Source organism: Akebia trifoliata, chromosome 11 (genome assembly GCF_017979445.1).
Source record: "Akebia trifoliata isolate Shusen 1 chromosome 11, ASM1797944v1, whole genome shotgun sequence".
Classification (NCBI taxonomy): Eukaryota; Viridiplantae; Streptophyta; class Magnoliopsida; order Ranunculales; family Lardizabalaceae; genus Akebia; species Akebia trifoliata.
The window spans coordinates 5228636-5300206 of NC_141385.1; the positions used below are offsets into that span (position 1 = coordinate 5228636).

A 71571-nucleotide genomic window follows, 5' to 3' on the forward strand; every position below is an offset into this window, starting at 1 on the left:
TTTTGACAAAAGTGCTGAATTTAATTTTTTTCAGCAATAAGCACTAAAAAATAGCGCAAACAAACACCACCTTACTCAAAAATCAAAAAAACATTGTGTTTTAACTATTTTGAAGTCGTGGGTTCAAGTTGAACTTATCTATAATAAAAACTATACACCCACTTAATATAATACTTACTTTTTCAACGTTACATTATTGAGGATAAAGAAAATCCTATGCAAGAACTAAAAATGATAACTAGAATGAAAAATAAAGATACAACACAATACAAAATTTTGCATGATTCCACGAGATTGTCTATGTCCATGGGCGATGATGAGATCCTTTCACTATTATGTCAAGGGAAGTGATCATTACTATCTCCCCTGTGGCGACAACCTCAAGACTTTCTCCACTCTAGCTAGTGGGCAGAACTCAAGATCCTATACTATATTCTACTTAAGAATTTTGCCTCTCACCTCCCCCTTATAAGTCAAGTTTTTTTTTTTCTAGATCTTAAAATCTCAAAAAGAATAGCTGGAAGATTCAAGTTTTGTCCTTAGGTGTCTATATTCTATCAATTCTTCGGGGATTGAGCTCTTTATCTCTATAAGATGGAGCTGGGGTTTTGTCTACGTTTGGAAGGGGGGAGGCGGGGGGGGGGGGAGGGAATAGTGGCAATTTTTTCTTCTACTATTTTTTTTTTTTTTTTGGCTTATCGTGTGTATCCCCACTCTTCAGGTGAGACTAGTCACAAGCACTGTCGCCTTAGTAAATCCTACATGCAACTAGTTGAGTCAAGGGTGGTGAGTGGCCTCAAGGAATTCATTACTTCGTGGGATTTCAAACACTTGACCTACCCTTCCTGAGGAGCTTTTTGAGTGAACCCAGTGTAAATCTATTGGTCTCTATTTTCATACCATTGATGATTCATATGTTTGATTCCTCTACTTCATACTACAAATTTTGGTTTACACTCTTTTTCGACTCCGATTAACAAAATTCAATTTTAATTTTGAGTTTAAACCATCCATCAATGAGATTAAATGTACACCCCCACTTTTTGTTATTTCTATAAAAAACATAATATTGGGCAGCGACCTCAAAGTACCTTTTGTTAACATAATTAAGTGTTCACACTAGTCAGTTCATCTAGCAGTACTTGTAAAAATCTTGAAGTAGATATTTTTTTTTTATTCCCTCATCTACAATTCTCTTTCACATGTGGGGGAAGAACTCATATTTTTCTTGGCGACTAGACTTAGGCAATGTTTGTTTGTGTTATTTTTCAGCGCTTATTGTTGAAAAAAATAAATTCAGCACTTTTTGTCAAAATAGCGCGTTGTTTACTTTATATTTTCAGCGCTTATTGTTAAAAATAAGTGAAAAAAAATCAGCATTATTTTGATGCTGAAAAAAAGTGTTGAAGCGGTAAGCACTTCGCTTTTTTGACACGAACAAATATGCCCTTCGTTTTTTTAGCAAGGACAAGTATGCCCTTATACTTAAAAGGATATTACCTCTTATACCCCTTGGCTAAGTATATAAATACCCCACAAATTAATAAACCACACCATGGCTAAATTATTTTGTCTTATATGGGTTAAAAGTTTTGGAATGAGTTGATTTTTGGTGAGGATGATCTCCTCATTAGTATATAAGCACCCCACAAATTAATAAACTCACACCATAGCTAAATTATTTTGTCTTATATGGGTTAAAAGTTTTAGAATAAGTTGATTTTTGATGAGAATGATCTCTATAATGAGGAGATCATCCTCACCAAAAATCAATCCATCCTAAAACTTCTAACCCTATCAAAACAAGTTCAAGAACCGTAAATCGTCCCTTTTTTTTTTTTTTTGAAAACTATTTTTGATGGGTTGGAAGTTTCAAAATGGACTGATTTTTGGTGAGGATGATCTCTAGACTTCATAAACCATCCTCACTAAAATTTGCTCATTCCAAAAACTTTAGCCCACATAAATAATAAAAAAATGGCTATGGTGTGGGTTGTCCTTATTAATTCATAAGGTGCTTTTATAATTACGCATCCTTCATTTCTATCAAAAATTATTCATTCAAAATTAATTTCTTTTAATGTTGACATTATTATTTTTAATTTGGAATTTGTGGGCTTTTATAAATAGAAATTATTATTTATAAATTGAAGATTTGAGTATTATTTAAAAATAAATTGTATTTTTATTTTATAAGAAATAATATATTTTATTGTGTTTGATAAGAAATAGGCATTTGAAACATGTAAACAATGTATAATATGATTGTAAGGGTAACAAAGACAATTTATCAGCTTCAACAATGTGTAACAAACATGATTCAGCATCTAAACAAAAAACTTTTTCAGCACTTAAATTCAGCACTTATAAGTTTCAGCGTTTAATACTATTCAGCACTTATTTTTTTTCAGTTTAACAAATAGCACCTTAGTCACACACTTATACGGATCATGTGAATTAGGAGTGTCAATGAATGGTCAAAAATTCGAATTTGAATTCAAAAAATAGGATATTATCTGAAAATTTTGGATTCGAATTCGGATAGTTTTATATATTCAAATTCTTATTGGATATAGGTTCAGATATTAACATTTCGAATTCGATAATATCCGATTCGAAATAATATAATATATATTATTTATTTTATTTATTTATCATATACATAATATAATATATAATAGGTTTTTTTAATAATGATAAATCAGTTGGATAAGGAAAAATTGTGTGTTTTTTTTAATATACAAATTATTCGAATTCTAATTGGATATTATCTGATATTCGATAGGATAATCGGATTCGAATTTGAATAGAATTTTAGAATATCCGTTGAATTCGAATTCGAATTCGAATATTAGATAAAATTCCAGATTCGGATTCAGATATTACTGTATCCGAACTGATAAGCATCCGTTAACAACCCTAATGTGAATTAAGCGTTACATTTATTTTCTGGTTGGACATTTCATCTATTAAGAAAAACAGAATGAGAAGAAAAAAAAAAAAAAAGATGCAATGGCACAAAAAACGTAGAGATTTTTACGTGGCTCACTCAAGATTGAGGGACACCCATGGATCATATTGATTCAACTATAAAGAAAAAATTCGCACTTTCATATTTTTAACCTTTTCATTATCGAAAATAGAAATATATACTCTCTCAAAAAACCCTAACTAGGATTTTACATAATACCAATGAAATTACGAAAATACTTTGAGGAGTTTTCTTTCGAGACCTCTACCCCCCAAATCCCCGTCTTTCGGACATGGGGAGACTAGCCCCCATCCAACCCCCAGCCCCAACAAACTCAACGCTGGGGTCGATTGGTGAGCATTGTTTTAAATGATGACCAATACTTACTATGGGAAAACTGGAAAATTTGATAAGAAAATTCGATGGGCCATTGAAATTTGATGTTCCTTAGACTCAATGGCTTAGAGATTTCGAATTTCTCCCTTCATTTATTTGATGTTTTCGGTCCATAAAAAAAAAAACAATATTCAACAATGAAAATTAAGACCTCTTGTTCAGTCGAACAGAGGGCTTTTTCACATTGTGACTCCCTGCTGACCAGTACCATCAGTCTCCACAAACAATAACATCGTCATGGTCTCCTAAAATCAATGACTTGGGTTTCCATCAAGATTCAATTACCATGACAATGGGCTTATCAAAACTTGAATTTTGCCTTCCTAAAAAGAAAACTTGGGACCTTATTTGTTTTTTTTAATGAAAAGGAAAGGGTTGCTAAGGAAGACAACTTATACACAAGTGAGACAGCTTCCAAGGGAAAGAGAAATAAACGAAGAAAAGAAACAAACTAAACTAGGAGTTCCTAGTTTCCAATTATTCATGCTTAAATAAAGCCACGCGATAAAGATTAAAACTTAGGGACAGGGTAGTCCTCTTCAGATGCTGGGGCCTCAATCCATTCTCTATCTTCATTAATCACCATCCCTTTGTTCTCCTCAACCCCCCATGTTTTAGGAATCATGAACTCAACTTTAAGAAAATCAACTGCCTTGTTAACCAGACTAACACTCCTCTTTACCTTCAAGTCAAACTCACCATCCTTTCCATTCCAACCTGCAACAATATGTGGCAATGCTTGAAGGTCATGATACTCACCAGGAGCATACTCCATTAGGAGGGGGTGCATTGGTACCAAGTCAATCACATTCTTTGTGTGCAAGATTCGGAGGTTCGGGAATGAGTTGACCTTCTCCTTGAAGGCCTTGTTACCGACTTTTGGGCAACCAAAGACAAAAGCCGTTACCGGTATATCCGACAACCCATTTTCGACTACATCAAATGCACTTAGGACCGATAGAGCTCCACCGAGGCTGTGTCCCGTAAATATTATGCTTAGATTATCGTCTTTGTACCGTTCCACCAATTCTTTGATCTTTGTTTGAAGTTGGGTTCTCGCACTAGGTATGGTGATAGTCGGTGTTGGGTTATCAGAAGTGTAAATGCTGAACCAACCCTTCATGACCTTCAAGCTCTCTTTCGATGTCCTTTCTCCATTCAAGGGTTGTTATAGTACCACGCCATGTGACATATATTTCACGTCTCCCAGAGACTCTACTTACTTCATGGGATGTGACAGTGATCTATCCAACCCAATTGACTTCGGAATTGCAATTTTCAACCACGACCGTGGCATGAAGGTACGTATCGACGAAGTAGTCTGATGCTGATTGGATATGCACCTTCTCCAAGAATGATTTCTTGGAATAGCGACTGTTGCCATAGTATTTGAACTTTTGATCGCCAATGAATGTATGGCTGTTTGCTTGCTCCCTAGCAATTCTTCCCACGATGGTTCTCTTTTGTTCATCTCCATAACCACGATATATAGATGAAAATGACTTAGTTAACAGAAAGATTGATATTGATCCAAGCATACTAAGGACCTTATTTATAAGAAAAATGCTCGACTTGAAATGACACTCCAAGCGGCACTAGAGTGTGCACAAAACCATATACATTTTCTCAAGATATGGGCATTATACAATTGAGGACAATCAATGATTCTCTATACTGGATTCTTATTTCTAGTACGTTCTATCTATAAAAGAGGAGTTGACACCGTTCCACCGACACAGTTCATAATTGAAGTGATGATAAAGTGTGTGAGTGATGATACTAAAGATGAGTTGTGATAATCTGACTCCCTCACATACTTAATCGACTCCCCTAATGTGGGGGTGTGCCAAAACCATAGATTTCCTTTCATCGGGATATACAACCACACAGATTTTTGGGATGTGTAATTTTGTATCCATAGACATAAAGTCTATGGTTATAGCACACCCGACGTCAGGGAGTCGACTGAGGGGAAGTCCTATTATCACCACTCTACCAAAGATACTTCATTGTCATATTTCATTTTCAAAGGATTATGGTACTTCCGTAATTTTGTTGAACTGTCAAAACATTCCCAGGCAAATGCCAAGATTTATGGTTCTGCGCGAGGCAAATGATCTACGATTCTATGATGGGGGTGTTTGAAAGGAGGGTGTCATATTACCACGACCCTTAAGAAATTTAGTGTTGATGGCAAGGATGCATGGAAATATACGTTGGGAAGCATTGAATGTACTATCACAAATAAAATGGACAATGGGATGGAAAGCATCATACTGGATGCAATTGGGAAGTACAATGTATTTTCACTTTTTCTCTTTGTTTTAAAGTCCCGTGACTACCCACTTCTCTTTCTGTTAAAATAAATGTTAATAAATGATGATTAATATTTATTTAAAATTGATTCAAATAAAATTAATTTGGTTTATTTTAAATTGATATTTGAAAGTTACTTTATGGTTGGTGTACTTTTTGTTAAAAGAAAAGTAAGTATTTTTTAAAAGAGCATTTCTATTGGTTGATAACTTTTCACATGGATTGGAATTTGTAAAAGTTCTTTTGGCTCCTTTTTTCAAATTTTTATAAATCCCACATTGCTTTTTTAAAATGTTTTGGAGGGATTTTTAAACCTATAAATAAGAACTTATTCTCAACTCTTTCTTCATTCCAAAGACTCTCTCCTTGAGAGCTCCTAATGGCTTCAAGCTATATGGAAATTTAATAATTCGTTTTTATTTTATATATATATATATATATATATAAAATAAGAAAGAAAGAAAGAGAGAGAGAGAGAGAAAAATTAAATATTTAATAGGGCCGTCCAATTTTGGATAGGCACCAAGGCCGAACCGAAAGGTGTCGAAGGGGCTTAAGGGAGCTTAATGGATTCCTTGATCCGAATAGGTCCCTAGTGGTTCCAATGGGTTTCATACCTATTGAGATTCAAAAACCATTTACGAATGGGTGTGTTTTTTAAAATTGATATATATTTATAGAGATTAATTCTGTTAAAATAACTAATTAAAATTTTTTCTACAAAAAGAGGCATTCGTGTATCCGAGATTCTGTGTGACAGATTTTCTCAAAATAGTGCAAATTTTGAGGAAATATACAGTTGTGTTAGAACTGGGCTCTGTTGTATCCTAAAGACAAGTTCGCCAGCAACCCATTTGCATCTTCGTGTTTAATCGGAGTGGGGGCGTCTGTTGTCTATAAGACAACGTAGATTACTACGTGCCTCAGAGCAATATAATTTAAGTTCAAGTTCTATTTTTTCTAACACTTTCTTCAGGACGTGGCCATGAATGCAATTGATGTGCATTTTAGAGAAAATATTTTCTAGCAAATCACATTCTTTGGTTAAAGTTTAAACGAATTCAAAATTTCTTAGAAAATAATTTCATCGTTAGGGGTTGAAAAGTTCTAATAGCATTTTTTTAGACTAATGATAAATGCCTCTCTAAAACTGATGCGGTTGACGTGGTATGTGCATAGAACCACAAATATTTTTCCTTGTGTATCCCGAAGAAAAAGATCTATGATTTTGTGCATTGTTATGTCAACCGCATCAGTTTATCGTGACTCTTATTATTATTATTATTACCCAACCCAAATGATAATATTCTTTTTCTTATATGAAAAAAGAAATTCCAAACAAACAGTTTTTCTCAAATCTAGTTTATCATTAATATTCTCTCTACTAGAAAAATGGGGATTTTTTGTTTAAAGAAAAAGAAAAGAAGGAGAAGCAGCACTAATACATTGGGGGTAGTCAAATTCAATGGCTGTGGTTGGCTTACCCTGGACAAGTTTATAAATTATGACCCTTGGATAAGTGGACAAAAATCCAACACCTTTTCTTTAAGAATCCCAGGCTAGTTGTACATTCAATTATTTGTTTTATTAATTTTTTCACATTTTTATAAAATTGAATAACTATATTACGCCTCCCATATATATATATATATATATATATATATATATATATATATAATATATATATATATATATGGATTAGGATCCGTATACACATAAAGCTACTCATAAAGCTACAACGTGTTTTGTCTTATATGGGCAAAAATATTTGGAATGGGCTGCTTTTTTGTGAGGATGATCTCTATGGTGATGAGATCATCCTTGCAAAAAATCAGCCCATTATGAAGCTTCTAGCCCCATGTTTACAAGTTGAAAAATTGTAGACCGTCCAATTATTGTCAATCATTTTTTATGGTATTAGAAGTTTTGGAATGGGATGATTTTTTGCAAGGACGGTCCCCTCACCATAGAGATCATCCTCACAAAAAATCAACTTATTCCGAATCTTTTTGTAGCTTTATGAGTAGCTTTATGTGTCTACGGAACCCCACCCTATATATATATATGGTGGGGTTCCGTAGACACATAAAACGACTCATAAAGTTACAACATTTTTCTCTTATATGATTATAGAGGTTTGAAATGGGCTAATTTTTTGTGAGGATGATCTCTATGGTGAGGGGACCATCCTTGCAAAAAATCATCCCATTCCAAAACTTCTAACCCCATCAAAACTGATTTACAAAAATTGGACAGTCAAAAAATTTTTAACTTGTAAACATGGGGCTAGAAGTTTCATAATAGGCTGATTTTTGACAAGGATGATCTCCTCACCATAGAGATCATCCTCACAAAAAATCAGCCCATTCCAAACATTTTTGCCCATATAAGACAAAACACGTTGTAGCTTTATGTGTATATGGGTCATAATCCATATATACATATATGTTGAATATTCTACTAGCCTGGCTTTGGATTTGGTATGGAATTTTAAATTTCACCTCCTATTGGGATATAATAGGTGGTTGATGTCTGTGAGGCTATCCTCAATTATTTTCAGCATGGAATGCCACTCTTATTTTTGTTTTAATCTCAAAATATTCGAACCCAGACATCTTAAAGTTTTAGGGTAATTTCTTGTATGTATAAAATCATTTAAATTTTTTTGTCTAATATATAGATTCTTTGTTTGCCTCCTCCCTTCTATCATTAGTCCAGTTCAATTGACTTTTGTGAAAGGTAGGAAAATCTAGGATAAAATTCTCATAGCACGTGAAATGGTTAATTAAAAGCTTCTATTTAAAAAATCTTCCTAATTCTTATGTGTTAAGATAGACCTTCGGAAAGCTTTTGATTGTCTTAGGTGGTTGTTCCTGAAGTCAATCCTTTTCCAAATAGGTTGTTCGAATAGTTGGATAAATTGGATTATGGAATGTGTTTCTTAGGCCAAGTTTTCAGTTTTAATCAATAGGACAAGTTTCGCGTATTTTCCTAGAGGAAGAGGTCTTCGTCAGGGAGATCCCCTTCCCGTTACTTATTCACTTTGGTAATGGAAGCATTCTCTTGTTTACTTCAAGAGAAGGTAGAGGGAAACTTAATCCAAGTTTCTTCTATTTTCAGTACTCCTGGGATTTCTCATCTTATTTTTGTGGATGATGTTTTTCTTTTTTTCACAAATGAAACCAATTGGCTTAATTAAATCTGAAAAGTCCTTAATCTTTTCCATCTAGTTTCTGAGCTCCAAGTTAATGATGGTATAAGTTTAATTTTCTTAACGGGTCTTGTGTTTAGGAAAATATTTCATTTGAAAAGGTTTAAAGAAGGTAGTCTTCTTGTCAAATACGTAGGTCTTCCACTCTTTTCTTCTCCGCTTAATCATTCTATGAGCTAACCTTTGGTGGGACAAATTTAAAAGAAAATAGAAGGTTGGAGAGCAAGTTGTCTATTCTATGCGAGTCATTTAGAACTTATTAAATCGGTCCTCTGGCTTTCAGATCTATTGATCGAGTTCCTTTAATATTCCCCATAGCACTCTCAAAAAATTGAAAATCTTTTCAGTAGATTCCTTTGTGTGTGTCTGGGGGGGGGGGATGCTTCTCTTCATAGATCAATCCATTTGCTTAATTGGAAAAAATGTGCATCTCCTCTTGACTGGGGGGGTCTTGGCATTCAAAGATTGTAATAGAGTTGGTATGATGAAGTTCTTTTAGATTATGGTTGAAAACAAGACCCTATACATGGGCTAGGTGGATGAGGAAAAGATGTGGGGAAGACATTTGGAGTGCAGAAATTCCACAAAATGTTTCATGGTCTTGAAGGGAAATTATCATGGTCGAAGAAGATGCTATATATGTAAGAATTTTATCACGGTGCATCTATCTCATGTGGAAAGATCTTGAAGGTGAGCCTCTAATTTCCCAATTTGGAAAATAGTATAATCCATTTCTTTGCAAAAGTCAAAGACTTTCTAGATGGGAATACTTGGCAGTTAAAGATGCCATTTAATACTAAAATGGAGGAAGTCTGTGATCTAGTCTATCAGTACCTTTAATCCCTGAACACTTAATAAATGATGGCCCTATTTGAATTGCTAGCCCAAACGGTAAATTCAGCTCTAAACATGCATTATAGGGTGAAACGAATGTAATAGACTGAGAAAATCAATTCTATTTCTTTTCATATACATTCAACAGTAGTTAAATACACATACGGGATAACAAACACTTGTTTGAGATCCTAAAATATAGGACAGTTTGAAATTGTTTCCTAATTCTAAGGAACAACTATTTTGAATGAATCCAAAAATAGAGAAACTAATGGGCTGTTACAATCCTATGACTTATGATATGCCCCCTCAAAATGGAGCTCGAGAAAGAAGTCCAATCTTGGATTTGAGATCAAGAAAGCAGGCACGATGAAGAGGCTTGGTGAGTGCATCAGCAATTTGATCTTCTGAAGATACATGACCAACACAAAGGACACCATTTTGTACTTGATCCTTGATGAAGTGAAAATCGATGGCAACATGTTTCATTCGGGAGTGAAACACGGGATTGGAGCAGAGTTGGGTAGCACCAACATTGTCACAGTATAAGATGGGACAACAAAGTAGTTGAACACCAAGATCAGTTAGGACATAACAAAGCCAGTTGAGCTCAACAACTGCATTAGCTACTGACCTGTATTCAACTTCAGTGGAAGATCTTGCAATAGCTTTCTACTTCTTAGAACTCCAGGAGACTGGATTGCGACCAAGATAGATGACATAAGCACTGGTAGATGAAAAATCATCATTGTCACTTGCCCAATCTGCGTCTGAATAGGCGTGTAAGTTCAATGGGGATTGGCGATGTATTTGGAGGCCTTCATTAATAGTGCCACAGAGATAGCGTAATAGACGTTTAACAAAGCTCCAATGGTCGGTTGTTGGAGTATGCATGTACTGAGAGAGCTTGTTAACCACAAATGCAAGGTCTGGTAATGTAATCAAGAGATATTAAAGGCTGCCAACAATTGTCCTGTACTCTGTGGGATCAGACAAATGAGAGCCTGATTTTAACATCAGAGGTGGGCAACTTGGAATGGAAGTTAGCATGGGTTTGGCATCAGTTATATGAGTTCGAGCCAGAATATCCAAAATGTAACGCCTTTGAGATAAGTAAAATACCTTGCTGATTTGGGACTACCTCCACACCCAAGAAATAAGATAGCTGTCCAAGATCCTTAATTGAAAATCGATGAGCAAGAACATCAACAAAAGAGTCAATAATTTTAATGTTGTCACCAGTGATTATTAAGTCATCCACATATACAAGTATATACATAATATGTCCAGTAGTAGTGAAAACAAATAGTGAGGTATCTGCATGAGAATTCTTAAAGCCAGAGTGAAGAAGGAAAGTGTGAAGTTCATGATACCATGTTCTAGGTGCTTGTTTGACGCCATAGATTGCCTTTTGAAGTTTGCAGACATAAGATGGATGATCTAGATCAACAAAACCTGGTGGTTGTTGCATGTAGACATTCTCGGAGAGGTGTCCTTGAAGAAAGGCGGTGTTGACATCAAGTTGGCGTAATGACCAACCCCGAGATACAACAAGGTTGAAGATAACACGAACTGTGGTTGGTTTTACAACAGGGCTAAAAGTTTCTAGGTAATCGACTCCTGGCCTTTGATGAAATTCTTTTGCGACCAAACGTGCTTTGAACCTGTCAATAGAGCCATCAAAGTTATGTTTAATTCTAAAAATCCATTTACACCCAACTATATTCTGTGTAGAATCAGGTGCAACAAGTTCCCATGTTCCATTTCTAACTAAAGCATCACACTCATCAGACATGGCTTGACACCACTTTGGATCAATAAGGGCTTTAGTCACGATTGTTGGTTCAAGGTCGTTGGATTTTGAGAGTTGGGTATGAAGGTTCATCTTAGTTATTGGTTTATAAATGTGGTTTTTGGCTTGAGTGGTCATTGAGTGAGTTGGAAGGGGATGAGTTTTAGTTGGGTTAGGAGGAGGTGACGTTGGGATATGTAATGGTGGGGTTGGATTGGTTGAGGATGGCAAGGAAGTTGAATTTGGGTGGGTGGGTTGGTTTGTGTTTGTTGATAGAACTTGCACTGGAGGGTCTGTTGGAATTGCACTTAGAGGTTGCTGAGGGACGATGACTTCAGATGGCATAGTGAGTGGCGGCTAGGAAGAGGGTGAGATAACTCTAATTGGTGCAGGAATCCAAGTGGCAATGGTGTTGGGATGAAGACTAGAGGATGGACTAGATAATGAGGAGTAGGGAAATTGAGATTCAACAAATTTGGCATGTCTGGAGATATAGATTTTTGAAAGGGTCAAGGCAGTAGTATGCACTTTGAGTGAGAGAGTACCCAAGGAAAACACACGGCTTAGACCATGATTCAAGTTTGTGTGATGTATAAGGTTGGAGCCAAGGGTAGCATAAGCAACCAAAGACTCTTAATTTCGAGTAATTTGGTTCTGTCAGAAATATTTTGTGGTAGGGTGAAGAGAGATTTAACGTGGGAGTGGGCATTCTATTGATGAGGTAGATGGTTATGGCAAAGGCATAAGTCCAGTAGGAGAGGGGTAAAGAAACATGAGTGAGGAGGGCAAGGCCTGTTTCGACTATATGAAGGTCCCTTTTTCAAAGTAACCATTGTGTTCAGGTGTGTGAGGAGAAGTGGTGAGATGAGAGATACCATTGGTTGAAAGAAAGGTAGCAAGGGAGATGTACTCACCACCATTGTCAGAATAGAGGGTTTTGATGGTTGAATTGAAGTATTTTTCTACAATGGCTTTGAATCTTATGAAGACTTCTTCGACATCGGATTTGTTTTTGAGTGGGTAAAACCAGATATATTTAGTGAAGTAATCAATGAAAATTACATAATATTTAAAGCCATTATGTGTGAAAATTGGAGAGGTCCATACATCTGAAAATATGATTTCAAGAGGTTTAGTAGAGACAATTGTAGAGTTGGAGAAAGACAATTTGTGATTTTTATTGCAAAGACAAACATTACATGAGAAATCACAGGATAAAGAGGAACAAAGGCCTAAATGATTGCTAGAAATAATATGTTTGAGAATTGAAAAAGCAGGATGTCCTAATCTATGGTGCCAGTCGACGCAAGTGATCTTTATTGTGGAGAAGGCAATCAAAGGGGAGGAGGTTGGCTACTCATAGACACCATCTTTAGTTCGTCCTTTCAATAGTGTTACCCCAGTTCGAAGTTCTTTCACAAGAAAAGTGGATGGTAAGAACTCTATGGAAACATTGTTAGAATAACAAAATTGTGATATAGAGATTAGATTATTTTTCATAGATGGAACACAGAAAGCATTGTTTAGTGTAAAGGTATTGTGAGGAGTTTTAAGAGAGGTGGAACCAGTGTAGGTGATGGGAAGATTGGAGCCATCTCCGATCATGATGTCATCAATGCCAATGTATGGAGCATGCATGAAGAGGTTGCTCAAATCAGATGTGACATGGTGTGAGGCACCACTGTCCAAAAGCCAGGATGGCGTGGTGGAAGGATTGGTGGCAAGGTGAGCTTGTGGTTGCCATGGTGTGCCTTGTTGGGAAGAGCTGGATGTGGGGGAAGTGTGAACTGGTACGAGGCAAAATGAAGGGCACCGTTTGACAGTGTGACCTTGACTCTTGCAAATTTGACAGTGACCAAGGTATGGTCTAGGAGGAGGACGAGGGCCATGTGATGAATGGGGTCCTGCATTGGTTGCAGCAGGTGGGAGATCGGTTGAGTTGAAGGATGGGTGCCAGTTGGTGGTGGTAGTACCTTGTGGTTGAGAAGAACGCCAATTTTTGTTGTTGGTACGGTATGTGGGATTTGTAGTAGCTGGAAAATGGTTGGGCTCGGGTGGGATTGTTTGAAGAAAGGCTTCAAAATTGAGGAGTTTTTCATGAAGTTCTTCAAAGGTGATAGAGGTATCTCTTGCTTGGACAGCGCGGACTAATTCTTTGTAATCATCACCGAGACCATCTAGGATTTTGTCTGTGCTTTCTTCTTCATCAATTGAGGATCCAAGAAGAGCAACATCATCTGCTCGAGTTTTGATAGTTTGCATAAACTCAATGATGCCAAGGGAGCCTTTGGTAGTGTTTTTTAATTGGTTTTTTATTTGTTTGATGCAGCCACGAAGGGCTTGGCATAGATGTTGGCTAGAATTGTCCAGGCTTGTCTAGAGGTTTTGGCTTGAGCTATGAAGGGAATAATGGTGGGTAAGATGGAGCCAATGACAACGTTAAGGATCAACTGGTCTTGTTTGGTCCATAGAATGTAACTGGGATTGGGTCTGGCTGTATTGGACTGGATCAAGGAGGCTGGCGGACATGGTTTGGAGCCATCAATATAGCCAAAAAGGTCATAGCCAATGAAGAGTGTTTGGAACTGTAGTTTCCAGGAGAGGTAGTTGGTAGAGGTGATTTTGAGAGGGGCCTGAGCAGCAACGTTGATGCTGATGAGAGTTTGGTGTGGTTCATTAGTGTTGAGGATGGTTGTAGGGTCAGATTCAATAGCCATGAGTGATGAAGAACAAGGGGAAAAAATTGGATCAACTTATACTACTTATGGTTGCTCTTATACCATGATAAATTTGGGGGTCCAACTCAAAACCAATTGGCAATAAGTAGAGAGGCCCAAGATCCTATAAGGAGAGAGACAAGGCAATTTGTGTCTGATATGGGACTAAACTCAACACGCCCCCGCACGTGTGGGCCGGATTGGCCCAAAACACATGGAGATATGAATTGGGTGACAAGGAGAAGAGAAAGGCCCACTCTGATACCATGATAGACTAAGAAAATCAATTCTATTTCTTTTCATATACATTCAGCAGTAGTTAAATACACATACGGGATAACAAACACTTGTTTGAGATCCTAAAATATAGGATAGTTTGAAAATGTTTCCTAACTCTAAGGAACAACTATTTTGAATGAATCCAAAAATAGAGAAACTAATGGGTTGTTACAATTTGTTACAATCTTATGACTTATGATAGAATGTGCATTGGTGGAAGATTATTTGGAACCACAAAAATGTTCCACGTTACTCTTTTATTACATGGCTTGCAATAAATAAGAAGCTAACAACGTGGGAGAAGCTTCAAAATGAGGCTTTTCATTTGCTTCTTGATGCATCTTATGTAAGAAGGCTTTGAAAAATAAGTTTTGAGGGTTTTTCCTTTAGCGGGTGGATTTGGAAAAGGGTACTTAAAAAATTTGGGGTCTCCAGAGTGGGTATTGGTTCGGCATTGGATGAGATTCTAGCTTTGAAAAGAATCAGATTTCCAAGCAAATTTGTCTATCACGCGCTCTGTTTAAGTTTTTGGGTAGTTATTTTTCACATATGGAGAGAACGGAATGGAAGAATCTTTGATGAGATTGAGCTTTCTCGCTCTCTAAAATTTTGGACATTGTTGAAGAAGATATAAGGAACATATTTGATGGAGTGGTGATAAATGACGATAATTCTGTTGGAGAGAATGGGTAATGATTTCTATGAAAAGATAGAGAAGAAGATTGAATATATTTCTGATTTCTGAATTAAATGTAATAGAAAATACTTAATCTAGAAGTAATGGTTGACGCATACAAGTGAGTGATTGAGACAGCTTCTCACCCGGAAAGGGAAACGAATGAAGAAAAGAGAAATAAACTAGTAAAGCAGCTGATTGAATACTAACCCATGGAACAACTAGCTTCCAATTAGTCAAACATAAAAGCAAAAGTACTCAAAACTCAGGGACAAGGAAGTCTTCTTTAGATGCTGGGGCCTCAATCCATTTTCCATCTTCATCAATCACCATCCCTTTGTTTTTCTCAACTAACCATGATTTAGGAATCATGCACTCTTTCTTAAGAAAATCAGTTTCCTTGTTAACTAAGCCAACACTTCTCTCGACCATAAACTGAAACTCTCCATCCTTTCCATTCCAACCCGCAATAATATGGAGCAAAGCTTCCAAGTTGTGCCAGTCTTCGGGTTTTGTCGAATCCTTCAAGTATGGTGACTTCCTAGAGTCTACAAAAAACTCGAGGCCTGCAGGAACATATGCAACCTGAATGGGGTAGCCTGGTACCAAGTCTATCGCATTCTTTGTGTGCAACATTCGGAGGTTCGGGAATGACTCAAGCTTGTCGTTGAAGGCCTTGTTCCCAACTTTTGGGCTGCTAAATATAAAAGCTGTTACAGGGATATGTGACAACCCATTTTCGACCATATCAAATGCACTTAGTGTCGATAGACATCCGTCGAGGCTGTGGCCTGTGAATATTAAGCTTAGATTATCGTCTTTGTACCGATTCACCGATTCTTCAATCTTTGCTCGAAGTTGGGTTCTCGCGCTAGGTATGGTGATAGTCGATTTTGGGTTGCCGGACGTGTAAATGCTGAACCAACCCTTCATGACCTTCAATGAATCATCATTGATGTCGATTGGGTTCAACACTTGCTTCATCGATGCAAGTTCGCTTTCGGCATCTTTTTTCCATTCAAGATTTGTCGTAGTACTACGCCATGTGACATATATTTCACGTCTGCCAGAATTTTTACTAACTTGATCATCAGAGGTGACAGCTATATATCCAGCCCAATTGGTTTCGAGATTCTGATTTTCAACTATGACCGTCAAAAAGAAGAAGGTATCGACGAAGTAGTGATCTGATGTCAATTGGAGTTGAACATTTTCTAAGAATGATTTCTTGATGTAACACCCCGTATTTTCAACTCATATCTCGAGGAAATTAAATGGTGAGATTTGGAGGAAAATATCGAATGAGAAACTTAGAATAAAATACTCGAATATTGCTATGATTAATTTCGAGGAAAATCAACTTCGCCATTAAATTCAAAAGGATCAGAATATATACATTAGCCTGTAAGTAAGTTCGAATTTGAATTCGGATGAAAAAGTTATAAAATTCTCGAATTTCGCATTAAGTGGGATCCAAAATAGTGGAATTTTGTTAGAGCGAGAATCGAAAAGATTTGATGACACCGTTAGATCCGTAGCAAAAAATTATTCGAAATGGTATATTCACTTGTCAATTTCCAAGTCCGAATAGTTAAGTTACGGTCGAAACTAGAAATAAGGGAGAAATTACAAGTATGCCCTTAGCTGTGTTATAAAAGAAAAATCTGATTTTTCTTTATTTCATTTTTCTCTTCTTCTGTAAGAAACCCCAACGACAGCCACTTCTCCACCCTAGGATTTCGACCCATTCCCGTTAAGTTCTAGCCCGAACGAGGCCGAGTTGAACCTCGACGAAGAAGACAAAGTTATCGACCACGTCGAGAGCTACAACTTCACCATCTTTACTTACCCATTCTTGTTCGTTTTCTCCATCCTCCATCAAAACCAGTCGGGTAGCTCGAGTAAAACTCTACACCTTCCATCCAATGACTTTATCGAGTTAGGAGTTAGGTCTATACTTCATTATAGAGGAGAAGGAGAACGTCATTGTCGGATACCTTGCAAACCCTCGCTCATTTGGCATCCAAGTTAGCCCAACCTCGACTCTCGAGCCACCAACCTTTATCATTGTGCGAGTTTATCATGTTCGACGTCCACAACCAAGTAAGGGACTTCCAATTCTTATTGGTAACTTTAGATTTATCAAATGTGCATTTAGGGTTTTGAAACAAAACTTATTGTTTGCATTTAAATTGTAGAAAGTTGTTGTTTGATTTCAAAATCATGGTAGAAATAGATGCTTTGATGATGTTTTATCAAATTTTAACTACGAACTCGTGGGTGGGTCGAATGGTTCGAAGAATGGAAGAAGAAATCGAAAACTCGAAAGTTCGAGTGAGGTTCAGGCTGTATGCAGGTAGGGTCAGTGCCACCGGCACCTACCGAAGGCATTCTGTCGGTCCCACTTATTTCTATTTACTTTAAGTTCTTTAATGAAATTAAGGTTTTACCCCCCATTTCGGAACAATGGAAATGATTTTAAGATCCAAATCTCAAAGGATCAAAATCCGAATTTTGGTTTCAAGAACAAAACGTAATTTTCGACGTTTTCGGCAAGTTTTCAAAATGTAATAACTTTGCGTTACTTTGAATTAGATTACAAAAACTATATGATGTCGAATCTCGTGATCGAGACTTTCATTTCGAAAAATCCATTTTCAATTTCGAGAACTTTGAAAAATTGAATTTCTAACACTTAACCAAATTTTCACCAGCTTTTACTACTTTGACCAGCTTAGGCACCGTGTATCACGGGACCTTGTTTTTTAATAAACTTTGATGGTTTTCAATGAAAATACCAAAAGAATGACTTTGAAATATTAGAAATGGATGGTTGATTTGAAAATATGAAAAGTGAGAATGTTGAGAGAATGGGAAAATGGAATGAACGGTAAAATGTCAGAATCACACCCGAGGGGTGATGTCTATATTTTACATTGTATGTTGTGTGTAGGTTGGTGAAAGGATATCCAGGTTATTAATGAAAGGGTTGCATGTTTATTTTCGATTATGTTAGCGCGTGCGCTGAGTACTGTTGTTTATTTTAGGCCGATTGGCCACAGTTGCATGGTAGGAACTGGATATCCGTTCTCAACCCTGTTTTGTTAATTTCTCTTTTGTTTTAAATGAAAAACAATATATGTATGTAGCTATTTTGTGAGCTGTTAAAGAGTTTGTGAATGCCTGAAGGGATAGTGCGTCACATCATCCAGAGGGGTGCACTATCCTGGGATGTACGGTAGGGACCACCAAACTCATACGTGGTATGGGACGCGTATGAGAGTGGAGTCACAACTGGAATCCGGGTCCATTCCTTTCTTATCTTTACCAGTGAACGTGTATTGTAAAGGTGGTCGTATACGAGTGGAGTGTCATTTGGGAATCACATGCACGCCTGATAGGCATAGACGAAGATGATTAGTCAGTGATCACTAACAATCTAGTAGTAGTCAAACGTTCTGACACATCGAAAAAAGACCAATTGCTTACGGTCACGTCAAACGGTCAGCCTAAGCCGGATAAATGGTCCCGCAAGCGTGGTAGACACGACCAGCCACAAAATCAGGAACTACGATGTTATTGAGGAATATGATGTCCTGACTGGAAGCGATCCAGTCGTGAATCCCAACTCTTTAATTCCAATACTCCACCATTTGTATTATGTATCTGTTGTTATATTTCGAATTATAAATGAGAAGCATGTCTATTATTTAAATATTGGCAATATTATTTGCATAAAATGGAAAATGTATAATGAGTATGGATGATTGATGCTATGTGTAATTTTTAAAACTGTTTAGTTGCTCATCCCCTAGCTATATGTACCAGTTGATCGTATTTTATCTTGTAAAACCTTGCATGTATTAAAATGTTTAGTATGCTTTATTCGATCATGCTTAGGAAGGGTTATTAGTAGGAATTGGTTGTGGACTTACTGGGTAACCATTGTTACTCACCTTTTCCTTCCTATTTTTTTTAGTTTCAGCACTTGCAGTTATCGAGACAGGCGCAGAGTCAGTAATTGAGGAGCATCTGGTCGGTCAGATCGACGACCAGAGTCTTTTGCCTGGTGAGCACTAGGGCTACATCCCTTAGTGTTGTCAGTTTCCTCTAGGATGTATGTAGTTTTTGGATTGAGAGTTTAGGCCCATGTTAGAGTGAGAGTATTTTGTAAGCCTGTATATGGTTAAATCTTCCGCACTCTGATCTACTTACATGTTAGATGTAATTAGTCTTCCGCTGTTCATTTCCTGTATTTACAACTTTACATCAGGCTTTGTTATAAATTGTTTTATCAGGTTTGAGTTTTGTGAAACACTAACATAAACAGAGGAGACCATGCCGAAATTTTGAGGTGCCACCTAGTACCTTGAGGTTTGGCATTGGGATTTGTGTTAGCGTTTGGCGGGGCGCCACACTTGAAATATCGGCTTTTGCCATAGTATTTGGAGTTTTGATCTCCAACAAATGTATCGCGATTCGCCTGGCAGAATTCACCGCATTGAAGGATAAGTTTCCGAAGGTTTGGGTTTAGAGGTTCTAGCAAACCTTTCCACTGATTGCTCCCTAACAATTCTTCCCATGTTGGCTCCATAACAAAGATAGATGACTATGTATCCTTGTTCTTGCTGAGAGATCAAAATGTAAGTGAGATGAAATATGCTTATGGATGCAAGGTGATTTTACCTTTATTATAAAGATAGAAGAGCTGACACTGTTCTTGTACATAGAGGACAAGAAACACTGTTAGCTAGTCAGCTAGCTTAGTATGTATAATCTATAAGTGAGAAAAAACCAAAAGACCTTATTCAAGATTTTGAATTTTAAAAACAATGGTTGTTCCCGAGGAAATATCTGTCTATCTATCTATTAATCGATTTAGATCATTAAAAACTGGTGGGGTTGGTGATTTAATGGTAAGGACGGTAACATACATTGGAAATGTTAAATGTCCTGATAATTTGATAACAAATATGGGATGTAGAACATCATACTCGATGCCCTTAAGAAATACCATTTCTTTTCTCTTCTTTTCTTTCACTCCATTTTACAGAATGAAGTCCAGTTCCTCCTCACTTATTATTTAGGGAAATGTTGGAATGATACAAACGGAGACACAAAGATGACAAAAATGATGTGGTGGCACGCTCATAACCGTAGATGTTTTTTACTCATATCTTGTGGAAAAGTATTTACAGTAATGTGTGCGACACCACATCATTTTGTCACTTTGTATCTCCGTTTGTGGACTCCAACTCATTTATTTATACTTATAGGTGACCTCTTTAATTTACTCCCCACCGACAACTTCATCCAACTATTTATTTATAGATGGGAAACATGAGGAAAACGATTTCATGAGGCAATATACACGCAATTCAAGTGCATTTCATTCACTAGGCATTTTTAGAGAAAAAAATTAATTTCCTCAAAAATCATGTTTTAAGTTATTGTTTAAAATTATTTGACTTTCTCAAAAAATGATTTTTCATTTAAAGGGTTCAGATCACATGTAATTTTCATGAGTCATTCTAAGGAGACGATGGATCCCAACCCATCAAAAAATAGGGTTTAAAAAAAGGACTTTGTTAACGGGTGCCTAAAGGAACGTGTTAAAGTGCAATAAATACTCTTTGGAAATTGGATTTTGTACCCAAAATGCCCTTAAAAAATTTTATTTTACCAAAACACCCTCCAATTATAATTTTTAAAATGTATTTATTCCACTTTACCGTGTGCCTTTAGGACACGTGTTAACAAGTCATCATGCATGCACCTGATTTTGAGTATGCGGTTGATATGGCAAGGGCAAAGAATCATAAATCTTTTTCTTCGGGATACACATGAAAACGATCTGGGATTCTGTGTTTTTGCCACGTCAGCCACGTATTAAAAATCAGTTGCAGTCATCACCATTCTACTATATTATATTGGGGTAGTTGAATTTAATGAAAGTTGTTGGCTTGTCTTATACGAGTTTTTTAAGCATGACACCAGTTGCTGTGGTTAGCTTGTCTTATTTGCTTTAAAAAAAGGAAGCGTCTGTTTGCTGCACACACACCAAAAGTACTTTACTTACCCACCTTAAATGTAAATAGCATTTACTAATTTACCTTTTTTTTTATCTTTTAAATTCTCAATCAATACACACATTTAAACATACCGATGCAAAGAGGAAAAGATATCCGCAGCAACTGGTGGATTTTCAACGAGGAGGATAAAAAAATGTTACCACCATTCCCCCCTTCAAATGGAATAGTCCTCATAGATATTTTTTTTCACCATTAATTGTTCTTACAAAAAAATTTCTACTCTTGATTGCCCCCACATGAATAAAATCCTGACTTTGCCCTACAAACTAATTTGAATTGCGTCTTCTTCTTCTACCGATTGAAATCACACTTCATTATATTGATAAAAATCTTAAAATTTCTAATTCAAAATTAAGAGTATATCATTCTCTATTTTTATTTAAAACTATAATAAATTAAATTCTCTTCTTGATATTTTCCTGGGTACAATAAAATGGTGGAATTCATGTTCCCATTACCATTTACCAAAGGAACCCGTGTTCCCTTGAAAACGAATATCCTGCAATCAAACAGATCGTAACTAACCTGAACCATTATAGGATTTGGCCCAGATGAAGATATATAAACTGCTGGTCCAGCATTCACCACAGATTCAGCCTGCAGTTGCACGATAACAATTGCTCACAAAATTTATTCGAAATATCAGAAAAAATAAGCAAAGAAATGTGAAGGAAGAAAATCGTACAGGAGACTGCCCCATACGTAGTGTCAGAATTGTATGGCCAAGCTCCAAAAAAAGAGCACCTAAATGTTGCATTGCTAGCCTTGCTTGCACTGATTCGGCCTGAATTTGGCTCCGTGTTGTAGGATCAGTAGAATCTCCATCTCCTTCCAAACGTCCTGCAATATTCTACATAAACGTAGGAAATTACAAACAATGAAGAATTAGAAACAAAGAAAAAATAACCAAAAAGGGGGGGGGGGATGCAAGGGATGTCAACGTAAAACAATTGCCACTTTGGGCATGCACACACAATTTACATTTCATTATGTTTTCAGCAAAGATCTGGGTGGCATTACAAATTTAAACATATCTACTAATCTAGCCCATTTACTAAATTTACTTATTTAAAAACTTTTACATTACACCATCCATACTAAACTCGCCAACTTAAATGCCTGTTTACCACTACATAACAACACTCAATTTCTAGAAGATAGACTCATCAGACACCATGTCACAACAAGCTTGTTGAATGCATGATGAGATACTTTATCAAAAGAAAATCTCCCTTAACAGATGATAATAAATTGTACACATATGCTGGCATATCAGGATTGTGGGGATCGGTGTGTCTAACACTTCGTACCTATGTTAGACACCAATACACATGTCCTTGTCATAGAGGACTTCCAGCAGTCAGATCTGCAGAGATCACCGTCGGATTACTCAAATATGCATATGTGAATAATGCCGCAAAAAGATTACTCAAACATGCATAGATGCATTATGCCACAAAAGACTTGCGGTCTTGAAGGAAGTAAGGCATCTAGGTGTTTATATATAGCATTAAAGCTTTGAAGAAACTTATGATGGGTGAGATTGTGAGAATTCAGCTCACCTTATCTCAAAAATCCTGGGATCAGCTTTTGAGACCACTCAAATTAAAGATCTTGAAAGCTCAGCATTGCACATCCATTCATGCACAAAGTGTGCACTAACAAACAATGCCGCACACGTGCACAAGAGATAACCAAGCTATACATCTACGAACAAAGCTAAAAAAATGGGGACATACAGAAAGTGCAGCTACAGCACGACCACTAAGAAGTTGCTATGCTCTCCGCATAATGATGCATAGTGCTTCAGGTGTTGCCAGTTCACGTGCATTAGATGGCAAGTCCACTCTCTGTTGATCTCCAATATTGGTTGGTGAAGGAGATGCTTGATTCCCTGCATCAATCAAATAAAAAAAAATTATATATAAAAAGGAAAAGAAAAAGAGGATTATGTTAAGCAACAGATAAGTAGAAGTGATTCAGTCAGCCAGGGCAGACTGTCGCCCCTAGATCAAGATGATTGGATGGTCATCGGGACTCAACACACAAATCTCTCAAAGGCCATTCAACATTCTTGACTCTATGGATGACATGTTCCCGAGTCTAATAGCAACATCTTACTCCTATTAGAAGTTAATTCGGTAACATGTTTGAAGTTAGTACCATCGACTGATAAAACCAGCTTCGTGCGGTTTATGAACTCAGAAAGTGTGTTCAAAAATCAGGAATAGGCTGAATTAAAGAAAAAGAAGCCACATAAATTTTCAATAGAAGCAATTAAAAGGTGGGGGGACACATAAATACAAAGCAGGAAGACCACCGTTTGATAAGAAGGAACAGCTACAGTTGGGAAGGGCTGAGGCAGAGAATGGGCTGGGTGATTGGTAGATGTCTGTACATGTGGTACCTGATTTCCTGCCTAGCTCCTGCCATGTGTCCCTTCTGTTTCAACTCCTCGGGAGGCCTGACTAGAAGCATTGGCTCTTGTTAAGCATGATGGAAGGGAGAACTACCAATCCAAACTCCTGCAACAGCAGCAATTAGAAGGAAAAAAAAAATTATTAATTGTTTTGCTTGAAATGAATTTATCAATAACCTCAGACACGGTGGATTTTTGGAGTAGGTTACCAAAAAATAAAAGTGTATAACTAAAGGGAAAGAAGATTACTAAAAACGGCAAAATATGTTCTAGGGTTTAGTTCTAGATCTAAAGATTATAGTGTATGATGGCTTTCAAAATTCTTGTACTATGTAGTTCTATATTCCTAACGTTGTGAAATGATGACTTGTAAAGAATCTTAACTGTCCAATTTAAACTATTAGTTCATCTAAACTTTTCAAGAGATAACTTAAATGAACAATTGTATAATGCCAACTAAAGATCATAGGCACAAAAAGCCATATAAGTACTAATTTCAATATTGCTTGAGAGGATTGGAGTAGCAGGAAAGAACCCCAATTTCAAGCAAAGCAATAAACTCATTTTAAACAGATTTTCCTTTCCTTCTAGATACCCCAAAATATAGCTAAAAGGTGCAAACGCAATAAAATCCTTTTATGGCATAAAGTGTAAGGGTGCCATCTTCGAAATTAGAAATGATATCTAACTGGGACAGCACCATAACATGTGGAATAAGGAACTGAAATGAGCCCCCACTTCATGAGTTAAATTGCAAGGGCGAACCAAATGATTAACAAATTCGCTACTAGTTTCAGAAAGTGCATAAACTTTCAGAAGTAATACCCAGAACAATGATGTATCCATAGTTAGGATTCTATCTAAAACAACCAACCAAATGAGCTACCTTGGAACCCAGAAATCCAAAGATATCTGAGTTTAACAAATCACAATATACAAATTCAAATAATTACAAAAAAAAAAAAAACCTAGGTTTAACAAATCACAATTAGCAAAAGAAACTCAAATAAAAAATCGATGGAACTCTAGGGTTTGAGATTTGAGTCGTATTGGGTGGTTGAATCCATGGATGAACAAGAATCAGATAGAAATGGATGAGTTGCAGAGTATCAATTATAAAAAATAAAAATATCGAAACATGAGAGAGAAAGATCTTACCGGATGTTACAATCTAGCTTTTCAAAGTGTTCTCACAAGCACCAACAAACGGCAATGAAAACGAGAGAGAGAGTGAGTGACAGACGAAGTAACGAGGGAGATAATGAGAGGGAAAGGGAAATGGGATTTCGTGCCCTGTTCTTTCGCTCTCAAATTAATTTCTTTTTCTGCACGTGAGGGTGTAGACAATTTACAGACGGATCGACCTTCTGCTGACTATGAACGGACCTTTTCAAGGCGGATTAAATGATTCGCTACAACAAACCATCATACTGCAGCCGAACTCCCTATCCGCTGTTATAACCGACGGTATATATCAGATTCTACTACGAAAACTATATTCCGCTACTATATTTGTTTTTAAAAAATTTATAGTTGTGGAAAATATCATCCGCTGTTATATTCAATTTGGAAAAAATATTGACAGAAAGAACTCACAAAACTGAATTTTATATATAAAAAAATAGTATTCTATCGCTGGGAAACCATAATCCGTTGTTATAGTCAATTAAAAAAAAATATTGAATTTTTTTTATATACTCTATCGCTACGGAAACTATAATCTGCTGTCATAGTCAATTAAAAAAATTATTGAAATTTTTTTATATACTCTATTGCCGCGGAAACTATAATTTGTTGTTATATTCAATTTTTTAAAAAAATTGATAGAAAAAACTCACAAAACTGAATTTTATATATAAAAAAAAAAAAAAATTGTATTCTATAACTACGAAAACTATAATCCGCTGCTATATTCATTTTAAAAAATCGGGGTGTGGGCGAGCCCTATAGCGTTTTATATCAAAACAATGATTTTGTAGTAGCAGATATATTTTTCCGTTGCTATATAGACTGAATTGGGGTAAGGGGGCCCTATAGCGGCGAATATAAGTATCCACTGCAACAAGTTCTATTTATAGTGGCGGATAAAAGTATCTGTTGCAATAAAAATAAATACAGAGGCGGATAAAATTATCCGCTGCTATTAACAGTCGCTATAGATCAAAAAAGTTGTAGTGATGAATGGAAATATACGTTGGGAAACATTAAATGTTTTGATCACAAATAAAATGGACAATGGGACGTAAAACATCATACTGGATGCAATTGGGAAGTACCATGTATTTTCACTTTTTCTCTTTGTTTTAAAGCATCATACTTGTTTGAGGCGACATTGATAAGGTCCCAATTATTCAATTTTGGGACTGTAATTCTACGAAGATTATTAATATTTAAATGTTAGTTCCCATAAATAATTGCAAAATTAAATATTTATCCAAATTAATAGAGCTAATGAGATGTTATTGCTAATTGCAGATAAATAAAGCGTACGTGAAAGTTATCAAATCACGAAACAAAGACGGTTACAATGTGCGAGCAAAAAGGAAGCTTCTAACAAAATCTCGATGAATTTGGCCACCACGTCACCGCGCGGCAGTTAGGCCTTGGTGCTCCTCGGTGATTTCGAGGAATTTTTCTCGAGATTTGTACAAGATGTTCCAGATACTTCGGTGGTTGTAACTGAATGGTTCTTTCGTAGCGAATCATCTGAAAAGTTGATCCAATAACCCGATTACGAATGTTATAAATTAGACAGTTGATTTTAGAGAAGGGGTCCTCTGACCCTCTTCTTCTCCTTAATTTCTCTGTATTTTTCTTAGTTTTTCTTTTAGAGAGAGTGTTTTGTAGTAGTGAGAGGATCAAGAGTTGATTGTGTTAGTTTTTCCCCTATTAGTTCTTATTGTAATTCTTTGGAGAAGCCATCAAAGAAGGAATCAAGTTGCATCTCTGTTTTACATTCTCTTCTTCATCTACTATCTTCTTTTACTTTCTTATTGCTGCAATATGATCCTTGCAATGATCGGCTAGATCCTCCTTAGAGAGATCAAGGATGCCGGAGCAAGTTCATCCTACCTATGCTGTTTTAATTCTTTATTTCAGTTTTACATGTTAAATCTGTGAATCTCTTTATGATAAGATCATCTAACTCATGCTTCTAATTCAAGCTTTGATGAGTATTACTTAGATAAGTTCAAGAACACTCATGCTCTGTGATGAATAGAAGCATAAGTCAGATAATCTTGTCTAAATCAGAGATCTTTATGGAGACTTTTGGGTTTCAATCAATGGTTACATCGAATCATCTTCCAATCCACGAGCAATGACTTGCTACGTGGATTGAGTTATATTTAGAATTAATTAGCATTTTGGATGGCTTGCAATGGTAGACTTGAATTCTCTAAGCCTCTTTCTTATATTTTCAATCTCTATTTTCTATTTGATTCCAATTTATAAGTTGATTTCCATTTTATTTGTGCAACAAATCTGTTTTGTTTTTAAAGAATCTGTTTTAAAACTCTGTTTTGATTTTTAACCGATTGAACATTTGAATCCCAACTGTCCCTGTGGAACGAATTCGACTTACCCAAAGTCTATATCTCTATTTTTTAATTTGTTTTACACATCAAGTTTTAGAATCGATCAGACATCAGGATTACATTATAGATAACATGTGAGAAATGATTTCATGACGTGGCCATGAATGCAATTCATGTACATTTTAGAGAAAATATTTTCTAGCAAGTCACATTCTTTGGTTAAAGTGCAAACGCATTCAAAAATTTCTTGAAAAATAATTTCATTGTTAGGGGTTGAAAAGTTCTAATAGCATTTTTTTTGGACTAATGATAAAATGCCTCGCTAAAACTGATGCGGTTGATGTGGTATGTGCATAGAACCACAAATCTTTTTCCTTGTATATCCCGAAGAAAAAGATATATGATCCTGTGCACTGTCATGTCAACCGCGTCAATTTATCGGGACTCTTATTATTATTACTAACCAACCCAAATGATTATCTTTTTCTTATATGAAAAAAGAAATTCCAAACAAACAGTTTTTCTCAAATCTAGTTTATCATTATTATTCTCTCTACTAGAAAAATGGGGTTTTTTTTGTTTAAAGAAAAAGAAAATAAGGAGATGCAGCACTAATACATTGGGGGTAGTCAAATTCAATGGCTGTGGTTGGCTTACCCTAGACAAGTTTATAAATTATGACCCTTGGATAAGTGGACAAAAATCCAACACCTTTTCTTTAAGAATCCCAGGCTAGTAGTACATTCAATTATTTGTTTTATTAATTTTTCCACATTTTTATAAAATTGAATAACAATATATATATATATATATATATATATATATATATATATATATATGTTGAATATACTACTAGCCTGGCTTTGGATTTGGCATGGAATTTTAATTTTCACCTCCTATTGGGATATAATAGGGGTTGATGTCTGTGAGGCTATTCTCAATTATTTTCAGCATGGAATAGTTTTAAAATAGGTGAATGCCACTCTTTTTTTCTTTTAAATCTCAAAATATTTGAATCCAGACATCTTGAAAGTTTTAGAGTAATTTCTTGTATGTATAAAATCATTTAAATTTTTTTGTCTAATATATAGATTCTTTAATTTGTTTGCCTCCCTTCTATCATTAGTCCAGTTCAACTGACTTTTGTGAAAGGTAGGAAAATCTAGGATAAAATTCTCATAGCACGTGAAATGGTTAATTAAAAGCTTCTATTTAAAAAATCTTCCTAATTCTTATGTGTTAAGATAGACCTTCGGAAAGCTTTTGATTGTGTTTGGTGGTTGTTCCTGATGTCAATCCTTTTCCAAATACGTTGTTCGAATTGTTGGATAAATTGGATTATGGAATGTGTTTCTTAGGCCAAGTTTTCAGTTTTAATCAATAGGACAAGTTTCGCATTTTCCTAGTGGAAGAGGTCTTCGTCAGGGAGATCCCCTTTCCGTTACTTATTCACTTTGGTAACGGAAGCATTCTCTTGTTTACTTCAAGAGAAGGTAGAGGGAAACTTAATCCAAGTTTCTTCTATTTTCAGTACTCCTGGGATTTCTCATCTTATTTTTGTGGATGATGTTTTTCTTTTTTTCACAAATGAAACCAATTCGCTTAATTAAATCTGAAAAGTCCTTAATCTTTTCCATCTAGTTTCTGAGCTCCAAGATAATGATGGTAAAAGTATAATTTTCTTAACGGGTCTTGTGTTTAGGAAAATATTTCATTTGAAATTCTAAGGTTTAAAGAAGGTAGTCTTCTTGTCAAATACGTAGGTCCTCCACTCTTTTCTTCTCCGCTTAATCATTCTATGAGCTAACCTTTGGTGGGACAAATTTAAAAGAATAGAAGGTTGGAGAGCTCGTTGTCTATTCTATGCGAGTCATTTAGAACTTATTAAATCGGTCCTCTAGCTTTCAGATCTATTGATCGAGTTCCTTTAATATTCCCCATACCACTCAAAAAATTGAAAATCTTTTCAGTAGATTCCTTTGTGTGTGTGTTTTTTTTTTTTTTTTTTTTTTTTTTTGGGGGGGGGGGGGGTGCTTCTTCTCTCATAGATCAATCCATTTGCTTAATTGGAAAAAAATGCGCATCTCCTCTTGACTGGGGGGGTCTTGGCATTCAAAGACCGTAATAGAGTTGGTATGATGAAGCTCTTTTAGATTATGGTTGAAAACAAGACCCTATATATGGGCTAGGTGGATGAGGAAAAGATATGGGGAAGACATTTGGAGTGCAGAAATTCCACAAAATGTTTCATGGTCTTGAAGGGAAATTATCATGGTCGAAGAAGATGCTATATATGTAAGAATTTTATTGCATGACGGTGCCTCTATCTCATGTGGAAAGATCTTGAAGGTGAGCCTCTAATTTCCCAATTTGGAAAATAGTATAATCCATTTCTTTGCAAAAGTCAAAGACCTTCTAGATGGGAATTCTTGGCAGTTAAAGATGCCATTTAATACTAAAATGGAGGAAGTCTGTGATCTAGTCTTTCAGTACCTTTAATCCCTAAACGCTTAATAAACGATGGCCCTATTTGAATTGCTAGCCCAAACGGTAAATTCAGTTCTAAATGTGCATTATAGGGTGAACCAACGAATGTGCATTGGGGAAGATTATTTGGAACCTCAAAAGTGTTCCACGCTTTTATCACATGGCTTACAATAAATAAGGAGCTAACAACGTGGGAGAAGCTTCGAAAATGAGGCTTTTCATTTGCTTCATGATGCATCTAATGTAAGAAGGCTTCGAAAAAATAATGACCATTTTTTTTTTTTGGGTCGTTCCTTTAGCGGGTGGATTTGGAAAAAGGTGCTTAAAAAATTTGGGGTCTCCAAAGTGGGTATTGGTTCGGCATTGGATGAGATTCTAGCTTTGAAAAGAATCAGATTTCCCAAGCAAATTTGTCTATCACGCTCTCTGTTTAAGTTTTTGTGTAGTTATTTTTCACATATGGAGAGAACGGAATGGAAGAATCTTTGATGAGATTGAGCTTTCTCGCTCTCTAAAATTTTGGACATTGTTGAAGAAGATATAAGGAACGTATTTGATGGAGAGTGGTGATAAATTATGATAATTCTGTTGGAGAGAATGGGTACTGATTTCTATGAAAAGATAGAGAAGAAGATTGAATAAATTTCTGGTTCTGAATTAAATGTAATAGAAAAATACTTAATCTAGAAGTAATGGTAGACGCATACAAGTGAGTGATTGAGACAGCTTCTCACCCGGAAAGGGAAACGAAGGAAGAAATGAGAAATAGACTAGTAAAGTAGCTGATTTAATACTAACCCATGGAACAACTAGCTTCCAATTATTCAACCATAAAAGCAAAAGTACTCAAAACTCAGGGACAGGGAAGTCTTCTTTAGATGCTGGGGCCTCAATCCATTTTCCATCTTCATCAATCACCATCCCTTTGTTCTTCTCAACTAACCATGATTTAGGAATCATGCACTCTTTCTTAAGAAAATCAGTTTCCTTGTTAACTAAGCCAACACTTCTCTCGACCTTAAACTGAAACTCTCCATCCTTTCCATTCCAACCCGCAATAATATGGAGCAAAGCTTCCAAGTTGTGCCAGTCTTCGGGTTTTGTCGAATCCTTCAAGTATGGTGACTTCCTAGAGTCCACAAAAAACTCGAGGCCTGTAGGAACATATGCAACCTGAATGGGGTAGCCCGGTACCAAGTCTATCACATTCTTTGTGTGCAAAATTCGGAGGTTTGGGAATGACTCGAGCTTGTCGTTGAAGGCCTTATTCCCGACTTTTGGGCTGCTAAATATAAAAGCTGTTACAGGGATATGTGACAACCCATTTTCGACCATATCAAATGCACTTAGTGTCGATAGACATCCGCCGAGGCTGTGGCCTGTGAATATTAAGCTTAGATTATCGTCTTTGTACCGATTCACCAATTCTTCAATCTTTGATCGAAGTTGAGTTCTCGCGCTAGGTATGGTGATAGTCGATTTTGGGTTGCCGGATGTGTAAATGCTGAACCAACCCTTCATGACCTTCAATGAATCATCATTGATGTCGATTGGGTTCAACACTTGCTTCATTGATGCAAGCTCGCTTTCAGCATCCTTTTTCCATTCAAGATCTGTCGTAGTACTACGCCATGTGACATAAATTTCACGTCTGCCGAAATTTTTACTAACTTGATCAGCAGAGGTGACAGCAATATATCCAGCCCAATTGGTTTCGGGATTTTGATTTTCAACTATGACCGTCGCATAGAGGAAGGTATTGACGAAGTAGTGATCTGATGTCAATTGGAGTTGAACATTTTCAAAGAATGATTTCTTGAAATATCGGCTTTTGCCATAGTATTTGGAGTTTTGATCTCCAACAAATGTATCGCGGTTCGCCTGGCAGAATTCACCGCATTGAAGGATAAGTTTCCGAAGGCTTGGGTTTAGAGGTTCTAGCAAACCTTTCCACTGATTCCTCCCTAATAATTCTTCCCATGTTGGCTCCATAACAAAGATAGATGACTATGTATACTTGTTCTTGCTGAGAGATCAAAATGTAAGTGAGATGAAAGATGTTTATGGATGCAAGGTGATTTACCTTTATTATAAAGATAGAAGAGCTGACACTGCTCTTGTACATAGAGGACAAGAAACACTGTTAGCTAGTCAGCTAGCTTGGTATGTATAATCCATAAGTGAAAGAAAAAAACCAAAAGACCTGATTCAAGATTTTGAATTTTAAAAACTATGGCTGTTCCCAAGGAAATATCTGTCTATCTATCTATTGATCGATTTAGATCATAATTAACTGTGTGGGTCGGTGTTCGGTGATTTAATGGTAAGGACGGTAACATGTATTGGAAACGTTAAATGTCCTGATAATTTGATAACAAATATGGGATGTAGAGCATCATACTGGATGCCCTTAAGAAATACCATTTCTTTTCTCTTTTTTTTTTTTTTTCACTCCATTTTACAGAATGAAGTCCAGTTCCTCCTCACTTATTATTTAGGAAAATGCTGGAATGACACAAACGGATGCGCAAAGGTGACAAAAATGATGCGGTGGCACGCACATAACCATAGATATTTTTTACTTGTATCTTGTGGAAAAGCATTTATGGTAATGTGTGCGACACCACATCATTTTGTCACTTTGTATCTCCGTTTGTGCACTCCAGCACGACTCATTTATTTTATACTTATAGGTGACCTCTTTACTCCCCCCGACAACTTCATCCAACTATTTATTTATAGATGGGAAACATGAGGAAAATGATTTCATTAGGCAATATACATGCAATTCAAGTGCATTTCATTCACTAGGCATTTTCAGAGGAAAAAAAATTAATTTTCTCCAAAATCACGTTTTAAGTTATTGTTTAAAATTATTTGGCTTTCTTATAAAATGATTTTTCATTTAGAGGGTTCACATCATGTGTTATTTTCACGAGTCATTCTTAGGAGACAATGGATCCCAATTCATCCGAAAATAGGATTTAAAAAAAGAATTTTATTAACGGGTGCCTAAAGGCACTTGTTAAAGTGCAATAAATACTCTTTGAAAATTGGATTTTGTATCGAAAATGCCCCTTAAAAAGCTTTTATTTTACCAAAAACACCCTTCGATTATAATTTTCAAAATGTATTCATTGCACTTTACTTTGTGCCCTTAGGACACATGTTAACAAGTCATGATGAATGCACCTGATTTTGGGTATGCGGTCGATCTGACAAGGGTACAGAATCATAAATCTTTTTCTTCGGGATACACATGAAAACGATCTGTGATTCTGTGCTTTTGCCACGTCAGTCACGTATTAAAAATCAATTGCATTCATCATCATTCTACTGTATTGGGTAGTTGAATTTAATGAAAGTTGTTGGCTTGTCTTATACGAATTTTTTAAGCATGACCCCACAATGTGTGGTTTGGTTGGCTTGTCTTATTTGCTTTAAAAAAAGGGAGCGTCTGTTTGCTGCACACACACCAAAAGTACTTTATTTACCCACCTTAAATGTAAATGGCATTTACTAATTTACCTTTTTTTTTCTTTTAAAATTCTCTATCAACACACACATCTAAACGTAACGAAGCAAAGAGGAAAAGATACCCGCAACTGGTAGATTTACAATGGGGGCTGTGGGCCCTACAAGAATTTTCAAAGCGTATGGATAGTGAGCTATTGCAATAGATATTATCGGAAGATTAAAAAATTTTTACCACCATTGCCCCCCTCCTGAAAAAAAAACTTCCACTTTTAATTGTCTTCATAGATTTTTTTTTTTTCACCTTTTATTACTTTTACAAAAAAAAAAAACCTCCTACTTTTGATTGCCCCCCACATGAGCAAAATCCTGACTCCACCCCTATGAACTAATTTGAATTGCATCTTCTTCTTCTACCGATTGAAATCACACTTCATTATATCTATTAAAATCTTAAAATTTCTAATTCATAATTAAGAATATATTATTCTCCATTTGTCATTCACGATAAAAGATCATATACATCTCTCCAAGTCTTTCTTGTTTCTATTTATCCCTATTTTTCTTTCACATGTTAAATTTCTCTCATCTCATATCTCTTATCTTCTATTTTAATTAATTTTTATCTTTCTCTATTCTCTTAACACTACTTATTTCTCTACATTTTTAATTATTTTTCTCTTCTTCTTCTCTAATTTCTCTCCTTCTTTAATCTCTCTTTAATATTTTTTTAATTTATTTTTCTAGTTGTTTTATTCAATAATTTTGATGGGCTCGTCTATAGAGTTTGTTGGTTAAAATCCTAATTAAAACTAATAGTTAAACTCGAAGATTGTAATTTTATTTCGATTAATAATGTTGGATTAATATTTATATTTTTTGGATTGATTTAAAGTGAGTTAATTATTTATTTAATTATATATCTATAAATTCTTTTTAATTTTTGTCTACAATTCTCACATTGAATATTTGAAAATTTTCTTGATTCATTATGAATAATTGATATAATGATTGATTAAGAAATCTATGTGGTATGTGGATGTCCAACATGTGGCAACCTTATATTTTTCAAAATATTTTAGAAAATAATTTTTTATTTAATTGTTATATCAATCAGTTAAGGATAATCTTTATTCAAACCTAACCGAAAAAAGGAATGTTGAACGAATAAAATTATGATTTTTTAACTGAATCCTCAGTACCTTAGCACTTTTTAATTTCTATTTTAAATCTTTTAATTTCTATTTCATATAATAGTGTGAAAAATCATTTGTTTAATAGTTTAGGTCAAATCTTCTTCTACCTCAGCCGTATTTTAATTCAATTTTTACATAATCTTCGTCGATTAACCTTGGATTCCCGAGATTTTACTACTTCGCTACAACATTGCACTTGATGAAGTCTTGAGTGCTTATTACATCATATTAAAATGCATGAGTAAAGATCAAACTTTATTGATGAAAATCTTAGGTGATGATTACATGAACCCTAATAAAATATTTATTAACGTAGTGTAACGTGTGAATCAATAGATTAAAAAAATTTGAGAATTTTTGCTCAATGGTACACACAAATTAATTTAAATCAATAGATTCAATTGATAAACAAGAAATAGCTTAAAGAAAACGAGTCAACTCGATCTGAAAACTCTAATCTTCCTCATGCATGTAGATGTCCTACATCATTTATAAATGGGTTGGGATTTGTTAATCACTCTATAAAGAATGACACATGGAAAAAAAACATAATCCCATTCATGTAAACATGAAATCCAACGATTAAGACTTATCCTCAAAATAAATATCCTTGATATTTGTGTTATATAGATACATATGAATCACAAACATTGAATTTCATATTTATATGATTGAGATCACTTCATAAATATTAGATCAACCAAGATATATCCCCCTCCTCCCCTTGGGATTATGTGTCATTCTCTGCCTAAAAAGCAATATTTTTGTTGAAAACTAATTGGAGGTGGTAACATAGAAAGATATTGATCCAGTCAAGCTATATAGATCATAGATTGCACAAATAATGCAATCAAGCCATGGCCATGGGATGACTGAAAATCTAACAATTATGGACCACAGTGGAGTCCTGATTTATAAAGAGTGATTGAGAAATATTTCTACATTTTGGCGAAGATTTAAATGGTTTAGATCTTGTTCTTGTGCAGCCCGAGGCAAATGATCTACGGTTCTATGATGAGGGCGTATGTCAGAGGGGGGTGTCAGATTATCACAGCTCATTTTAAAACACTGTCATGTCAAACTTATCCGTACCTTTGGATTTCATGTTTGTTACGAGTCACTTTTGTTCACAACCTTAGAACAAACATTCTTTTAGATCTTTTTCTCTCTTTGAACTTTTAACTTGTAAATGGGACTGGAATCAATCTCCCCAACAATGGGACAATCTCCATGAATTTAACCTACATGTCCATCCTTTGTCATCCACACAAAACAATATCCTCTTTCTTTAAGAAACTACCCAAAACCCAAAAATTAATTTGTCCTTTTAGGAAAGTTTGTGACCACCCCCTAGGAGGATACCTCGGCAATCATCTCTATGATCAATCCCACGTCTTGATCGTAAGATTTACATTACACAGATCTCAAGGACCATAAAATAGCCTCAATCTTGGGTTGACATAACTAAAGTATACACCTAGGATGGACACTAATATTTCCTCTACATGAGAATTTTTTCTCAAAAACGCACATAGTCTTGGATCTTGAGCACCCTCTGTAGAGAAGGTTAGCAATTTCTTGTTTCTTTGTTTTCAAGTTTCAAAAAATTCAAACCAAACCTGATGTTCATAATTGGATTTTTAAAAAAAAATGCATGGAACTATGGAAGTTATATTGATAGAGATAATCTGTCCATGTTTTACTAAAATAGCATCATATATAAACCTCCATACAGAATTCAACCAAACTTTTACTATATTTAGGACTGGTTTTTCTGTTAGCTAAAGTACATATGAGATCAATTCCATTTTAGAAATTACTTGTAAATCTCAAGAGGAGAAATCTAATTCAACTTGCCCCAAGAGGGGCCAGGTTTAATTTCTCATATTATCCTCCTTCCTAAGATCACCATCATTAATTATTTCTGTTTCAGAGCCAAAACAGAATATAATGCAAGAGGCAGTTTCTTCAATAATTCGAGTTTATTTGATTTGGCTTTGTTTGGAAGGAGGAATATCAATGGAGAAGAAAGGGACTATCTTAATGCAAAGGTACGAGCTCGGGCGAATGCTCGGCCAAGGTACCTTTGCAACGAAGGTCTACCATGCTCGGAACCTAAGAACAAGTCAGAGTGTCGCAATTAAGGTTATCGATAAAGAGAAGGTTCTAAGGGTTGGGATGATTGATCAGATAAAGCGGGAGATATCTGTGATGCGGCTTGTACAACACCCCAATGTGGTTCGGCTCAACGAAGTTATGGCTAGCAAAAACAAGATTTATTTTGCGATGGAATACGTGAAGGGTGGAGAACTTTTCAATAAGGTCGCGAAAGGAAAGCTCAAGGAAGACGAGGTTCGCAAGTATTTCCAACAATTGATTGGAGCCATTGATTTCTGCCATAGCCGAGGTGTATACCACCGCGATCTCAAGCCAGAGAATCTCCTCCTCGATGAGAATGGGAACCTTAAGATTTCCGACTTTGGGCTTAGCGCTTTGTGCGAATCGCAGAGGCAAGATGGTCTCCTCCATACAATGTGTGGGACACCAGCCTATGTTGCACCAGAGATTATTAACAAGAAAGGTTACGAAGGTGCGAAAGCCGATATATGGTCTTGTGGGGTGGTTCTCTTTGTTCTTTTGGCGGGATATCTCCCTTTCCATGACTTGAATTTGATGGAGATGTATAGGAAGATAAGTAAAGGGGATTTCAAGTGCCCACAATGGTTCCCACCCGAGGTTCGAAAACTTCTCTCAAGAATCCTCGATCCTAATCCAAGCACACGGATCACTCTGGCAAAGCTCGTGGAGAATTCATGGTTTAAGAAGGGATTCAAACTAATTGAGAAATCCCGTGAAGAAGAAGAAGACAGAGTGGTTAACCTTCAAGACGTTCATGCGGCCTTTGCATCCACTTCTGATGAGAACCCAGAGAAAAGAGGCGAGACCATGACCACGAACTCCATGAAACCTACTTGTTTGAATGCCTTTGATATTATATCTCTATCTCCAGGATTCGATCTATCAGGTCTGTTTGAGAAGGAGAATTATCACAAGGCGGAGTCTAGGTTCACAACAACAAAATCCGCATCGACAATTGTATCAAAGTTGGAGGAAATAGCAGAGATGGAGCGTTTTAAGGTGAAGAAGAAGGATGGGTTGGTGAAATTGCAAGGAAGGAAGGAGGGAAGAAAGGGACAACTCGCCATAGATGCGGAAATCTTCGAGGTTACACCTTCGTTTTATATGGTAGAGGTTAAGAAAATGGCTGGTGATACTATGGAATATGAGAAGTTCTGTAACCAAGATTTAAAACCTTGTCTCAAGGATATATTATGGACTTGGCAAGGATAGAAGCAGCAACAACAACTTCCTAAGGGTTTTTTTTTGTGGATTGGAGATTGTTGGGGTGCACTTCCACACAGCTTCATCCTAATGCATGGTATCTTCTGTTAATGTTTTCCTTTGTTTTTTTGTAATTTTGCTATGTAATTTGTGTTCAAGATCTAATAAATGTACAGGAATTTGGCAAATATAAGATGTTTCTTAAAGCAATCTTCACAGATGTGAAAAGCACAACCCAATATAAGTCTAGAGCATGAATGACTATGATGTGCTCAATATTAAACCTAGAAACTCTCTTTAGCAAGGACCCATCATAGGGAGGGCAGAGATCACCCCAATTAGTACAAGGTCTACCCAAACCAAATCAAGGATCAGGACCCAAACAAAATAAAAAAGAGAACAGCAAAGGTAAGGTTGAGTGTTTCTTTGTAGCAAATAAATCACTCAATTTTTTTTTTTTTGGTGAAGTCTTTGGTCCTCACCTAATGGTGATGATACACATGATTCGATGTTTTGTTCTGTGTTGGCAGAACATTCTGGTTTTTAGACATAGCAGAATGAAACATTGTCAAGTTGTGAATCTTTCATGAAATTTTGTGGAACAAATCAGTATCTAAAAAGAAAATTATTTTACTGGAGACGTTTCGAAATGTTTTCCAAGCATACTGAAACGTATCAAACGCACTGTTTCGATACTAAATTAACCGTTAAGCAAATGTTGTAACTTCTAAAAGATTCAATTAATTAAACAAAAAAGACTTTTGCAACAACATCTACGCATCAATGCAATGTTGCGAGGATCCTTTGTTTTGGATTGTTTCAAAGTACTAAAGCCTCTTTTGAACCAATGTTCCCCGATATTTAATCTCTAGATTGAAACCATGAAGTCTTTAACTGGGACCTTTTTCTTTTGGGCAATACGAATGGATTTGGAAATGTGATCTACGGGATGAAGCTCCATACTTACAGTCCCCCAAAATCTTATCCTAGCTCCCTTTCCTACTCTAAAAATATTACTTTTGCGAAATTCCAACAAGTTCCTACAAATTCTTTTTGAACCACCACACCATGAGAGGATGTCACTAACCCACTCTCCCACACAAATCAATCCGCCTTATATTTGGCCTTGATCACTTCCTTCCATAAGCTATCTCTTGCATCTTCGAACGTGCACAACTATTTTCCAGAAGAGCCATATTCAGTAATCCGATTTTTCAAACACCCAACCCTTCGTTCTTCTTTGAAAGGAAAATTTAACTCCACTTCACCAAATGGAACTTACTTGTTCCCTCCCTATTCTTCCCTAAAAAGTCAGAATCATCTTCTCAATCTGTCTTTCAAAAGTTCTAGGCATTATGAATATGGAAAGAAAGTATACAAGGATGCTTGACAATGTGCTTTTGATAAGAGTCACTTTCCCCTGTTTTGAAAGATATTGGATTTCCACAACCTTATTCTTTGCTGGTTCGCTCTATTCTCTCAATGATTTGGTCCCAAATTGCCTTATTTATGTATCTAGCACGCAATGGAAGGCCCAGATATGAAGAGGGGAAGGAGTCCACTTGACACCCTAAGGTTGCAGGAAGGAGGGGGAGATTGAGGGTATGCCCGCACCAAAGATTCTGCTCAGACTATTATCTCATGCAACATTGTTCTCCTAACACAATTGGTTTGCTTTGAAAGCAATTCAAGCAATGACTTAGTGAAGAAGAAAAAGTAAGGTGGTTCCAAATAAGTCATTGAGGGTAACAAAGTGCTGCAGACTTCCCATTACAAATTTCTTAGTAATGGAAAAATACACAAGTATATTGAGTTGTACCCAAAACATGAAAGCAACGACTATGAAGGACAAATTGCATAGTTCAATCTTCTTTGAAAAAGCACAGGTTCTATATGAAATTCCTCCAACATATTGCAACAAATCAAGTTGTAGAAAGAAAGAATAAACATTTGGGTGAAACTTGTCAAAAAATCGAGCATCCAAAAAATGAGCAAACCACAATATTCTTATAAATAGATTGACCCAAGAATAGCATAGATTTGCTTTGCTATGGCACATTTGGAAGGAAAGGAATAGTCAGATCTTCGAAAGAATGAGTTCTAATGGGATTCTTTACACAGCAATTTCAAGAATATGATTTTTAAATGGGACCTTGTGGTTTGTGATATTTGTTTCTATTAAGTTGTCTTGATGCAGTTCTTCTCTCTGCAATCTTATTATCTCTTCTTCCTTTTTATTAGTTACTAAATTCTTCATACCAAACAACAACAACAACAACAATAATAATAATAATAGCATTGTGTCTCAATTCAAAATATTTGGGTGTATTAATTGTTTATGTAGGAACATCAGCAAACAAAGTTAGAAGAAGGCTATAAGGAGCATCTTTGTTGGCTTCAATTAGAAGAAGAAAGGACTTTGATGCATGGATGCAACAATAAGTAAAAGAAGTCTCTCACAATGTTGTTTTTGATACCACAAAACCAGAGATAATAAACAAAACTATGTGGTCGGAAATGTGATTGAAAGTTCTAGTCCAAAAGTAAATTACCGTCATTTGAAACCATGGTTTTCTAGTTTAAGGATTTGGATCATTTAGAGCCGTAAAGGGTTTAATCACACAATCCAAAAGATCTAATTCTATTAAAGTTTGTTGGGTAAGATTATTTGTCATCCAAATTTATTTGAGTTACTTTAAAATCATGTCTAAAACGAGAGACATTTGGGTAAAAATTGAAGTTTGTAGTAGAAATTTGACATGAAATGCATCTTTTCTTCTCATCTCAATCTCATAGACACTCTACCAATATTAAATCACAGAATTATCTGACTAAATCTATTTTCTAATGAGCAAAGATTTTCAATCACACATTACCAAGTCCGTGGCAAAAATCATTTACATGCACTAAATATCATAATTTGATACTTAAGGCTACATATCTAACACAAAATATCAAATACAGATCCTGCATTTATTCTTCAAATCAAAGCTTTAGAACAAAATTAAAAATATATATTATAAAATCGTGAAACTACATAGAAGTAAGAAACCCTAACTAAGATTACTCGACAGCTTTTTTTACCATATTTCCGAGCTGCTTCTCTGGTATTACTGCTGCTGCTGTTCGTTGAGCGGACTTGCGTTCGAGATCACGCCACAGATTAATGGAGGTGGTGCAAATCACTGTCACATTAACGAAAGATTATAGATCATCAAATCAAATGCTAGAGAGAGAGTGAGAGAATAAATACCTCCAGCGCCAATAAAGGCGAATAAGCGAACGAGAACTGAACCAACCTCTTCACCCGCCATCTCTTTCTTATTTTAATCTTCCGATACTGCGAGTAAAGAGACTACTGCTGATGACTGAGAGGGGTGCGAATGCGATTTTCTGAGTTACCCCCGGAACCCATTTACATCGAGTTGACTCGTTCGAATCATCTCATCTCGTACCACGCGAAATGAGATTTCATATGATCCAGAACGGTGCCCCGCTTTTATAATAAAGGTAAGGTGTCTATGTGGCACGCTTTAGTCGGAGTTGAAGTCACCTCGGACTCCTAACTAAGAGCAGCCCAATGCATTTATCAGGGAGCAACTTCGTTAGGGTTGATTCAATTTGAGGCAAAATTGAAACCGAACAAACATTGGTTGGTCCACTAAATAAAGACCAGAACTGAACCGAAATGGCCATAGAACGGAACCATACTAAACCAATCTAAGTTCGATGTGATTTGATTCTACGATTTGCCAATGTCTCATAATTCTACTGAAACAACATATTTTTAATGAAAATTAAAAAAATAAATAAATAATGAATATGATATTTTATATGATAAATCATTAATTAATTCATAAAAAAAATGTCATTTATTTATTAATAAAATAAAATCATTAATCTATGTGCTAAATAATCATTATAAAGATTATAAGTCATTATGAGTTCGATTCTCGATTTGGTTTATATCTATACAGACCAACCCAAAGCCATTAATTCAGTTCGGTTCTCAGTTTGAACCGGATCAAGTTGTACCCACAATATTTATTCTCCAACCTAAGCGTACAACGTAGATACAATTCTTATGTATGAGAATGGGACACCGTATTGAATCGTGACTCTATACAACTCAACATCCAATATGAAGTCTCGTTCTTATAAAATAGGAACAATATCTACGTGCCACGCTTTTGTTGGAGTTGAAGTCACCTCGGACTCCTAACTAAGCTAATCATGCAACCCAATGTAATTATACTCCAACCAAAATGAATCACGTAGACACCGTTCTATGTATAGGAACTGGACACAGTATTGGATCATGCCTCCATTTATGTGGTGGAGACGTGCAACGAGAAGTTTCCCCATCAACACTAGTCTTCGTGACAAACGTCGTATACGATGTCTTAGTGTTTCAATAGCACACACGAATGCAACATGAAAAGTTGAGGGGGTGTAACGGTCACATCATTTGTCACCTAGAGTTAGGTGTAAGCTCGTCCCGGAGCTACCCGGGAGCACCCATGTAATATTATGTAAGGCTCGTTATGAAACCATGTCATCCCCCGTACCAGTGCATATCTGTTAACTTAGGGTACATGTCAGTCCCGTGCCAGGGCACACTTGTTAGCTTAGTGGAATTTTCATAATAAGGGAATATGACCGGTCTCCACTTTTGATGTTTCATTCTGGAAACCTAGGAAAGGAAAAGTATCTACCTTATAGGAAGGGTGTCAGTGCTATCCCAATCCTCGGCCTACACCCACGTTGTTGAAGCCCTTGAAGCCCAGCTCTGTGGAAGCCCCGCGTGTCATAGGATGCGTGTCATAGGATCATCTACTGCTTGTAACGCATCTATTGCTTTTGTAATGCGTTACCCCATGTAATCAATAATGTATCAACAAAGTTGCCTTCGGGCTTTGCCTCGTGTTACCTCATTTATTTGTTTGCTACCTACGTGTGTGTGGTGTACAATCATTTTACAGGCTTGCAAGTGGATTGAACCCCCTTGCGCCGCACGACCTCACTTCGAAAGAATAGGGCCGTGACAGGGGGGCCCATATACATCACAGAATCCCCGTGGGTTTTGGCCCAAGAGTCTCGCGGCACATATGTTTCACATGGTATGGGATAGCCGTTATCCCCCATAAGGACTTTTCGATGATGCTATATATTAACCTCGTAGTCCTACAGGTGCTGCAGTGTAGTTATCTTACTAACAATGTCTCAAGGCGTTCCCATACACACGTGAGAACTCAAGACAACCCCCTATATGATCACCTTAAGCCGGTCTTGGGCTGAATCAGGTTATGCCCATTAGAGAGTCTCCTTGTGTGTTCGTGAGGAGAGGATGAGCGAGTGCCCTTTCCTAAAGAGGATGTTAAGTCTTTTACCCAATGTCAGAAGGAAACATCAAAACATGAGACGAGTCGTATTGGGATGGTACATTGTACCCCCACTAAGTCCCATAAATGTTAGGATTTTGATGAGAGAGCTTGTTCGATTTCTTGGATCTATACATGCTAATCATCTAGTGGAAAAAAGGGCTCGATAAAATAACTAGAAATATGAAGAATTAAACCCCATCTTCAAATACTCAATCTAGGGTTCAAAAATTAGATGTACAAATTTGCGTAAGAATGGTCAATAGATAGAAAATCAACTTTATAAGAGTCTTCTTTAATCCAAATAAGGAAGAAAAAGAAATCCAAATAATATTTTTAAATTTAATAATAATAATTAATAATTAAATAATAATTATTTTAGACCTAGAGAACTCCTAAAAACGTGGATTGGAATAGCAAGGAAAAAAGACTTAAATAATAAAAATAATATTTTAAAATCTAATATAATTAAATAATTATTTATTTAAGGCCTAGAGGACTCTGAAAAATGTGGATTGGATAAGTAAAAAAAGAGAGACCCAAATAATAATAAAAATATTTTTAAATTTAATTATTAAATAAGTGAAGTGTATGAGATAAGTAAGAAATAGAGACCTAAATAATAAGAATAATATTTTTAAATAAGTGTCGGCAAAAAAATCAATTTTCTTGTTAAGGAGGTAGAGGATATATTTCTAATGAATAATGGTTATTGTATGTTATATTAGTAGATGTTGAATTATAAGGTATCATTTATATACAAAACCTAAGCATGCCACTCTTAAGTGAATTGGAACTATCACACCATAAAAGTACAAAAAATCCTCTGATTTTGTTATAAAATCACACCATAAGTGAAGTGGAATTGAGTGTTGATTTTGTAACTCAACCTAATAGATTAATTCATATACTCACCAACGTGGCATATGCAAAGAAGCATAGATTTTTGCCTCGGGATACACAACTGCACATGTATCCCGAAGCAAAATCATTACATATTAGAATTTGTTACTAGTACCCTGCACTTATTGTATGATTTTATAAAAAAATTACTTATAGGATTTTTTCATATTTTTATGGTGTGGTAATATAACAGCTTTGAGATAATACTCCATGATCCCCACATCTCGATAATGCCTCGTGGTACATTCTTTTGGACCTATTGACATGGTCCCATTTTGTGGATCGAGAAACATGGAGATTTTTTATTTTAAATATGGATTAGGATCATAAGAAATAAACAAAGGAATTAAAAGTTCAAATCCATGATGGAAGTTAGAATGATTTGGTGTGGATGGTGCTTGTGATTTACTATATCAAAGGTTGTTGATTGATTAAGGCAAATTGTGTCTTTTTTTAAAAATAATAATCTTTACTATTAGAATAAGAGAAGGCGGAGTAGAAGTGGTTCGACACCAAAAATTTGGATCTCACAAATGCTCCACCATTTAATCAAAGTCATTTTGGTTAAAAGCTAAGCAAATATGTGGTTAGCTTTCAAAATTACAAAAGAGTCTATGCTAGAATGGCCTCAAGATTGGACCTCATGTCACACATTTTGAAATGAAAGTGGATAGGATCCATAGATGTCTTTTCACTCATATCTCCGAGAAAAATATATATGGTTCTCAGACACTTTCACGTCAGGTTATAAGATATGAGGTCTAATCTTGAGGTCATTTTAGCATTATTCATTACAAAAATATCTTCTTTTTTTTTAATTATAAATAAGTTCTTTTGGAACATTTGTATTTGCACATCCCATCTTTTACTAATGATCTTTATCTCATAAAATAAAATATAAAAAAAGCATTCAAAAGGAAAATTTTTTACCTTTATTGCCTCTTCTCTTTCTCCCATTTTCAAGAATGTCTCTACTTTCCTTGTTCTTTCTCTTCTATTATTTTTCAATGATACCCTTTCAACTTTAGACATTGCATTTCCATTCCTCTTTTTTTACAATAACTCTCTTCAAACTTTATTGTTTTTCATCTTCTCCTCTCTTATCCAATAATACCTCTTAATTTTATTGTTTTTCCTCTTCCTCCTTTTTTTTTTTTTTTTGGTAATGCCCCTTTAACTTATTATCTTTTCTGCCACTCCCTTAACCTAAAAAAAGATGCCTATGCCTTCTATTCTATCTATAAAATAAAAAAAAATTATAGGACCCACTTTGCCATAGGTTTTTGGGCTAAAACGTCTCCTCTAAATATAGTGAATGGGCTTTACTACTCATTTTATTGTTTTTTCTTCTTCACCTCCTTCAACTTTATTGTATTTCCCTTTTTCCTCCGTTTTTTAATAATATCCCTCTAATTTTATTATTTTTCTTCTTTTACCCCATTTTCAATAATACCTCTCTAACTTTATTGTCTTTCCTCTTTTACTCATTTAACTCACTTTATTGTTTTTCCTCATCTACCTCTTTCTTAATGATATATCTTCAATTTAATTATTTTTCATATTTTACTCATTTAACTGTAAAGAGGATGCCCATATAGGGGCAAACTCTAGTATAATAAAATAATGGTTCTCTTTCCAAGGGTTTGGGATTTAATCTCCCCACAAATCTCAATGATAACTTCTATCTTTTTTCATTCTCTTTCCAAGATACGTCTCCAACTTTATTATCTTTCTTTTTCAACAATCTTTTTAATAATAATCATTTATCAATAACACATTTCTAACTTTTTATTTTCTTTCCTCTTCTACTATTTTTTTCAAAAATATCCCTCCAACTTTATTACATTTCTTTTTTTTTCCTTTTTAACCTCAAAAGTGGATGCCCATACGAGCAAACTCTAGTAATAATAAAATGATGAGTAGAGCCTGTTGATACCTAGTTTTAAGTGGATAAAGACTCAAGGCATACAACACAACAGCCAAATGGGGACATAAGATTTGTCCGTAATTAATCAATAAATCACTTAGGTGGTTGAAATGTGAAAGTCCCAAGTGGTTTCTCTACACTCATTCTTCCTATAATTTCTTAAGATTATTTTATTTTATTTTTAATCCTTTGAACAAAGATATAGAATACGTGATAACTAGCTTACGCTAAAATTTATGGGTGATAATACCTAAGACATGCTAAAAACCCATAAGTTCTTCTTTGTACATATGTTTGCTTTCAAAATCATGATTTTAAAAGACATTGTTATGATGATGCATTTAACGGTGGTGGGCAAGTGTTACTTTTATGATGGTTATGGCCTTTTTGATTATGTTATATTGAAAGATGAAAGTAACAATAAATAATGACCCTACAATAACGTTTAGAATATTTAGTGGATATTTTTTTATTTTAGTGCAACTTTTTTTTAATCATGCTTTAATAGTTTTGAGCAATTTTAAAATGGCTGATATAATTAGGAACCTTCGACCTAGCATGTTAGTTCTCTTTGGAATTTTTTTCTCATTTCTGATCGTAAAATAATTCAAATTTTAGTTTTCAACGATGCTCTGACTCATAGCATAGTTAATCCAAACAAATAAAAATGTTGTGAGATGTCGAGTATTCTTATTTGAGCTTGGACTTCAAGAGGCAGAACAATATCGAAGGGGACCTTTTTTTAAAGAAGAGTGGGATATTATTTTCTCTTGTTACGCTTCCATGCAAGAAGAAATAATTATGTACTAAGATCGTGGATTGAAAATTTTCCAACAACCGACACTTCCATTCAAATCACATCAATGACCAAAATGTAAGAAAGAAAAAGAAGAAATATTTGATTAACAATTATGTCGTAAGAGTGGTATTTACCCTTTTAACAGGTGGTGCAAATATTGTGGGTGTCATTGTTTATTGAAATATGTCAGGATGTTTATCGAACAAAAGCTCTGTAGGTGTAGGGTAGTCATGTTCTGGCCGTAGTGCACACGAGCACATTAGAGTTTTCTAGGAAGAAATATGATGTCAATTGGGGGCTTTATGTGAAGTGGTGATCTATATCTAGTTAAAGCAATCCAAAATAACCCAATATTTTAATAGGAAAAACTAGAGCCAAACTAAGAATTAAAAACATAAAAGAGTCATGATAATCTCTGACGACCCCTCCCCTCCCCTCTAACATACACCCCCATTATAGAGTCGTAGATCATTTGCCTCGGGATACATAAGAAAAAGATTTATGATTATGTATATCCTAAGGTAAATGATCTGCGATTCTATAATGAGAGCATATGTTAAGGTGGGGTCCAAAAAATCATTATTCAACATAAAATAGTAGAGTGGGTGTGATTGGTGTGCCTCATACGCACACCCACACGCGCACACAAGCTGGCTCAGCTCTCAACAAATGGACGGCTGAGAAGAAAGATATTCGGTTCTCAAGTAATATAGAATATAGAAGCTATGTTTTTTCCTCTCATCTCAGTTAAATATATATTAAAATATTTGAAATTATAAGATCGACAAAATTATAAAAGTACTACGACTTATCAAAAATTTATTTCAAAAAAAAAAAAGACAAACCAGAAGAAAATTTTATAACTAAAATAATAACCCGAAAATGACATTTAAAAGAAAATATTGTAAAGAGGAATAAAAATGTGGCACGCATGAATGTTCATTGAATGAGGAATTCAATAAGAGATCATGAATATAGTCAATATTGATAATAACATATATCTATATAAAAAGTATTGAGTGGAAATAGAGTACCAAGATTCGTTTTGAAGTGGCCCTACTAAGTTGGTTTGTCTTCCAAAAGTATAACTCATGCTCATAGTCCTCATATGTCTATAATTATAACTATGTGTGATTTAGACACCCCTCTATGTTCTGGTCAACATTTGAGATACTCGTGTTTTCAAACTGATGACGTGCCCCTCTTCACCTCGATCTTTTCTCATAAATTAATGTTAAATGCCCTCCAAGGATTTTTGGTAATAATTTTCTTTTTTTGTCATGATTTTCAAGCGTACCCTCTGATACACACCCCTTGACGTGGCATGGGTTAGAATTATAAATTTTTGCACATCCCCCATAAACATAATATGGGCAGTTGTGTATCTTGAGAAAAAGAATCTATGATTCTAACACATGCCACGTCAGGGGGTGTGTGTGTCAGAGGGGGCGTCTTTTTTTTTTCGGGTGGGTAGGATGCAAAATTACCCCAAAATAAAACTTACTCTTAATCCAAAATAAAACTTACTCTTGCAACCCTACTCTCTTTAAAATTTTGTTAAATTTTAATGATTTTATTGTATGATAGCGGGTGGCATATAAGTCACAAAAAATTTAGTATTTATTTAAGATTAGAATTATCTTTATAATTAATTTAAGAGATTGCTTAAAATTTTAGAAATAAGAAATCTTACTTTACAATATATAATGTCATTTAATGTAATTCAAGACATTTTATAATTTAAGAATAAATCTAATGTGGGAAAAATGTAAATTTTCTGTTCTCTTTGTGGCAATGATCTGTTGATTGGATAGTTCAGAAATTACTTCCACATTTTTCCACAATAGTATATTATAGCACATTTTTATTTTGAGCATTGTCACTTAGAGTATAATGGTTTTTTCCACCTACCAGTGCCCCACCCCCACCTTTACCAACCACCCCACCCACAAATAAGAAACCATTTCTAACCTTAAAATCAAATCGCATTATCGAAGAAAATTCAAATTCCAAAACGAAATATTTTTTATTAAATTGGATGATTAACGGGCCTGTAGAAAGAATTGGCCACGAGAAACAATGATAATAATAAAAAACGCAAATAAAAATAAAGAGATCACGTAACATACGTGTTTCAGAAATATTCCTACATCCCATGGGCGTTGATGAGATCCGTTCAGTATTTTGTGAAAATCAAGGTTACAATCTTACTTCCTCTCAATCAAATTGAAATTCTCCCTCGTAAAAATCCTAAAACTAGTTTGCTATGAATTTATAGCCTCTTATATTATCTAATATAATACCACATTACCACCAACAGTATAAAAAGCACAAAAATAACAAAAAGCTAATAGAGTTTTATAGATAAATTACATCAACTAAAATATAAAAGCAAACCTAATTAGAAAGATTTTATGAATCCTAATTGATCTAGTTTATAATCACTTTCTTGATTAGAAAATACTAATTTATACTACAAACCTTAAAACATATTTCCCTAATCTCTATCATAACTTCTCAGAGATCATAGAGCATTACTTTGCAAGCTCTATTATCTCTATTACCCTTCCGCGATTACATCCTTTGAAGAAGGAATGCGAGATTGGTTACGCATAACATCAACCCCTTGATCTCATGAAGTGTATTATTGATTGATGACTGAAAATGTCTGATCGTGCTTGTTGGTAGAAACTGTTGGTTTTGGGGGGCATTTTCATCTTTAGAAAAATGTGTTTCACCCTAGGAGGCCATATATATTCCAAGTTTAAAAACCCTAAAATTAGTATTGTATTTTCGCATTTGATTTCAATAAAGAATTATTATTGTTGCCCGTGAACATAGGCAATCTTGTCGAACCATGTAAATCTCGTGTTCTAATTTGTTTGAATCTCCATAGTTTATCAATTTTGATCATCTAAGAGAGTTTTTCCGCAACAAAAACTAATTTTTGCATCATGATTTCATTCTGCATGTTTTCAAATATGTAGGAACCAATGGTCCACTAGATCAGGTCTATTATGATCTTGTCCAAAAGCACGACGTAGGATCATGAGGCTAGAATAAAAAGAAAACAAAACAAAAAATTAAGGAAGTGGAGAAGGGAGACAGAAATGACGCTAGAGGAGGTGTCATTAGAAAAAGAAAAGAAGATCGATAGACCTACCTACAAGAGAAGAGGAGAAAATACAAAAAGAAAAAAAGAAGAAGGAAAAGGGCGAGGGGGGGGGGGGGGGGCAAAAAGACCAAAAAACCACAAAGCAACCCTCAAAGAAATTCCTTAAATGGCCTAAGAACAAATTTGATCACAACCTAGATAGCACGTCCTCAAAGAAAAAGAAAAATGAACATAGGCCAACACACTGCAAACAGAGCCAAGCTCCAAAGGATCCTTTACTTGAGTGGAATGTCATTGAGTGCCAAGATTACTGGAAAAAAGATGCAATGAAGAATGGAAAGACCCATGCAATTTTGAACAATGTTAAGAAGTGATACTAAATTGAAGACATAAAAGCTGGAAGTAAACCTAAATAGAAAGATTTTATGGGTCCGAATCGGTCTAATTAATCGATACTTTCCAAATTAGAAAATACTAATTGATATTTCTAACCCTAGATATATTTCCATATTCTCTACCATAACTTGCTATTTATGATGAAATGCACCACTGATCATTCGACATATTCCGTACATTGTATTACATTACTTCACATGCCCTATTATCTATACTAAAATCCCATATGCACAAACCATATCAAGAATGAAAAATAATAACTAACAAGGATAAGAAGTGATACCAAATCGAAGACCCAAAATATTTTATTTTGATACCTTGGGTATCTGGGTCTCGTAAAGCACCCGATTGATCCCACGGAGCACGTGTGGACACGTACCAGGTGTGTACTGGGATAAATCCCAAGGGGTGGCCACCAAGGAGGGGAATCAAACTGAGGACCTCCGCTTCTTGAGGCAAGACACAAAATATAAAGCAAACCCATGTAGAAAGATTCTACATGTCCTAATTGATCTAATTAATTGCTACTTCGCGAATTAGAAAGATTGCCATATTCTCTACCATAATTTGATATTTATGATGAAATGCATGGATGATGATTCGATGTATAACATTACTTCACATGCTCAATTATCTCTATTAAATCCCACACACAAACCTCATCAAGAATGAGAAACAATAACAAGCATTTGTACTCACAGAATTCAAATGCAATGTGAAAGAAAACTCAATTTTCAAAATTTGTGGAGTTCCCCCAGCTCTAACTCTGCCATTGCAATTGTGAGCTTCTAAGCAAAAAAAAAAAAAAATCAAATGCACTCATAGTTGTACCTATCACTCACTCACTATTGGGATTTTTTCGACAAATCTTAACTTTTATTCCTCCATTTCTCAGTATAAATTCATGGAAATATATATATAGATTTATGCACCAAAATGTTGCTGAGAACTTGAATTTTGTATTCCCATTTCCATTAATGGTTCAATATACTGTACTATAAGACAGAAACAACACATCTAACCCAAAGAAAAACACAACAAAGAGTAAAATTACAATGATAAATATGATACAAAAGCCACAACAAAACAAGTAAGTAAACATAAGGAATCATACTTGATCTTTCCTTTCTACTTCATTTTATCTCTTTATTCAGTATCCGAAGGAAGATGTGAAGCAACAGCCGGTTCATCAAGCACAAGGTTCTGCAATCGAAGATGTGAAGGAGATGAAGATTCATCTAACATGAGGTTCTGCAATCCAGGCTTCAATTCTCTATTACAAAACTCCTCATACTCTCCTCTGTCCCCTCCTTTCTTCTTAACTTCAACCACTCTCAACGAAGGCGTTAACTCAAATATCTCAGCTGCAATCGTTAACGGCCCCTTAACACCTTCTCTTGAACCTTCCAAGCTCACCCTACAATCCTTCTTCCTCACTGTGAAACTAACTACTTTAGCGATCTCCTCCAATTTCGATATAATATTCGAAACAGGCTCACCTGAAACAAATCTCGATTCCTCTCCTCTCTCTTCAAATAAACCAGAGAGATCAAACCCTGAAGAAAACGATATGATGTCGAATGCATTTAAACTCGCTGGTCTCGGTAACCCTAGAGGTCGTTTTTGGATCTCTGGTTCAGATTCTGATTCTGAAAATGAAATCTCTGATGAGGATTCTATATCGTAATCTTCGACGTTGCAGAATTGATCATTCTCGATGTAGAATTTAACATGTTTGAATCCTTTTTTGAACCATCTGTTCTCCATAATTTCTGGAATTGTGATTCGAGTATCCGGATTTGTATCGAGGAGGCGAGTGAGGAGGCGAGTGAGTTCGGGGGAGAACCAACGAGGACATCGAAATTCGCCTCTGTAGATCTTCTTGTACATCGCCATGATGTTCTGATCATGGAAAGGAAGGTATCCAGCCATCAAAACAAACAGAATTACACCACAAGACCAAATATCGACCTTCGATGCATCGTAGCCCTTTCGAGCAAGAACTTCGGGGGCAACGTAAGATGGAGTTCCACAAAAGGTGTGAAACAAACCATCTTGTCTGATCTGATCCGATACAGCACTCAAACCGAAATCTGAGACCTTTAGATCTCCATTTTCGTCCAATAACAGGTTTTCTGGCTTCAGATCTCGATGAAAAACCCCTCTAGCGTGACAGAATCCAACGGCTGAGATCAATTGCTGGAAATACTTCCTCGCAACCTCTTCTTTCAATCTTCCTTTCGCCACTTTATTGAAGAGTTCACCTCCTCTAACGTACTCCATTACAAAATAGATCTTCGCCTTAGTCGCCATGACTTCGAACAACTGAACAATGTTCGGATGGCGAACACGACGAAAGATCGAGATCTCGCGCTTGATGTGAGCGATCAAACCTCCTTTGAGGATCTTCTCCTTGTCGATAACTTTGATCGCGACGCTCTCTCCAGATTTCACGTTTCTTGCGTGGTAAACCTTCGCGAAGGTTCCATGGCCAAGAAGCTTCCCGACCTCGTATCGACCGAGTAGCAGAGCTTGTCTGTCCTTCTTCTTCTTATCCGCCATTAATGGATGGTTTTGAGCTTTCGAAGTTCAAGCTTTAAACCCTAGTTTCTGTAACTCTGCAAATCCGCCATTAATAAAGTTTTCTCTAAATCGACCTTTTTCTCTTTGATTTCTAGTTATATTTAAGATATAAAAAAAGGTCGACGAACAGACCACTCAACCACAGAGAGTTAACGGCAAAGAGTAACGGTGACGGAAATTACGAGGTTTCCGTTAGACAGGTCAACAAAATTTGGATTCGTGGATCACGAACGTAACGGCTTTCTGTGTCTTTTATTTAGAAAATTTGCGAGGCTGAAATCTAGTGATGACTTTAAAAGTTAAAACTGACAGCGATTTCCAATCAAGATTGTACCATTTTCACCACGTGGCAAAGCACTCTATGCTGACTAGTATTATGGTGACTTAGCAACTAGTGCTCCACACGTAATCACGTATCGGTAACATGATGTGGAAGTCAAATAGTCGATCAAGTGTCTCACGATCTATCAAATTAAGTAGACCCAAGATTAATCACCGTAGTAAGGTTTCATCACTAGTCGTGCTATTTAAGGACCTTGAACTTTAGATTTGGTCTGCCTTTATCTGATATTCACGAATACTTGATCTCTGTCGGTTTTGATTTTATAGTTAAGTGTGATCCAGTACTCTCAGGAATTTGAAAGTTAACATACTTCTGAACCTCTTCTTCACTGTTTATATGCCACGTGGGATTTTAATGGCCTATCAATCCATGGTATTTGTTTCATAGAGGCTATGATGAAAAGTTGATTAGTAGTTCTAAAATGGTCTACCACTTAGCAAAGAAGAAAATTGGGAGTTAGTTTGATATCAGGCTCACGGATGTACAAGATCTGAACTTTAAATTAATATAATTCTATGTCCACATAATAAGGAGGAAGATAGAACAATTTGGTAGGTGAAAGGTCGTTAAACAGCATATCACATTTGTATATTTACGAAAACACCCCTTATCAAACGTGAGAAAGAAGGGAATTCGTGGAAGTCAAACGAACAAACCCTACCCATCTGAATAGGTTTTATGGGTTCGAACCGGCCAAGTTGATGACTCCGGTTGGGACGAATTTGATTGGAACTCATTTAAGGAAAGATCAAAATAGCCTAACTTGACAATCCTGAACGTCAAATAAAATAGACAGATTCAAGCCATGTTCAATTGGTAATAAACGGACTAATTGTCGTTTAGAAACCTTAAATTAAGTATCAATTATGGGATTTAAAACAAGAATCTCTAATGATTTGTAGGTTCCAAGAATCTCTAATAATTTGTTGTACTATGATATATAAAATTTTAATTATTATAAAAAACTTGTTTGGATATTCTTCAAGAGAAATCTCCCTTCCACCAATTTTTATTTTCACCATTAATATTCGATGATATAGGAATTTGTTTGATCACTGATGAATATAGGAGGTAACTTATTCAAATAATTGAATTTATGTAGTTTTGAATGGTATGAGAATTCTCTTCTAGAAAATGTCTTTAGGGAAAGTATAAACGAACCTTCTCAATTAAATCAACTTCCATTGACGTGATTGGTCTTTGTTGACAATAATGTTTCTCTCTTCTTTTTCTTTTGATAATTGGGTATCCCTGTAGACAGTAGACCGAGCCCTTATCTAAGCTTTGCCCATGGACTAATCCTAAGGTATATGTAACGTGTCCGCACATGCACATTACACGCATCGAGTAAATGAAGATGCACTCTTACTGGGTATCGAACTTTCAACCTATGAATTTTCACTGTGTATCTACATTAACTTTTCTCTTAGATGTGTGTGTGAGAGAGAGAGAGAGGTGAATGTGGGTGTGTGTGGGTATGATAAGGTTCCTTCTTGTAGTTAAAAAGTGAGATAAAACTAAAGAAAAATAATATCATACCTTAGAACATCTTTCTTCAATAATCAAATTTGTTATAATGATATTGATAAAATAAATTTAAAAATATAATCAATTTTGAAAGAATGGTTATTGCATGGGACTTGAAGATTTCTAACAAGTTAATTTTTTTCATTCATTAAATCATTAATCTTTATGTGTCATGATTGGTATGATAAAATGCTGATAAGTTACATTGAAAACTCAAAATATTCATAGTGTTTTTAAAATTATTAGTACATGCATGTGTCGTTGAAGTAGTAACATTGTCCGTACAATATCTTAGTTTGAAGAAGATCAAACTACTTTAACATTGGGAACCATGACTAATAGGGATTAAAGCCAATTGATTGAAGCCATAAATAATTTTCATATAGATGATAATGATGTTATATTTGTCTATCTATTTCTTATTTTAGAACAAATATAAATATATACATACATATGATTGATGCACAATGATAGGTTTGTCTATCTATATCCATATATTGTGATATTGAATTTTTATGTGATAAGAACTAGAACTATTATAATAAATCAAGAACTATATGTACATTAGTACTCAAATTACAATTGACATGCTCATACACTTAAAAAAGGAGAAATATCACGATGCATATGTCAGTTTAGATCTTTCAAACTCCGTTAATTATTTTTATTATTTTTACGAAGAGAAAATAAAATTTTCATTGACACCCACTTGAATTAGATCACTTGGATTGATATATGATAAATTAACAACATTGTGATAATATGTTTTCGAGTGCAAACTTACTTTTGCAAATCTTTCAATTTTCAAGTCAGAACTTAGAAATGATTTTTATATTTTGTTAAGGGTGAGAAGAGAAAATAATAATTTACCTTAGAAATTTGATTATCACAATTGAATTTACACTTCTTCTAACTTTACTAATAGTAAATTTACTTCATGTTTATAAAAATAAAAAGAATTACAACAAGACAATAAAACTAGACATACTTTATATATAAGCTAAATGTAGGATAGTCAAAAAAATAATGTATATACAGGAGTATTTAAGATGTTCTAACGTGCGATATTATAATGTGAAAGACTAAGGGGGTGTTTGTTTAACGCTGATTTCAGCACTTAATACTGAATGCAATTCAACTTCAGCAATCAACACGTTTGTTTACTCCACATTTTTAGCACTTATTGCTGAAAAATAAGTGAAAAGCATTAAGTGAAGTTGGATCACTTACACTGCGTTTGGATAGAGCTTCTTGACGACTTCTGCTCTTGCGGGGAGCTAGCAAACGTTTAGATAGATTTTTGCTTTGGCGTGGAGAGGATTTTGCTCTTGCGGGAAGAGGTTTTTTGCTCTTTGTGGAGAAGCTTCAAGGACCTGCTCTTCCGCGGAGAGGTTTTTTGCTCTTGCGAGGAGTGATTGAGCTTTTGCTCTTGCACGGAGAGGTGTATCCACACAGGCCCTTAATTTTTTTGCTGTAGCAGTAAGCACCAATCTTTTTCAACACGGACAAGTATGCCCTTATACTTGAAATGATATTACCTCTTATGTCCTATGGATAATGATATAAGCACCCCACAAATTAATAAGGCAACCCACACCAATATTATCTCTCTCATCTACGTATTAAAATAATATTAATTCAAATTAAAAAAATAATATTAATTCAAATTAAATAATATTAATTTAAATTAAAAAATAATATTAATTCAAATGAAAGAGAGAGAAAATTTCAGCCCTTAAGGGTCGAAATTTTCTCTCTCCTCACACATTTAAATAATATTAAATATTAAATATTTCGAAAAAATAAAAGAGAAGAGAGAAATTTCCTCTTTCCTTTTTTATTTTTTTGAAATATTTAATATTTAATATTTAACGAAATATTTATATTTAATATTCTGTCTCTTTAATTTGAATTAATATTATTTTTTAATTTGAATTAATATTATTTTTTAATTTGAATTAAAAAAATTTTAAATTTACTTTTTAAATGATATGGAGGAGAGAAAATTTGTTCGGCTAAGGCTAAGTTCCCAAAACGAATTTCATTAAATTTAGTATTTTTTATTAAATAATTTTTATTTTTAGATTTTATTAATAATTTTTCCTTAAACATACAACTGTTGAAAAAGGTAATATAGTCAATTTACCAGTTTTCAGCATTAAGTAACAAACAGATTTATGTGATTACAACGCTTAATTTGAATCAATTTAATACAATTTAGATCGGTAAACAGATAACAATTTCAACACTTATACAGTTTCAGCAATTATAATCATTTAGCACTTATTTGTTCAGCTTAACAAACAACACCTAAGATGCACTTGCTTTTTCACTTAAAAATAAAATAGACAAGGGTATTTTTAGAGAGTAAAAGTGTTAGAGAACGCTAACGTCCCCATGTAGTCTTAGACGTTAGCATTCCCTATAAATATATAACGTCCACTACTTCATGGGGACGTCAGCATTGTCCAATACTTTTTTTTTCAATAATACCCCTTCTCGTTTTGTCTTTTAGTGAAAAAATAAATATGTATTAATCATTTACAAAATAATTGCTTGTTTACATAACAAATGCTATGAGCATTTAAATATTTTAAATCAAATATATTTTTTGTGGTAAATGTTTTGGCAATTAATGATAACATAATAAATGCATTTATTAATAGCATAATAAATATATTTATTGTATAAAAAACTAACATGTCATGATATTTTTTATTAAAAGACAAAAAAATAAGGGATATTATTGAAAAAAAAAGTATTGAACAATGTTAATGTCCCCATGAGGTCTTGAACATTAGCAATCCAATACATCATAGGGACGTTAGCATTGTCTAATACATTCATTTTCTAATAATACTCCTACCCCTTTTGTCTTTTAGTGAAAAGACAAGAGTATTGAATTTTTACATAATAAATGCTATGAACATTTAAGTATTTTGAATTTTAAAAAAACTATAGTAATATTTTTGCAATCAATGCAAACATAATAAATGTATTTATTATCTAAAAGACTAATATATTCTTGTCTTTTTCACTAAAAGACAAAATAAGGATAGGTGTTATTAAAATAAAAAAAGTATTGGACAATACTAACGTCTCTATGAGGTATTGAACGTTAACATTCCTCCCATTTTGTTTTTTAGTGATAAAAACAATGGTATATTTATTTTTTTATATAATAAATTCTTATCTCTCGCATAATAAATGTTAAGGGCATTTAATCTTTAGAATTAAATGTTTTATTTGCAATCAATGCAAACAAACAATTATTATGTAAAAGATCAACATACCCCTATTATTTTTCACTAAAAGACAGTGAATGAAAGTATTGTTGAAAAAAAATATTGGAGATTAATAATGACCCCATAAGATCTTAGACGTTAGTATTTTCGTATATATATAATTCATTGCAAAAATAAACATCACCTATTCATTGTATGTCATTTTAATTGGATGAGGCACTATAAGACCATTACACTAATTAATGAAAAATCATTGAATATAATTTGATAAAAAAATCATTAAGAAAAATTAAATCCTTAAGATTATATTTTAATGAACTAAGGATGACTATGAGAAAAACTTGGCAAAAAATAAAAAGGTTAAACTAAAATGATGAATGGATTATTTCAAGGAATTTTAAACGAAGATCAAACAAAACAATTAAAACTAGCAAGATACTCGCAAGATATTAGGAAACACATATTTTCATAGAATCAGATTCTCAAAAGTAAGGACAAATAATGTATAAATCACACACAAAAAGATTTACATTCTAGTAAAAATATAATATCAGATGGAAAAAATTAGATTACTTTGACTAAGTTATTTAATAATATTTTTAAATCTAAAATAATATTTAATAAATGAATTAAAATATTACAAGAAGAAAAAGATAGTAAAAAGATATAGATTAAAATAGAATATAAGATTTTTGAAAATAAATTTGACTTGAGTTTACACCCAAAAGTTCAAACATTGAGATGATCATTATATTAAACAAATATTAGATCATTTCAAATAAAAGAGAAAAATATATATGTGTAATTTTTATCAAATCGAAGAAACTTTATTACAAAGCACCAAAAGATTTTATTTGGTAATAATTTGATAATATTAATCATATTTTAATATAGTCATGAGAGAGTTGTGCTATGAGAACTAATGATAAGAAAATAAATGGTTTTCCAATTATAATTAGTCCACAACATCTTTGAGTCTATATCTATTTAGCCTATTTATAGATGAAACAATTTCTCATATGTAAAAGTTATTACCGATAATGTACGTAAGTTGACAAGAATAAAGAAGAGAATAAACGAAAAACTACAAACTTGAAAAACTAGTGTTGTTGTAAAATGATTTTAAAATAAATATAATAACAATATATATGATGTACAACTTTTATAATGATAGACAAAGAAGAACAAGTCTCTTATAGGACATTTTGTTTATGAATACTATAGTGTTAATTGATAAAACTAAAGAGGAAAATATTACAAAATTAGATTTTTAAAAAGTTTTTTTTGAATCTTGAAGTTTTAAAAATGGGTAGAACCAAAATAGCCTATATAAAATTAAACTTTAGTAATTCCATATATAGAGATAAACATGTAATTCAACTTCATTTTTGTGAAATACTTTGAAATAACATTTATTTTCTATTATCTTAGTTTATTACCCATAAGGATTGAGAGATTGAAAAAGGTATTTTCTACAAGATTAGAGTTCAAATGGTTAAAGTCGAAATGCTTATATTTTGATTAATACAATGTTAGATGATAAGACTAGATCATGGATAATGTAAAAATCAGAATTAAAAAAAGTTAATTTTGAATTAAATGATTTTAAAATAAGTAGAACCGCAAATTGATGGCCATGAAATATTTTTTATTGTTAATTTTATAATATGATAGATTTAATTATCCATAGTATTAATTGTTAGATTGAAGGAATTTTTCAAAAAATTAAAGTTGGAAGATTATGGTGTACTTTTGGAGTATAATGTAATTGATTATGCTTTATGAAGTTTAATGTTAAGTAATGAAAAGTTTGATCATAGTTAAGCATAATAATAAAAATGAGGATACAAAGTTGAATAAGTGGAATGAATAATTAATGTAGGACACATATTTACAAACTATTAGGTTATGTTTGGATTGAGATAAGTGGAAAGAAGAGAAAGTCAATTTCTCTCCACCATGTTTGGATCGACAAGAGAGAACTTGGGACAACTTTGAAATTTTAAAATATCTTAAAAGAGATCGAGGGGCAGAGTTGGAATTATAAAATATTTTAAAAGCGTTTCTACCCATTTCTCTATTCTTCTCTCCACTTTTGGAAAGAAATAAAAGTCATTTTTTTTTTCTCTAATTCTTTTCTCTTCTCACCCCATTTAACAATCCAAACAAGAGAAATGGTGAAAAACTCATTTATTTTCTCTTCTCTTCTTTTCATTTCTCTCAATCCAAACACAGCATTAGAGTAATCCTATACTAGGTAATAATTGATAGAAAATTTAATTGACATCATTGGTCATATGCAGTATTGATGAAAGTATCAACAAAATAAGTAAATTAAAGGTCCAAAAGAGTGAGAAAAACTTAAAGTTTGTAAATTGAGAATACTGAGATTGATATAAACACACTTGAATTATTATACAACAAATTTTAAAAAAAGATTCTTCGTTGGGCATGATTCTCCCATCACCTAGGTGATTCATCATGCATATTTTATTTTTTAAGTACTTTCAAAATGACCAAGTTAACAAGGTAAACACCTAAGGGTAGAGACAATGAGGTGCCTAATACCTTCTCCCATTATCTAACTGGATCTCTTTACCTAGACAAGTCATTTTCATCAAAGAAACTTATTACAATCTTTCCAAAAATCATTTTCTAAAAATCATTTTCAAAAATCATTTTTCAAGTGCCCATTCACACCTATTTCCAAATAAAAGAATGATTGTGACTCCAAACTCAAGTGGCACCAAGATTTTCCTTACTCTAGAATCACATTGCTACACATTGGTTAAGAATTTCACTTTTACACCCCTATAACAATGTTAGTTAATTTTATAAAGCTACAAATATTATAGATTTTGGGAAGAAACCCAAAATATCATTTTGTCCAATCTCATAAATTTGCTTGACTTTTATTACAAATCTTTGATGTACTTATCAAATTAACCATATTGAACCCTTGTCGAATTTGAACCTGGTTATTATGTCTGTGACTAGTTGATTCCTTACAAAAAAGTTGGTGTGGAACTATGCTTTCCTTAATCCCATTTCATTTTGAAATTTCAACTCCTTCAAAATTCATATAAAAATAGGATTTCAAATCTCATCCAAAACTGAGATGACTTGCTCGAATCATTTTGATATCTTTTCAAGAACAAGATGAATATTCAATGTGAATCATCTCGCTTTCTCGTTTGACAATTCACGGTCGTATTTCTTTCGAAGCGAGGTCGTGCGGCGCAAGGAGGTCAAATTCACTTGGAAGCCTGTAAATATGATCGTACACACCAAACATAGCTATCAAACAAGTAAACGAGGTAATCACGAGACAAAGTCCGGAGGCAACTTTGTTGATATAATATTGATTACACGGGGTAACGCGTTACAAAAGCTATAAGGTGCGTTACAAAGCAATAGATGATCCTATGACACGCGGGACTTCCACGGAACTGGGCTTGAGGGCTTCATCAATGTGGGTGTAGGCGATATTTTGAAAATCTCGATTGAGTCATTTGGGATTTATATTTTTTAATAAATCATTTTTTGTTTTAATATTTATTATCCAAATTAAATATAATCTTGTGTCTAAGCATCTTCTAATCTACCTTATGTTTTTAATAATAAATAGAATGAGAAAATGCTTACACACAAGATCATATTTAATTTGGATAATAAATATTAAAACAAAAAATGATTTATATACATACATACATACATATATATATATATATATATATATGGGAACGGATCAAGGGACATATGAAAAAACATATGTAAAAACAATGTAACATTAATAAATTTTCAAAATATGGGTTAGAAATTTCGGATTAAGCTGATTTTTTGTGAGGATGATCTCTATGATAGGAAGATCATCCGAAAAAAAATCAGTCCAATCTGAAACTTCTAACCCCCATTAAAAGTGATTTAAAATGTGGACCGTCAATTTTTTGTTAAATTTTTGCTAATAATTTATAAATCACTTTTGATGGATTTAGAAGTTTCAGATTGAGCTGATTTTTTGTGAGGATGATCTTCTCATCATAGTAACCATCCTCACAAAAAATCAGCTCAATCCAAAACCTTTAACCTATATATATATATATATAAATAATTGTAAATTGTGTAAAATAGGCTATATTATCTAGTATCATGGTTTTAAATCTCTTCAAAGACCGAGATAACTGTAAAAGAAAAATGATTTTATTGGAAATTTTTAGATGAATATTATATGAACCCTATTAGGGTATGTATAGAGATTACATCAACCAAGATATTAGAAGCAAACTTAATATAGATATACTAATTATCTATAATTTCTAATTTAAAATATCTTAATAGATATTGCTAAACATTTTTATTCTCAATCACAACCTTAACCTTCCTTTTATAATGAAATGCATCGACAATGATATAATGTATCTCATGCATCATAAGATGATGCATTCCATTCTCTTACAATGACTTGGATAGCAATGAGACAGATTTACACATTATCTCAAATTTCATACCATCTTGCAAGATAAAGGAGATGACCGGTGATATTTTGAAATCTTGGCTAAGTCAATGAAGATTTTGTTTAAATATTTGAATAAATTATTTTAAATCGAATTACATTTTATCTCACTCTAAGTGAGTTGAATCATTCGAGACAACTTAGCCTCGTCTATAGACAAGACATATACCAAATCGAGTTTTGAATCCATGCATGACCATGGTTTTAAATCTCATGAGACAAATGAGATGACTCTGGTGATATTTTGAAAATCTTGGATGAGCCAGTTGATGAGTAGGTTTTATACCTGCGAATTAACCACTTTTAAATATAATATTTTATTAATTTTAGAGTCTTTTAATTATTTTTACTTAACTTTAGTTTATTTTATAGTTTTTATATGATTCTATGTTTTTATTTGATTTTTATACTTATTTTGCAGTTTAGGAACAATATGGAGTATTAGGATATTTGTCAACGTTTAGGAGAAATTCTGGATTCAAATTGGTTCACTCTCAGAAGAAGGAAGGTAAGCATATAAGCTAAAAAGTCTTCAAGCCGCAGCTTGATAGAAAACGAGACCGCAGCGGAAATTCAAGAATTACACAACAGAAATATGAAAATACAAGCCGCGACATGATATAATGGGAGGTCATGGCTTGCTTACGTTTTCAGCTTTACACGTTAATTTTTGGGGACCGAATTAGAGACGAATTTTGGGACTCTTAAACCCTAATGACTCCATACCTATAAATAGGAAAGTTTAACCCTTATTCAGATATAGAAGTTTTTAGATTTTTCTTGGAGGCACAAGATCGAGAAGGAGGACGAGAACTGGAGATTCGACTTTTGAGTTTTATCTTTCTGAATTTTATCTCTTCTCTAGATATTTGTAATCTCTAAAAATGACTGAATACTTTTGCGATTTTTTTTTCTTTTCAATGAAGAACTAATTTCTATTCTAGGGTTATAATGGAACCCATTCATGATATTTGATTAGTTTCTTTTTTCTTTCTTCTATGATCCCACATGTGATTGTTTATTATATCCAATGTTTAATGCGATTTGATTAACTGATCATTGATTGAATTGATTTGGTGAACCTTAATAATATCGACAGAGTTATTTTGTGTTCATGACCTAGATAGATTAACATATGCTAATTTGAGATAGGAATATACTCAGGTAGCATGTGCATTCCTTATGAGAACTTATTCTTAATGAATTCTTCTTGATTTAATTCTCATAGGCATATAGGGAGTTAGTCTAGAAGAGTATTTTTACATGACATTGGAAGAGACTTGTAGAGAATTTAGTATTCTTGGATGACAATCATAGTGGATTAATTTATCATAGAGGGAAGGAGAATTTAATCATGTGAATTGTTTGGAGGAAATTATAAACCTAGATTTCATCACTCATTGATTTTAAACTTCATATTTATTATCTGCGTTATTTTCTTGTTTAGTTTTAAATCATATTTTTACTTTTATTTGGATAAAATTAGATTGAGATAAATTGGTAATTAGCAATAAATTGGTATTTAGTCTCCGTGGGAACGATACTTTCTTATCACTTTATTACTTGTTTCGATACGTATACGTAAAACTAATATAAATTAATCGATTTTCCATATTACAAATAAAATAATTAATTGATTTTTAAATTTAAATATTAAATATTTATTATCTAAATAAAATATAATTTTTTGTTTAACATCTTCTCATCTACCTTATTTTATAAAATAAAAAAATAATTGTAAAACGAGTTAAAGATTTATCTCATCTGACACAACTTCAAAACGTAGATTAGAAATCATGAGTTCGTTGTACATGAGTAGTACAAACTAGCAATATCTTCAACACCCCATCTTCAATTTTATTTGTTCTTCAATTGTTTTTTCCTTCTACTCTGTTAACTAATAACGTATCTGAATTCTAAAAAGTCGAGACACTACTTTCAATGGCATCCAAGAAGAAAAATCTGAAGGTATTGCTCTGTTATCCATGTACAACGACGAAGACGAATACATGAAAGATTTCGAAGAAGAGCAGAAAAATATCACAGAAGACGAAGAAGGTTTAAGAATCAGTGATAAGGTTTCTTTAGATTTCGCTTACGAAACAACCCCTCCTCTCCTTCAATCTCGAGGTTCGACTCCGAAAAGTGATACATTTGCAAGTGTAACACTACCTTCACAGTCGATTAAGCCTTTGTTGGACGATAAGAAGACGAAAAGAGGGAATCTAGCGATCGTAGATTATGCTCACGATTACTCTACAATGTCTCCTGAAGCAGAGGTAATTTGTGATTCTCTAGATTCAGAATTTTAGAGTCTTTTGTTCGATTATGGAGTGCAATTTTCTAAAAAATTTTGCTTCATTAAGCCAAAAAAAAAAAAAAAAAAAATCATTGTTGAAGATCTTCTTTGATTATGAGATTGTAATGTTTCCTTGATCCTTTGCTTGATTAAATGATTGTAGGGGAATTTTCTTTAAGATCTTATTTTTAGATGAGATGCGGTCATAAGCTTGTATCTGTATTTATTGTGAACTTGTTATCTACAATTTCGTCTTTGTTTTTGTTGCTTCGGTAGGTCTTCTTGACTTTTTTTAATATAATCTCTATATTTATCCCCAAAAAAAAAAAAAATGATTTTTTTGCTATTTTACTTGCTGGAAGGTGAAATTTTGACTGCTAGTCACGCCTTTAATTTCGAACTTCAAATGGTAAGACTTACTTATACTGATTTCATAAGCATTGAAGTGTAGAGTCTAAAGCTATTCTGATCAAGGAGTCAAATATGTCTTTATGATAGTAAATTCCATATAAATTACAATTTTTATGATATTTTTGTCGGAATTTTAATGAAATTAAGTCTCAAGAGATAAAACCAAATTAGTGATATTTCGACATTTTGTGAGAATATATGCATAACAAATCTTTATTGGGTATTAAGATATTACAGAGTAGGAATTAGGAGACTCTTAGAACGTGTTTGGAAAGGCAGAGTTGGGCTCTTCAAGTTGGAAATTCTTAGGAATAGTAACTTTCTATCATGCTTGAATGCATTGAAAGAAGATTTGCTTCAATTTTTTTTTTGTTGAAATTTCTTTGATTCCAAGAATATTATGTTTGTAGGTAATTTCCAAGAAAGAACACCTCCTGGGACAGTTTAGATCTTAACATCGGGAGTTCAAGCTTCCTCTCCTCAAGTATCTGAACAACCAAAGTCTTCACAGTCTGGTAATAGTAACACAATGAACTCTGGTAGAGTGGAAATGGAAGTGGAAGCCATTGGGGTTGAGGAATCCTATTAATATTTTTGTAGAAGTACAAGAAGATGTTGATGCACTAGAAAAGTTTCTTCCTCCACCGCCTAAAACCAAGTGCTCCGAGGATTTGCAAGTAAGTATTATTTATGAGAAATGGAAGTTTTGCAATCATGCAATTTTACCACTTAAATTAGTTATCTGTATTGTAGATGTTCTTATGGTGTGTCATTTATACTTTTTAATCAGTATATCATTTATACTTACTATGGTTAAGATATAGATTTCAATTTTGGTGTTGATTTTGATTTTCCTAGAAATAGAATTATTTCATAGACGTAGTTCTGTTAATGTAGAAATTCATAAACATGATAGAAATATTGTAGAATGATGGAAATATCAAGGAAGATTTATTGAAATTGTATGTAATAATGGAACAAATATGACGCTCACAGGTCATCAAACTACAATAAACAATCATATGGAGTGTGGAAATGAAAATCAATTGCGTTCCACTACACATTGACGCAAGTATATGAGAGCATGCTAACCGAAAATTATGGGTGATAATGAGTCGGGTTGTGTCGTGTTGAGATTAGGGTATTATGAAAATTTATCGAACCCAAACCCAACCCATTAATAAATAGGTATACCTAACCCGACCCATATATAACCTATTTAATTAAAATTCTAATTTTTATTGGAAAAAATAAGTTACATTTCCACCACCAAAATTAAAAATACAATTACTAAAAATAAACTCGTACAACCATAAATCAATATCCACCGACATAAATTGAGTTTTATCAACAAAAATGTATCACAACCAATTAAAGGGATGAGAAATAAATAAATAACTATGGAAAGTATGTTTTTTTTTTCTTTTCCAAACTAAAAGATTAACCATTAATTCTTTGAAAAAATATCTTAAAACACCTCTATATTTTATGAGTCATGATGAATGCACACAGTCTTGGTACGTGGCAAGGGTACAAAATCGTAGATCGTTTTCATTGGGATACATAGGAAAAAGATGTGTGGTTTTGTGCCCTTGCCACGTCAGCCATGTACCCAACCACGTACCAGGACTGCATGCATTCATCATTATTCATATTTTATAGACTTTGAAAAAAAAAGTATATATTTGAAAAGGTTCTAAGAAATTCTTGCAAAAATGAGTAATTTAAAAAATTCTTAGATAATTGTTGATATATTTAAAATTGCACGTTAATGAAAAAATAACTAAACGTGTCAAAAGGGGTTAAGCGGGTTGACGTCCCTAACCCGGCCCCAACCCATTTAATAATCGTGTTAGACGGGTTGACACTATTATGACTCAAATCCACTAATTTCGTGTTGTTTTTTAATCATGTTCGCGCGTCATGTTAAGATTGTCAACCCTACCAAAAGTAACTCTAATAAATACATGGAATCATAATAATCATGTCACATTACTATCTACACCTTAAGATGTAAATACTTGCTTAAATGAATGGATTATTAAGTACTATGTTCACTCGTTGTTATATGTCTTTATTTTTTGAACATGTATGAATAAATTCTAATACATCCAACTTATTAGAACATGAATGATTATATATATGTATATACAATGAATATATGCATACAGGCTAATATACTTAGAATACGTCAAAATGAGATAGTATATAGATACCTAACTAATTGTAGTTCACCTATTACATGTCTTTCAACAAGAAATGTATGACTTTTGCTATTTGTATAAATCTTTATATTTTTAGAATAATTCGCAATAAGTAATATTTTGGTTGAAATTTATTTTGGTCTTCTACCTCTTAGTGGTCCAATGATTTTGGAATTGATTCATATAATCATTTATATATTGGTTACCATTTCCCATTATATGTTTATGTGAAATATTTTGATCTTATTGAATGCTATTAGCTGTCTTTATATAATATCTTAAATGCTTACCGTGTAATATTTTTTCCTTGTTTTTTACCTTTCCGCAGGGAAAAATAAACAAGTTTCTGGAACTTAAGAAAGCTGGAAAAGGCTTCAATGCAGAAGTGCGAAATAGGAAGGATTATCAGAATCCTGATTTCTTGTTTTATGCTGTGAGGTATCAAGATATAGATCAGATTAGGAGTTGCTTCAGCAAAGACATATTTGACCAGCATGGATATGACAAAAGTGACTACTATGACGAAATAGGTCATTAACAGTTCCTCTTGTAATTGTAATTAGGCTTTTACCTTCTTTACGCTACCTTCTCCATTTATGGTTGCCAACTCTAGAATCGTCAAATGTTCTACATATGTACCAACATGCCTATTGTCATGTAAGATGGGAATTTTCCTATTTAAAGACTTGTTTGGCTTGACATTCAGCTGTTCTCAGCTTCCTATAACTTTTGGCAGTTACAGTGTACCCTTCAAAGTTTCAGTCTTTTGGATTGATTCATGCATTGGAAACTTATACTTGTTTACAGAGGCTGACGTGAAGCGTGAAATGGAGAGGAAGGAACAAGAAAAGAAAAAGATTCAGAAGGTTGAGTTTGTTGCTGTAGGGAGACAACCTGGAACAGTTGCTATGGCACCAAAACTCACCAAGCAAAACCTTCCAGGTTGAGTTTTTTATTTTTATTTTCTGTTCATGCTTTTGTGAATAGGATTAATTGACGTACCATTATAAATTGCAGGTGTTCCAATTGTTGCTTCAAGTGGACTGCATTTGGTTCCAACTGCTTCTGATGCCATGACATGGGACAATAGGCAAAACAAGAAATCAAAGTGGGATAAGGTTTTCACCTATCTTACCCAATTCGTTTCTACCAGTCCAAACCACGAATCAGTTCGAAGCAAACCAGTTCACGGTAAGGTTCATACTGGGTTCGTAAAATCTAGCGAACCACGAACCCAACGAATTTTGGTCTTCAGGTTCGGTGAACCAAAGCTTTAAATTCGGCAAACCAAATGTTTTTTTTAATTGATTTTTTTTTTTCGTTGCTCATATTTAAAATTTATATTATTTTACTAATTTATTTCTATTTAATTCAGAATTTTTTAATATTACAATTGTAATTATAACTTGTACACTTGAATTATATATATGCACAAGCAAACTGAACTAAGGAAACCAAAGTTAACCCAAAAATGAATTTTCTCTACCTACCCCTACAAACTGGGTTCATTTTAGATTGGCGAACCATGAACTCCGAACCCGAATTTGAACCCACGAACCAAGTAACATAGGTTTCACTAATGAATAGAGTGGATGAACGTTTTCCCTTTAAGATACAAATGAAAATCAATAAAATCACTCTATTATTCTAAGTAATTTACCTGTTTCAGGTAGACAGTGATAGAAGAAATCCTTCTCACTCTGGAGGACAAAATACTATATCTACAACTGGGTCACGTGCATCACTCTTATCTGCTGTTGATGCTGTTGCTGGATATAGTGCTTTTGCGTTAGTACTTCTATACTGCTGCGGAAACACATCTATGGTTATGTGCACATCCCACGTCAGACTTGTGAGAATTGCAGTAAATACCGTGTCATTCCAGCATTTTAAATGTATCGCAATATTTTGTGAACTATACGACAAGTTATCGGTATGTGCCAAAAAAAAATATTTTAAAATTTGAATGTTTCACTAAACATATTGAAATGGTATGTACAGGAACTATTCTTTTAGGCACTAAGCAAACTGTATAACTTATATAATTGATTTAAGAAAAATAAACTAGAATTTTCCAACAGTATATATGCCTCAAATGCAATGTTTTTTAGGTACATATGTTTGTTTTGGAATATTTCTTACATGTATCGATTTTAGAAAGTGTGCTTATTAGTTCTACCTTTCATTTTAAAAACTCAAGAAACAATTTCTATATTTATTCATGAAGAAAAATAATGTTAAGTTTTTTGGTTTTGGTTTTTTTCAAGTAATGAAACAATGGAACAAAATGAGATTTTAAACCTTAGTGAGAACTCATTTTTGATAGACTTCATGTGGTATGGGTGTATATCATCTTAAACTGAGCTCTCAAAGTACTCTTACCACTCCAATGTCTTTTCAGAGATGCATAATCCACTCTCGGACAAAACTGTATGAGCCAAATAAGAGAACAGTTATTATTTGCCATCAGATTCAGAATAGACTTGTAGTTGCCACTCGACACCCCCAAGATATTTGCTTTTAACTCCTAAAGCTAAATTGAATAGAAGCTAATATATTAATTCTATCAATAGGAAGGCCTCTCCATGTATTGTTGGGTCATATTTATGGTTATGCAGACTAGTTTAACTATGTCATTTGAGGATGGCAAACTGCCCATGACATTAGGCATTATTTCTTAAATCATTGGTAATTCTTGTTTTTAGTTCAATTAGAGTTCCTATTTTTTTTAAATGTTTTTCCTTGCGTTTTATTACTGGCAGGCAACAAAGGTGAAGAGAGGCTGAAGAGAAAAGATCTAATGAGAGGAGAACATGAACCCAGTTTGATCTTGGGAGGTGAAAATTTGCAGTTTCTCCTCGATTCCATCCCACCTAATATGCATTCAGAAACACTGTGTGTAATGGCTCCTAGAGCCTCCATAAATTGGGAACATAAAATTGAATGCCCTCCATACAATCAATATGAAAAAATGTCGCCATGGTCTCAGTTGTATTTCTGTTTTCTTCTTGTGTGGCCCTTTTGAACATGGTTGCTCTGGAAAAAAATTAAGGCTGACAGGAGTATTACTTGTCTCAAATAAGCCAAAAATCCCTTCCTTTTCTTTTCATTTGCTTGTTTATTTTCTAGCCACTAAGAATGATTTTAAACCAATCAGATGTTAGAGCCACAAGGAGCAGTTGAGTAGATGCTGGGAATGAACAAAGGTGTGCTTAACTTCTTGATAGGGAAGGTTTGATGTGGCCAAAACACAAGGTGGGATCATCAACCTATAGGTAGTCGGATCAAGTCAATTTATTTTTTTCTTCTTCTCTATAATTAAGATATATTGATCCAAGCTTCACTATCCATCATAGGTTGTATCTGCACCACCTTAGACAAGATCCATTACTTTGGATCATAGTAGTAGGTTTCTAACTCAAATGGGTCAAGGTCATCAATATTCTTCCGAAGCCGCGTATCGAACATATGTTGGGAAAAGAGGTCGAGGTTCTTGGAAATTTGTCTGTTCTACTCCTTTTGAGGGCATTGCATTATTGCTTAGTTATTTCATTGAGGTGTCATCTTGTGGAGTTTGGTTTTACAATTCTTAGGGATTTAGTGGGTTTTACCTGAATCTACCTTGAACAGTTCTAGGGAATAATCAATAATGCGTAGTGAGAGTTGGAAGTAGAAAATCTTTGAGATTGACTAGGTTTTGCTCAATTACTGAAACCAAAGAACTTTTGAAGGAAAGGGAGAAAGTCTTGACAGTTCTTCTCTTGGCCTCAAGGCACTTATTCATTATTTGTTGGCTTCTATCTTTTAGTGAGAAAAGGCTTCAAATTTGGATATATACCTTTTAGATTGGGAGAAATACTCCGTAAATTATAATCTAAGCGGGTTAGACTTTAGAGTGAGAGAAACTCTCACTCCAACTCTGTCTTGTATTTTCTTTTGGATTTTGCTTTTTTCAAATGGTTTTTTTATCCGTCTTTTTTCAAATGTATCTTAGATTGTATTAAAAAGATATATTATAATGCTCCTTTCAAGATCTACAATAGTTTTTTCATGACTTTTATTAAGATATGATGTTTTAAGCCTCAAAACTAAGATTGGGTACGGTAGGAGGGACAAATTTTGGGGATAGTTATTTCTATAAACATATATTTAGGTTAAGAATAAATGCATGAGATTTGAAAGTAAGT

The 71571-nt window shown here is 34.2% G+C and overlaps 2 protein-coding genes, 2 long non-coding RNA genes and 4 pseudogenes across 4 annotated transcripts; 2 read left to right on the forward strand and 6 right to left on the reverse strand.

The window, feature by feature from the left end:
• Nucleotides 1-3878: 3878 nt before the first annotated feature.
• On the reverse strand, nucleotides 3879-4905 carry LOC147390522 (phospholipase A1-IIdelta pseudogene; annotated as a pseudogene).
• Nucleotides 4906-14698: 9793 nt separating this feature from the next.
• Nucleotides 14699-20015, reverse strand: LOC147390523 (phospholipase A1-IIdelta pseudogene; annotated as a pseudogene).
• A 1657-nt stretch (nucleotides 20016-21672) lies between these two features.
• On the reverse strand, nucleotides 21673-22129 carry LOC147390524 (uncharacterized). The gene is made up of 2 exons (XR_015182480.1): nucleotides 21970-22129; nucleotides 21673-21881 (listed from the first exon to the last, which is right to left on the reverse strand). It is a non-coding gene; the product is annotated as an uncharacterized LOC147390524 (long non-coding RNA).
• An 8278-nt stretch (nucleotides 22130-30407) lies between these two features.
• On the reverse strand, nucleotides 30408-31912 carry LOC147390525 (phospholipase A1-IIdelta pseudogene; annotated as a pseudogene).
• Nucleotides 31913-36400: 4488 nt separating this feature from the next.
• CIPK20 (CBL-interacting protein kinase 20) lies at nucleotides 36401-37781 on the forward strand. The gene has a single exon (XM_086459765.1). The coding sequence runs from the start codon at nucleotides 36416-36418 to the stop codon at nucleotides 37745-37747; it is 1332 nt and encodes a 443-aa protein (XP_086315891.1). The 5' UTR covers nucleotides 36401-36415; the 3' UTR covers nucleotides 37748-37781.
• A 2841-nt stretch (nucleotides 37782-40622) lies between these two features.
• Nucleotides 40623-41275, reverse strand: LOC147390527 (uncharacterized). The gene is made up of 2 exons (XR_015183172.1): nucleotides 40992-41275; nucleotides 40623-40923 (listed from the first exon to the last, which is right to left on the reverse strand). It is a non-coding gene; the product is annotated as an uncharacterized LOC147390527 (long non-coding RNA).
• A 9923-nt stretch (nucleotides 41276-51198) lies between these two features.
• Nucleotides 51199-52955, reverse strand: LOC147390528 (CBL-interacting serine/threonine-protein kinase 12-like). The gene has a single exon (XM_086459730.1). It carries the CDS (start codon nucleotides 52819-52821, stop codon nucleotides 51406-51408), a length of 1416 nt encoding a protein of 471 aa, XP_086315856.1. The 5' UTR covers nucleotides 52822-52955; the 3' UTR covers nucleotides 51199-51405.
• An 11500-nt stretch (nucleotides 52956-64455) lies between these two features.
• LOC147390529 (uncharacterized) lies at nucleotides 64456-70201 on the forward strand (annotated as a pseudogene).
• Nucleotides 70202-71571: the final 1370 nt, after the last annotated feature.

What these genes read in the sequence shown, in the direction of transcription:
- LOC147390528 (XM_086459730.1), bottom strand. Translation starts at nt 52,821, where the DNA reads ATGGCGGATAAGAAGAAGAAGGACAGACAAGCTCTGCTACTCGGTCGA.
- CIPK20 (XM_086459765.1), top strand. Translation starts at nt 36,416, where the DNA reads ATGGAGAAGAAAGGGACTATCTTAATGCAAAGGTACGAGCTCGGGCGA.